Source organism: Phaseolus vulgaris, chromosome 6, assembly GCF_000499845.2.
Source record: "Phaseolus vulgaris cultivar G19833 chromosome 6, P. vulgaris v2.0, whole genome shotgun sequence".
Classification (NCBI taxonomy): Eukaryota; Viridiplantae; Streptophyta; class Magnoliopsida; order Fabales; family Fabaceae; genus Phaseolus; species Phaseolus vulgaris.
The window spans coordinates 12,133,428-12,188,645 of record NC_023754.2 but is presented as its reverse complement, the minus strand read 5'-3'; the positions used below and the strand labels follow the sequence as shown (position 1 = coordinate 12,188,645).

General features: G+C 33.3%; 5 protein-coding genes and 1 long non-coding RNA gene across 6 annotated transcripts; 2 read left to right on the top strand and 4 right to left on the bottom strand.

The window, feature by feature from the left end:
* Positions 1-21,164: 21,164 nt before the first annotated feature.
* On the bottom strand, positions 21,165-22,071 carry LOC137833040 (uncharacterized). The gene is made up of 4 exons (XR_011084655.1): positions 21,910-22,071; positions 21,729-21,833; positions 21,570-21,645; positions 21,165-21,494 (listed from the first exon to the last, which is right to left on the bottom strand). It is a non-coding gene; the product is annotated as an uncharacterized lncRNA (long non-coding RNA).
* Positions 22,072-22,388: 317 nt separating this feature from the next.
* On the bottom strand, positions 22,389-27,452 carry LOC137833397 (uncharacterized). Its single transcript, XM_068641748.1, has 6 exons — positions 27,000-27,452; positions 24,221-26,672; positions 23,876-24,053; positions 23,584-23,790; positions 23,254-23,514; positions 22,389-23,153 (listed from the first exon to the last, which is right to left on the bottom strand). Exons 1-6 carry the CDS (start codon positions 27,400-27,402, stop codon positions 22,389-22,391), a joined length of 4,266 nt encoding a protein of 1,421 aa, XP_068497849.1. The 5' UTR covers positions 27,403-27,452.
* A 3,975-nt stretch (positions 27,453-31,427) lies between these two features.
* LOC137831120 (uncharacterized) lies at positions 31,428-34,903 on the top strand. The gene is made up of 8 exons (XM_068638659.1): positions 31,428-32,255; positions 32,339-32,545; positions 32,628-32,885; positions 32,970-33,623; positions 33,708-33,943; positions 34,020-34,187; positions 34,266-34,688; positions 34,764-34,903. Exons 1-7 carry the CDS (start codon positions 31,989-31,991, stop codon positions 34,372-34,374), a joined length of 1,899 nt encoding a protein of 632 aa, XP_068494760.1. The 5' UTR covers positions 31,428-31,988; the 3' UTR covers positions 34,375-34,688; positions 34,764-34,903.
* A 2,678-nt stretch (positions 34,904-37,581) lies between these two features.
* LOC137833396 (uncharacterized) lies at positions 37,582-41,453 on the top strand. The gene is made up of 6 exons (XM_068641747.1): positions 37,582-37,681; positions 38,110-38,193; positions 40,314-40,486; positions 40,561-40,578; positions 40,664-40,843; positions 41,250-41,453. Exons 1-6 carry the CDS (start codon positions 37,582-37,584, stop codon positions 41,451-41,453), a joined length of 759 nt encoding a protein of 252 aa, XP_068497848.1.
* An 872-nt stretch (positions 41,454-42,325) lies between these two features.
* On the bottom strand, positions 42,326-43,932 carry LOC137833395 (uncharacterized). The gene is made up of 5 exons (XM_068641746.1): positions 43,562-43,932; positions 43,125-43,314; positions 42,735-42,926; positions 42,599-42,656; positions 42,326-42,384 (listed from the first exon to the last, which is right to left on the bottom strand). Exons 1-5 carry the CDS (start codon positions 43,930-43,932, stop codon positions 42,326-42,328), a joined length of 870 nt encoding a protein of 289 aa, XP_068497847.1.
* A 2,712-nt stretch (positions 43,933-46,644) lies between these two features.
* On the bottom strand, positions 46,645-49,320 carry LOC137831118 (GDSL esterase/lipase At4g10955-like). Its single transcript, XM_068638658.1, has 2 exons — positions 48,964-49,320; positions 46,645-47,815 (listed from the first exon to the last, which is right to left on the bottom strand). The coding sequence occupies exons 1-2, from the start codon at positions 49,164-49,166 to the stop codon at positions 46,804-46,806; spliced, it is 1,215 nt and encodes a 404-aa protein (XP_068494759.1). The 5' UTR covers positions 49,167-49,320; the 3' UTR covers positions 46,645-46,803.
* Positions 49,321-55,218: the final 5,898 nt, after the last annotated feature.

Below are 55,218 nucleotides of genomic sequence, written 5' to 3'. Positions count from 1 at the left end.
ATATGCTATGCAATACTGCTGTTTTTTTCTGGTTTAAAATCTGGTGCAGTGCAGGTGCAATTTTGGTTTAAAATCTGGTGCAGTACAAGTACTTAAAGCAACAATGCTATGAGGTTAGCTATGGGGATTTGTCTCCATCAAACAGGGGGAGATTGTTGAAGATGGTTGCTGCCCCTTCAAGATTGTGTTTGATGAAGACTTGTATGCTGTGTTTGATGAAGACATTTATGTACTTTCCATGTATTTTGTGCTTTGCTTTAAGTGTGTCTTAGTTAGTGCTTAGGGGTTGGCTAAGAGTAGCTTTTTGCTGAGTATCTCACCTCATAACCACTGGCCATGTGTTAAGAACAAGCATAAGTTTTCTAAAACTGTTTTGCACATGTTTTACACAAAAACACGTTTTACTGCATAAAAATAAATCTGTTCTTTTCTAAATAAACAGATTCATTTTCTTCACTGATGCCTTGGCTAAAGTCTTGTAAAAATTGGATTTTGTGCATCAGGTATTTTGACTAAGTTTTCTTCTTTTCAAAACGACTGAGTTTCAAATAGTTAAACTTTCTCTGTTTTCGTTTTGAAAAATAAATCTGTTCATCTGTAAATGAATAGATTCTTTTTTGCCTCTGGTGCCATATCACACTTAAACGTTTTTCAGTTTTATCTCAGCACCAGAATGGTTGACTAAGTCTCCTCACTTAACAGAATCTCTAACTGCTTTTGAAAATAAATCAGTTTATTTTATTTTCAATCTGTTCATTTTATAACAGCTTTAACTGTTTTTCAAAATTCTGTTATAAGCTGGCTTTCTATAAAATGCAAACTTGTTTCTGAGCTTAATAACGATTCAAACAGTATATACATTTGCAAAAAACAAGTTTTAACAGCAGAGAGTTAAGTGTTTTCAAGGATTAGCATTTGTTCTTCAAAGATTTCAAAAATCAAAAAGTGCTTGTTCTTGGTTTGGTTCCAAAAGCTTGGTGTGAGGTGCAGCTACTGTTCTAGCAATCTTGCCTACTGGTTTAAGGCTGATCTTTGTTACCTCAATCAGGTGTAGTCGTTTCATTTCTTATTACTTGTAAAAGTTTGGTTGAATCCTCTTCTTGATAGGTGTTCTTGGAGAGTGGATGTGTGTGTATGAGTGCTGAAATAGGTTTTTTCAGCAAGAGTACCTAAGTTCTTGTAGGTTTCAAGAACAGTGGGAAGTGTACTTGATTGTACTGTGTGTTAGTGAATTCCACCTGTTGTTGGTGAAGACTGGATGTAGCTCAGGTTGAGTGAACCAGTATAATTGTTTGTGTTCATTCTCTCCCTCACTCTGCAATTTCGTTTCTGCATAATTGATAAAACTGCAAAGAAATAAATCTGTTCAATTGTAAATAAATCTGTTCTTTCTGGGCACTGTGCATACTGTTCTTGATTTCTGAAAAAGCTGTTGTAATCTGATAAGAACATACATAATCTGCTAAAACCATTGGAACAGATTGATTGTGATAAGCTGATCAAGAAACTGTCAATATCATTAATTGAACCTTAAACAAATTGCTACAAGTTGAAGCTTGCTGTTCTGTGATTAAGTGTTCTTAATTTCTGGAAAATTGCTTAACATCAAGAAGAACATTCATAGTCTGTTAAAGGCCACTGGAACAGCTTGTGTGCAAAGATCACTCAATTAATCAGCATGCTATCAATTGAACCTTAATCACTTGCTTGAAATTGAAGCTTGCAGTTTTGTGTTTCACTGTTTTTCAAAACAGATATCTGTGTGTGTGGTGCTGAAAATTTTCACTGCATGATCTTGTGATTAATCTTGCTGAATTAAAAGCTTGTCAAACAAAAACAGTGCTGAAATAAATCTGTTCATTTTTACATAAATCGATTTACTTTCTGCAAAACTGGGTTAAACACTGTTTTTGCGAAGAAGTTTTAAAAGGTCAATTCACCCCCCCTCTTGAACTTTGGCACTATTAAACCCAACAATTTCCTACATTCTTGATTCATATCTATTGTTATGATTTGTGTTACTAAACTACGATTATAAATTTTGCATCATAATGTTTTTCTTTTTCAATTTCTGCTATCATTACACAAGTTGTTGTCCTTTAACAAGTAACGTGCATAATAAATTAAGGACAACGTTAACTATGGTGGTTGATTGATTTGTTTTTCGTTGTGCAGAGTGTAGGGTGTATGGTATCATGTCCATGATGCAATTTTATTTTGGTGTTTTTTATACTTGTATAACAAATTTGATATAGATGTAGTTATTTTTCGACTAAGAGGAAAGGAATAGAAAATTGTCATCATATTGTAATTACAAGATTTAGGGAACGTTTTATTCATACTTCTTAAGCACTTGTTTATGTTTGTTTTTGGAGTGTGTTTGCTTTGGTGTTGTAAATTGATAACAATATATGTTCATTTCGCCACTTCGCCAGTGACCAAATTTTATTTGTCTAATAATGTTTAAGCAACAATTCATCATTTTCCATAATTATTTTTATTTATGGCATGTTTTCAATTATATTGTACACAATCCAGCACCAATGGGATGAAAATTGTAAAAAAAGACCACTCGAAGGCATGTTATGTCTTCCGTCGTCATGCTTGATCTTGAGAGTCACTGCTTCAAAACAATATAATTGTCCAAAAATACACACCCAAGTCACCACATACACAAATCAGGGTAATCACTTATAATCAAACAAACTAGCATAATACCTACACATTTCTTGATATTTGGAGTACATTCGTCAAAATCGAGAAACACTTGTTTCACGTAAAACACAAAATTACTTAATGAAATATCACACCAAAACAAACCATTATGTGCAAACACGAAATGAACTTAAGTCACATCACTCATCATCATCCTTGATATTGTGGGCAAGACTTTAAAAAAACTACAATTGTGCAAACACTTATGCTTAAGTCACCGCATACACAAACCAAGCTCACCAATTATAATTAGACACTTATCTTATCTCAGTGTCATTGTAGTTAGTCAGAGTTAGTGGTGATATGTGTAAGAATAATTGGTGACCTGCTACTAACTTTTTGCATAATTAAATAACTTTAGAAATTTTGAGCTTTGTGTTGTTCTTGTGTGAATTGGTCCAGTGCATGAAATATGTGTAAATTCACCTCAGTGAAGGACATGAAGGTCAAGTTCTTTAATTTGATTGTTAATGTAGTTAGTGACAGTCACATTAAATGGTTACCTGTGTAGGAATAAGTGTGATCTGCTACCAATTTTCTATGTCGTTAAGTAATTTTAGAAATTGAGTTGTGTTGCTCTTGTGTGTGGGACACCAAGGTACAATTATCATATTTCAATTTTAATACAATTAGTCAAAATAAGTGCTACCAACTTTCTGCATAATGAAGTAATTTTAGAAATTTTGGGCTTTGTTGTATTCTTGAGTGTGGTGGTGTAGTGGTGTGTGTAAAGTCATCCTAGTAGAGGACATTATGGTCAAGTTCTCTAATGTCACTTTTAATGTAGTTAGCGATAGTCACATTAAGTGGTGACCTATGCCAAGTTTCTGCACCGTGAAGTAATTTTAGAAATTGAGCTTTGTTTTATTCTTTGGTGGTGCATAACATGTTTGTAAAATGACCTCAGTGGAGGAAACCAATGTCAAGTTTTCTAATCTCAGCGTCAATGTAGTTAGTCACAGTAAGTGGTGATCTGCTACCAACTTTCTGCATAGTGATGTAATTTTAGAATTTTTGAGTTGTGTTGTTCTTGTGTAGTGTGGTGCAGTGCATGCAGTGTGTGTAAAGTCACCCCAGTGAAGAATATGAAGGTCAAGTTCTATAATATCACTGTTAATGTAGTTAGTTAGTAACAATCACATTAAGTGGATCCTGTGTAGGAATAAGTGGTGACCTGCTACCAACTTTATGCGCAGAGAAGTAATTTTTGAAATTTTCAGTTGTCTTTTTCTTGGATGGGGTGGTGCAGTGCATGAGGTGTGTGTAAAGTCACCCCAGTGCAGGACATGATAGTCAAGTTCTCTAATGTCATTTCTAATGTAGTTAGTCATAGTCATATTAAGTGGTGACCTTTGTAGGAATAAGTGGTGATCTGCTACCAAGTTTCGACATCGTAAAGTAATTTTAGGAATTGAGCTTTGTTTTGTTCTTGGGTGGTTCATGATTGATAAGTCTTAGATTTCAGTAATATTTCATATTAAAATACAGACACTTATGGATATTAATTGATAAAATAACTATAATATAACCCTTAATTTATGAATTTAAATCTTTTTATATGTCTTGTGATTATAATTTGAATAAGAATGATTTATTCCCAAATTTGTGTTAATTTCAAGATTCTATGAAAAAATGTTGATGAAAGGGCAAAAGGAGAATATACAAACCTAAAAAGAAAAAGTTTGAATGCACCAGCACTCACCCAAGCTCGCCTAAACTCGCCCAAGCCAGGAGCTCCCAGAGGATCTCACCCAAGCGAGTTCAATCTCGCCCAGGCGAGATCACTCCATTGACATTGGGCCTTTTTTCGTGCAACTCGCTCAGGCGAGCCTAATAACGCCTAGGCGAGTAGTCACTTAGGCCCATCACAACTAGGTTAAATATGAGGCTTGAGGCACAACCCTATACATCATTGAGTGGATTGGAAATCATTTGGGAGAATAGAAGGTGTTAGAAACCTTAGAGGAGGCATCCGTCAAGGAGAAACATCCTGGAACTTCTTTTCTTGCTCTACGGGCTTGTAATAGCCAACATGAGTGGCTAATTCTACCATGTAATGGGACCAAATTTTGGTGCTTGATTTTTGTCTTATGGAGGTTCCTTTGGTGGAAAAACAGCACATGTGATTTCATGACTGTGGTTGCTACAAGCATATGACAAGGGAGAAATTCTAGAAGCTTCAAGTGCATGCAACCTATGGAGTTAACAACAAGGGCATTCTTAAGAATCAAGAAAAAGCTTGGTCAAAAGAGACGTGTTGTAGTGAAGATCAATCAAATACGGCGGCTTGAAAGTAAAACGGGTTTTCTTAATCTTAAGCATTGCATAAATTAAAAGATCTTATGTTCTCTTAAACTCTGGAATAATATTCTCTTTTATTTTTTTTAATAATTTCATTTGTTTTTCTTTTGTGCCATTTATTATGAAATTTCATATTTGCTGTTACAAAAAAACAACCGATTGTTTTCACGAAACAACCGATTGTTTCCCTATAACAACATTGCATTAAATGGGTCTCTTTTCTCTATGCATTGTTTCTATTGCAGATTCCTTCTCCAAATTGTTACAAGTCAAATTGCATTCATCATGGATTTTTTGTTCTCTCTGAAAGGAAGTTACATTGGTCATAAATTGAATATATTCCATATTTTCTTTGAAAATAAAGTGTTTTTATGACTAGTCAAAGTTTACATGTGCTCTCCATGTGATTTATGTGCCTTGACTGTCATAAAGCTGTCATCTTCTGCCATATTCTCTATGTAAAACAAAACAACCCATTGAATGAAAATTTTTGTACTATTTTTATCTCTATATAAATAACTTATTTTGTTGTTCTTTCTCACAAGAACAACCCATTATTTTTGCTCTAAACTTTTGTGAACTATCTCTGTGTGTGTGTTGTTCCTTAAATATTTTCCATGGAATCTACACCTCTTTCTTCCAAGAGGATGAACTCTAGGGGTATAGAGAGAGAAGAACGTTTGGAGAATTTGTTTTCAGGTGAAAGTGAGAAGATAGACAAATATCTTCATGAAACTAGTAGAAAATTGATCAACACTCCAAAGATCATATCCTTCAACTGGCTTAAATATCAAAAGCTTCTGGAAGTGAGGAGTCTTCTTAAAGACCAAGTGCTGAAGAGGTTTATTGGGATGACTGGGAACATATACCCAGGTTTGGTAAGAGTTTTCTATACCAATCTTCAAGTTGTTGGTAACAATATTTGCTCTCATGTGAAGGGAGTAGATATGGAGATTACCCAAGAGGTATGGACTGCAATAACTGGTTTGAAGGATGCTGGACTGAGGATCAACAAGGGAAACATTGGAGTTGTTGATGAGTTTAACAAAATGCAATTCTACAAGAGCTGCTTGAAGGATCCTCATTCTTCAGTGAGAAATTTTTCTATTGGGAGACAAAAGTTGAATGAAAGGCTTATTGGATTCATTGTCACATGGATGCTAACTCCAAGAGGAAGAACCATTCTACATTGACTGAAGAATATCTTGTCTTCATATATTGCATCATGAGCAAGACCAAAATCAACTAGATTCATGTCTTTAAGGAGCACAAGCTGAAATCTATGAGGTTATGTGATTATCACTATCCTTATGCTATTTTGATTACTAAATTTCTACATTATTTTGAAGTTCATTTGGAGGATAAACAATATGAACTTGTGAAGACTATAAGTGAATTCAATAATGGACCCCTAAGTAGGATGGGATTCACAAAGGTTAATGGAAGATGGATAAGCAAAGGTGGTGATCTTGTTGGTTCATCAAGTGGTGCACATGCTGAAGGTGAAGATGAAGATCAAACAGTTGTTGCTACTACTGATATGGAAGCTGGAGGAGATGGTGCCGGTGGTTATGAAGTTGGACAAAGTGCTAGAAACATGGGTGAACGCATCACATCCATGTCACCTTTTGAGAGGTTGATGTTGAGCAGAATGGACAGATTTGCAGATGAACAAAAGAGCCATCATGAATTATGTGTGTCTCGTTTTTAGAATCTTGATGAGCATATTGAAGCAGTTTAGAATCATCTATTTGAACTCCAATATGGGAAAGATGATTGAAGATTTGTTCTTGTCTTAAGTCTTTTAATTTTGTTGGGTTTCTGATGAACAATCTTATATTTGCTGGGTTTATTTTGCTTGAACATTTGATATTGTGAAAATTGTTCTTATACTCTTTTACTCTATTTGTGAGGACAAATAGGGGGAGAATTTGTTTGTTTGGTTGTTGGTTTATTGTTGCTTATAACTGTTTGATTGCTAATATGTAGTTGTGCAGGAAACTCTGATTTTCTCTCCTACTTACACTAGTTTTTCAAATTGATTTTGTGGTTTTTCTTTGTGGAAATCACATAGTGGAAGTTGGTTCAGCAGTGCAAGAGATTTTGGATGGAATTACCTTCTGGTACTGCTGTTTTGATTGTTTTGCAGGTACCTTCAAATTCAAACAGAACTCAACAAAGCAAACCAGGGATTTGTCTTCATCAAATAGGGGGAGATTGTTGAAGAAGTGCTTTGATGACTCCAAATCTCCATGGATTGTTTGAAGGCTGATGTTAGCTTAGTTGGGTGTGTTCGGGGGTAGTTTGAATTTGTTAATTCACTCTTAGTTTGAATCCAAAAGCTGGTTTAATTGAAATCTTTTTGAAAAGAGTGTTTTATGAAGAAGCAGAAAAACAACCAGTTGTTTTATCATTTCAATTAATTGTTTCATACTTAAGATTTTTGAAACTGGTTTTGGTAGGTTTGAACTTAGTTGACTTTGTTGTCAAACCAATTCAATCGGTTGTTTCGACAAAACAACCAACTGTTTTTTTAAGTGCCTTAACAGAATTTTGTTAAGTTTGTTAAATCTGCTTTAAATGATTTGAAAGTGATTTGGCTTTTATATAAATGTTTTCAACTACTATTTCGAGTATAAATGTTCTGTTATATGCTCCTAGCAAACTTACAAGATCAGTTTTTGAAATCAAGTTTTCTGTAATATTGCTTAAGGCTTTGGATATTTCTCTAAGGGTGTGTTTGCTTCCAAGTGGGAGGAGGAGGGAGGGGGTGTTTTTTTGTGTTTGTTTCCATGGTTTTGAGAGTGGGGGAGAGGATGAGGGAGAGGGTGGAGGGTTTTTTTCTTTCTTCACAAAATGAAGATATTTGTGGGGATTTAGTAAGATTATTGCATTTTACCAAAATACCCTTGTGCATGCATTTTATTTTAATATACAAAATTAAATATTACATAAATTTATTTATTATTTATAATTTCAAAAATATTTAATTATACTATTAATAACAACATATAATTATAAATAATAAAATAATAAAATAAAGTTATAATATCAACAATATATAGTTATATAAATTAACAAATGAATATTATTTTCATAAATTTTAATGTATTTAATAAATTTATTTCAATTTAACACCAAAATATTTTATATTATATTTTTTAATTTTTTATTAAAAATATAAATAATTATGAATATTATATGTTAAAAATATTTAATTAATTCAAACCTACACAAAAAAAAATCATAATTTATTATTTAAATATTTTTTAATAAGGATAATTTTGTAAACTTACAATAAACCATCCTCACAAATCCTCTCTATCATCCCTCAATCCAAACAACCTCACATATCCTCACACATCCTCTTCAATCCTCACAAATCCACTCTCTCCCCTCTTCACAAATCCCCTCCTCAATCCAAACAAAGCCTAAGAGTGAAGTAGGACTTGCTATGTACTTTGATTTGATTTGTACCAGGTGTGATCAATCCTATTTCTTCTTGATTTGTAATTCTGTAAGTACTGGTGTTCACAGAGTCAGAGGGTGTTCTGATTTGTGGTTTGTTTGTGGTGTGCCAGAAGAAGTGTGTGTTCTTGAGGGGATCAAGATCACTTCTTTGGTGGTTTTGTGTTTGTAATCTGGTTTTTGATTACTTAGTGGATACCCAGAGGTTTATGGGAAATGGATGTAGCTCTTGGTATAAGAGTGAACCAGTATAAAGTTGCTTGTGTGATTCTTTCTCTCCCTTAACTCTTGCATATATGTTTTTAGTTGTTTTTTACACTCTGCTGATAAAAGCAACTGGTTGAATCGCAGAAACAACCGGTTGAATTTCTGGAATTCAACTAAAATTGATTTTTATCTTGTGTTCTTCGATTCCTTTGGCTGTGATTCTTCTTTGACTTTCTTCATACCTTCAAAACTTTTGAAAAAACGTTTGAAAACAATTCACCCCCCTCTTGTTTAATGTCTACAATTCTAATAATTAAGACAAGTATTTCATCGATTACGAAACATCCAGGAAACATTAGTCCTAGCAGTAAACACAACACAAACCAAGGCAAAATCACATCCAAGTCATACATTAATAAGCCCCATCATTTGAAGCCCCATCATTTGAAGGTTCTTTAATCTTACTATCAATGTAGTTATTTATAATCACATTAAGTGGTCATTAATTATTATTTTTTTCAATTTTAAATTTCCTTTTCAAAAAATTATAAATTTGATAGGTGATATGTATATATATAACTAATTTTAAATCAATATAAATATATATATATATATATATAATCTTATACAAAAAAAAAATTGAAGTAATAGAAGTATAAAAAAAAAGTTGATATTGTTGTTATATAAGTTATTCAATAGAGTCCACTCACAACCATAATTTATCCAAAAACAAACTCCGAGTTAGTGGCCAAAATGAATCTCTTAACATCCCCGATTACAAGCTGTTGAATTAATGGCTTAAACAATAGGGGGAGGGTGAATTGTTTATCAAAATATTTTCATAAAGATTGAATAAGAATGAAGCTTTATCACAAATCACAGATTAAGCAATCAAGGAAGACAATCAAACAATGTAAAATACTATTTGCAGAATTTCAATCGATTGAATCTTCGTTTTAACCGGTTGTTTATGGCAGCAGCAAAAGCAAAATTAAAACTCAAGCTCGAGCCTATGTCGAGTCGAGTCAGCCCAGGTTGACTCGACTCCACTTTGGCCTAGGTCGACTCGACTCGACTGTGACCTGAGCCGACTAAGACTCGTGTAGACAAATATTTTATTATTTAATTTGATATTATTAAATTAGTATCACCTACTAATTGATTAAAATTTACAATTAAATTTATAAAACCACCAGGTAAGAATCATACTACTTATAAATTGTTTTAAACTACAATCCACTTTTTAATTTAAAATATGTGATTTCAATTACAAGACTTGCAATATTTTTCAATCGTCAATCAAAATTTCAATTACTACACATGTAATTTTTTCCAACCTCCAATCCAAATTTCAATTATAACACCTCAATTTATTTTGAACAGTCAATCCAAATATCAATTTATAATTGAACTAGAATTTTAAGTATAACACCTGCAATGCTTTTTAATAGGCAATCCAAATTTAAATTTGCAATCAATATGGAAGTTCAATTGTAACACCTACAATTGGGTTCAAGTTCCAAATCAAAGTGAATAACAATTGAACTTCAATGTACTTGAACAATTGATTTCCTAACACTTGCAATACTCTAAATGAGAAATAAAAATTATGCACACAAAATTATAGCAATAACTTACATAAGTCTATCAGGCACAACTATCTACCCAAAGCCCATCTTCTTATTGTGTGTGACCATGAATAACTTATCGGGTTCAACCGGTCGACCAAATTTACGTTCTTGAAATAAATGAAAAAATTATCAACATTAGATATTATCTACTGAATTCAGACTTATGTAACAAAATATAGATACTTACTAGGCCCAATGCAATGTCAATGTGTGATTTATGGCCATAGAGTGCAATGTCCCACCTCGAGTCGATGATCTATTCAATTTATTTTCGACTGATTTCTCTTTGAACTTTTTAAAATCCCAATAGTTTAAGAGACCAATCCATGCTTTTTAACCGATCCAGCTAGGTTTAGTCACTTTCACCCTAGCTTTACCAAACATATCACAAAGACATTTTCTTATCTTTGACTCATACACTTTTCTAATTTGACAGTCATCATGAGGAGTCCAAATCACTTGAATCGATAAAAAGAACATATTTAAAAAACATATCTAATATTTAAAGAACATGTCTAATACCTTAAGTAAATAATATAGTGTTACACAATTACTATATAACTTAGTTATTCTTTAGATAATTAGATTAATATATAAAAATATATGAAGTTGTGCCAGTAAAATGAGCCCAGACTTATTTAGTAAAGATAGTGTGGTATTAAAAGTGTGAAAAAGTGAAATTGCTGGGAGTGAAAATTGGCCCCGCGTGAGTGTAGTGCAATGAATGGTTCCTCGTGCAATAGAACTTTGTCCTTTAGAAAGAAAAAAAAAAACGTAAAAAAGTCATAGCCATTATATCCCTGCAGGTCCTGAACGAAAAATGCTAGTTACAAGTATACAACAGAAATGAAAGAAAATAATGGAAACTAAGATTCAATTAAAGTTCATAGTGATTTATACCATGAAAGTAATGCATAGATACACATATTAATATGAAAGTGCAACAAATTTAAACTCTACTGTAACAGTTGAATCCTCTGTGTCAATTGCTTCTTGACCATGTCACTGATTTTGCCAACTACAGGACCATTAAAAGAAATTTTAGATCCAAATGCCACTTGCTTGAATGATTCAAAAGTATTGTTGAATTTCATAAAATTAATTAAATCAATATTATTTTTACTTTTAATTAATTTTTTCATCAAAAGAGAACTTTACTTTTTCATGACTTTCTTTATTTGGTATAAAAAAATCAATAAAAATAACTCACTTAATTATTTATAAAATATATACCATTAAAACATTAATATTTTAAGCAATTATTTAAAAACCTACCGATTCAAATATTTAAATAAAAATTTTAAGTCTGAATATTTTAAGATAATTTAAAACGCGTAGGAATCAATTTTTTTCCCTTCTTTATTTAATTACAAAATGATCTCTTATTAACTCAGAGAAAATATTTCATTAAAAAAGGAGATAGATAAACTTTTGAAGTGATAAATCATTTTATAATTTAGAAAATAAATGTTTGGAACCAAGTGCTTGATTTTACGGAAGTTTTTGGAAGTTGATGAAGATGTACCTCTCAGTTGCACCATCGACAGCCAATGCCAAAATCATTGATTTTAATATGAGCTTGACAATGATATTGCGTGCACAACCATTCACACACAGCAAACAATGTTTTCATTTTCAATATACATACATACATATATATATATATATATATATATATATATATATATATTTAACCTTGATTATAAATGTAAAATTTTATAAAATTTAATAACAATAAAATAATAACTAAATAATCCATTACAAAAATCATTAAATAGAAATCATTTAAAAATAATAATTATAATATTAATTAAATTAAATACTATTTTATAAATTAAAAAAATTATTATTATCTAAATTGATTTCTATTGTTACTAAATAGTCTATGTTAATATTTAATTAGTTATTAAGATAATCATAACGTACCTCTTTAGATTTCAAATATAGATGCCATCATCCAAATATATATACTGGTAGAAACAATATTTTGGATAATGCGTTGAGTCTATTTATGTTTAGGCAAAAAGCAATAGGGAAATTGAGTAGAGATTGGGAATAATATAAATTATTTATCTCTTTAACCTTATTCTATATCAAATTATTTAGTTTCAATTTGTTTGATTATGTCACTGCACAGATGCTATCAGGGGAAGAAGATTAAATTAATAAATGTTGCATCTTACTGCTTGAATATTAAGCTGCGTGCCTTCGATGCCCTTCTGTGTGGCATCTATATCTCCTGTTACAACAAGTTCTTTTCATTCCATGAAGAAATTCTTATTAAATTTACCAACATCCACACATGTTCATGTAAAAACAAAATTCAGCATATCTTCCTTTCATAGGCTATTCTTCAAAATGGACATGAGGAGAAAGAGTTAAACTGTTAGCAACTAATCAAGGGTTATAATAATTAAAACTAAAATGCTTTCTAACACACTCTATTAGTAATTGAAATTTATTCCAACTAACACTAGATAACAAATAAAACTAAGACGGGTGTACTTTTATAAAAAATCTTTCATGTTATGCGATAAAATCTTTCATGTTATACATTATTATAATGTAACTTGATTTCTCAACTATGTTGACATCTCAAGTAAAAACAATCATCTGTCATCACATGAGAAAAGTATTATTAAAAAAAATAAAAATATGGGGACCTAAGTCAAAACTCATATTTTACAAAAAACGATACATAGGTAGACTATACTTATTCATAAAGAATTCTAATAACAGATTAGATGAAAACCTCTTATATCAATGAAATGATTTTCTATGAATAAAATATCAAATCAACCAACTTATCAGCACACGTATTTCCTTCACGAAAAATATAAGTAACCCTAAACCTGATTTTCTTATAGTAATTAACACAAATATTTCATCGATTCCGAAATATCAAAGGAACATTTGTCCTATCAATAAACGCAACACAAATCAAAGCATAATCACATTCCAGCCAGACAGACATTAGTAAGTTCTATTTTTTAAGTGTATTTTAATCAAATTATTAATTAAAAAACCAAATTCTGATAATCTTTTAAAGTCTTAGATCGAGTAGATACTATAATATTTCATAATAATAAATCTTATTTTACAATTTTTTTTTTTATAAAATTTAACAAACTTAAAGTTTGCTTCCTAATCTAAAAACATGGAACAACTCATAGCAAAGTATATTTTTAATGTTAGACTGGATCACTAGTCATTATTGTTTAAAATTATTAGAGATTGTCTTGTGGGTATGGATTTATAATAAAACAAGGTTTTAAAAAAATAATAGTAAATATCAGTTTCAGCATCTTGTGTTTCATACCTTGCTGTTTGTTAGTATCCATTCCTCATGCACATTTTCTACTACAAGAATCTATATTTATACCTAAGTTCCTTGTATCCTCCGAGAGGTGGTAGAAGATTACAAAGTTCCAGTTGCACAGACATAGAAATCATCACCATGGGAAGGAAAATAAGCCAAGCATCACCGAAAATATCGAAGGATGAACCTCAGAAACATCAATTCAAGAGTTTGATTAAGGTTTTGCGACCTAAGGTCTACATCACTGACAGCTCAAGCTTCAAGAAGTTAGTTCAAGAGCTAACTGGCAATGGAAGCCCCACCACTTTGTCTCCCCCTCCTTTGGAACCAAACATGGTTCAGAGTTGCCCCTTTATTGGAACTGAATCTCATGGGGACCCTGAAACTAGTTGTGATGATGTATCAGTTTCTCCTGATGCAAACTCACCAGAGTTGTATGATGCATTGATGAATGAAGAGTTTAACCAAGTTTGCAATCAGCTAAGCTTAGATGGCCTAGCCTTCCAGGAATCAGTGGCCAACATAGACCATTTGTTGGCATATCAGAATTTCGAGTCACTACTGTTTGATGTTGAGCAAAATCCCATGTACAGCTGTTATGAACAAATGGTGCAACCAGATGTCAGCATATATGATTATGAGTTGTCAGGACTACTATAGAAACATGTTTATCTTTCATGGAAGATCATGCACTATGTTGTTTCTTGAGTTACTTTTGTAAATCTTGTCTTGTATTATATGAATGCTTAAGTATATTCTTTTTGTACACACATATATATATATATATATAGCCAGTGCTTGAGTGCTTTTTGATGCATAATGATTTTACTTTGAGTTTGTTAATGTTTCCATGGATTAATCTTCAATGAGGGTAAATATTTATGTTTTGTGTTTGGTTAGTTATATTTTCTTCAGCATGCATGAAGCATGGAACCATGTTTGGGGTTAACCTAATAAAGTACTACTACAGTTTTCATCAAACAACAAGGCCATTATTACCAGTGATGTTGATGATTCTCACAATCGATTTCTAATGATGTTCAGGAGATGAAATCTCAACATATTGAAAAAATTCTCAAAATTCAGTTGCTTTCATAATCTATTGCAGCTCTGAAGAGATTAAACACAACTCAAATGAGTAATATTTTATGATGTTGAATACCATAGCCCTTTCACATTTTACTAGTAGGTTCTAACCATTTCCACCCTTTTTAAACCATTCCTTACTTAATATTGTGTTCATTTTTTTAATTATATTGAATAACAGTACATTCATTAACATATATACAAAACACGAGAGTATTACTTTTTATGATTAGACAAGTTTTTTCCAGAATCTTCAAGAGAAAAATAAAAATAAAATAAAAAACTTTCTAAAGTTAAAATCAATTTTTTTTTATATAAAAGTTAAAACTAAGAATTCAGAGAAATTTTATAAGAGTATTTCTGGAAACTCATTTAGGTGTAAAGTAATTTTAGTGTTTATAAAGAAATTGATTTTTTTTCTTATACATTTTTTTTTCTCTTTTACAAGTGTTTTAAGTTTCCAACTACTCTAATATATAATAATAATTTATATGTTAAATATCTATTGGAGTGATGAGGAAAGGACAAAGGATCTTTTATTATGATGTCACATTTTCAATTTGTTTGGAACTTGTATTGAGAAATGTTGATTTAGACTGAATAGGAGACAAATTAGTGAATCATTGATGGCGTGCCTACAAAGTCCTTCTATCTCATGAACATTTTTGTTCCTTATCACCTGCTTCTTGGAGGCCAGCAAACGTATAAAGCTATTATGCTATAATATTTTATACAGTTTTCTAGCTAAAAAAGTAGCTTCATTCATAAATTAACTTCAATAAATATTTTTATGTCAATATAATTCTTAGGATTTGTGTTTCCTTCGAATGTGAGCAATGAAGAGAGGATATCACTACAAGAAAAAAAGGTTTTAATAGAGGTTATTTAGTGGAGGTTAATATAATCTTAGGAATTGATTTAATTAATGAAGGTTTTTTCTAAAACCTCAACAAAATAACGAAGATTTTTTAACCTTAGCTAAATTCCAAAGGTTTATTCCAAAACCTCAGTAAAATAACAGAGGTTTTTTTAACCTTTATTAATTTCCAAAGGTTTATTTTAAAACCTCCGCAAAATAACGGAGGTTTTTTTAACCTTCGTTAATTTTCAAAGGTTTATTTTAAAACCTCCACAAAATAACGAAGGTTTTTTTAACCTTTGTTAATTTACAAAGGTTTATTTTAAAACCTCCATAAAATAACGAAGATTCTTTTAACCTTCGTTAATTTCCAAAGGTTTATTTTAAAACCTTCGTTAAATTCTAAATATTTATTCTAAAATCTCATCAAAATAATAGAGTTTTTTAATTTTTTTTCAGTGTCAAAAGTTTATTGTAAAACATCAATAAAATATTTTATATTTTCTCAATTCTTAATAAATAGATATAATTAAATTTTTTAGTGAGTTTAGCCTAAACTGGTATACATATTTAAATATGCTTTGAACTTAGGTCTTAGAAGTTGATTCATTAATTGAAGTTAGAAGGCACTTCATTAATTGAAATTATTATTCAATTCTTACATGTTTTGTGTCCATTATTATTGTTAATATTAGACTATATTCAACATTGATTATCTTACATGTAACATATGTAACATTGATTATGTGGTTTTATTTTGTTTCTATAAGATATACAAACGATTTAAAAAAAAAAAAACACATGATTGAACAAAACACACTACAATGGAATTTGAAACCAAGTTCCTTTAAATAACCCAAAGAAAATTTAACCACTATACCAAGCAAATTCTTTAATATTAATATGATTTTTATTATACTTATTATTATTAACAATAGTAACAACATTAATATTAACAATATTAATATTGACAATATGAATATAATATTAATATTGACAATATGAATATAATATTTATAATAATATTAATAACATTTATAATAATATTAATAACATTTATAATAATATTAATAACATTTATAATAATATTAATAACATTTATAATATTTATAATAATATTTATAATAATATTTATAATAATATTAATAATATTAATAATAATAATATTAATAATATTAATAATATTAATAATATTAATAATATTAATAATATTAATAATATTAATAATATTAATAATATTAATATTAATAATATTAATAATACTAATAATAATAATATTAATAATAATAATAATAGTAATAATATTAATAATATGAATATTATTAATAATATGAATAATATTAATAATATGAATAATATGAATATAATATTAATTATAATAATAATATTAATAATAATGTTAATAATAATGTTAATATAATATTAATATGTATAAATTATGTTAATAATAATAAGTATAATTAAAATGATAATATGACCAAAGAACTTCTTTAGTCTAGTGGTTAGCCCTTCCCTGGTTATCGGAAGAACTTGGGTTTGAATCCTGGCTTTTGCGTGCTTTCCTTGCAATATTAATTGGGTGCTTGGGTTCGTTAAAACCATTTTTCCCTACAAATGAAAGAAAAATCTATCAATACATACTGACCCCTCTATCCCCACAAAATCTAACGTTTTGTTATCATATTAATACAAGTATTTGGACATTGGACCCAGTTGGAGAAAGAAAACAACGTCATTGGGACCTTGTTTTTTGACAAAGCCCACGACTACATTTGGATCAGGGCGAAGATTTCACTTGCATCCATTTTTGCTTGGTTAAACACAATCTCATTCCTATGTTTCCAAATGTATCGGATGATGGATACCCACACTCCTTTCCACAACTTATTGCATTATTCTTTGCTAAATCAAGAACAATGAAATTGTTCTAAGTGTTTCTTCAAAGCAAAATGATTTACAAATCTAACCCCAATCCATTTACTACAACAATTCCAAAAAACGCTTGCAATATGACAACTTAAGAAAAGGTCTGAAGACATTTTCTCCTCTGTCCCACATAAAACACACAATGAATCCGCAAGGTGGACCAAAGTTCTAATTAGATTTTGTTTTGTGACAATCCTATTTTGCAATGCCCTCCAAACAAAGCATTGTGCCGATAGTGGGACTAACAAACCCAGAACCCTATACATAACCTTAATTGCATTTGGGATATAATTAGAAACGATTGCATATGCATATTTGACAGAGTACTTACAGGTTGTGGGTCTCTCCATAATCATTTATCCTCCCTACTTGATTTCAAGGTTTAACTTTCCGGCACAAACATAAATTCATCTACTTGGGCCTTCTCCCATTTAAACCACTCTCTTCTCTACTTGAATTCCCAAACCCAACTGTCTCTATTCCATTTACCAAAGAAACACAGGGAATTATCTACGATGAGAGAGTTATCAAACAACCTTGAGAATATGACTTTCAATTAACAATTATCAACCCAAACGTCTTCCCACAACTTGACTTTTTTACCAGACCCAACTGCCCATTCCATATTAGAATCAAACCAATTGGTGCCTTGCCCATCCTCACACACTTTGTTTAAATCGCACTAGCATCTAGAAGCATGCTTTGAATTTCTAGATTCAGATAGATTCCTCTAAGAACCATATTTAGAAGCAATAATATCTTTCCATAAACCATTCTCAAGATATACAAGTCTCCATTTCCATTTGCCAAGTAAAGTTTTGTTGAAAGTATCTATCAACTACAGTATCGAAACAAAAAAATTGCAGAATAATTAAAATTTTATTCTTAATTAAATGAAGTAAATAAAGATTCTTATATGTCGATCATTTTTATTGACTAAAAAAATTGTATGATTAAGTTTATTTTCTTATAATTTTTTTTATAGGAACTTACAAAAACTTAAAAGTAAAATGCAAATTATTTTAGATAATATAGTTATGGTTAATGAATGAAAGGAAAAGGTAACTAGTGCCTTCAAGAAAATTTTAAATGAAAATACACTACAAGAAATTTACTTTTTACATACCGATTATTACATACGGATTCAAATCCGTATGTAAATTGAACATTACATATGAATTTTATATACGAATTTGAATTCGTATGTAAAGTGACGTTACATACAGATTTTTACATACGGATCTTGATCTGTATGTAAAGTAAGCATTACATACGGTTTTTTCATACGAATTTGGATTCGTATGTAAAGTCAGCATTACATACAGATTTTTATATACGAATTTTGATCCGTATGTAAAGTCAGCATTACATACAAATTTTTACATACAGATTTAGATCTGTATGTAAAGTCAGCGTTAGATACGGATTTTGATTAAATATTTTTAATAATTGCAATAATAATAATATTGATATTAGTGATAATATTAATATTAATATTAATATTTTTATTAATATTAATATTAATAATTTAATAATATTATTAGTAATAATAATATTAATATTAATATTAATAATATTTAAAATATTAATAATATTTAATATTATTAACAGTAGTTAATAATATTTTTAATAGTAATAAATTTATAATGTTTATAATATTAATAATATTTAATAATATTAATAATGTTAATAATATTTAATAATGTTAATAATTTTTATAATGTTAATAATATTTAATAGTATTAATAATTTTAATAATATTAATAATTTTTATATTATTTATAATATTAATAATATTAACAATAGTTAATAATATTATTAATGTTAATAATAATAATAATTTTAATAATATAAATGATATTAATAATAATAAGTATAATAAAAATCATAATATGACAAAAGAATTTGTGTGGTGTAGTGATTAAAGCTCATTGGATTCGAGTTCTCCCCTCTACAGTTTGTGTCTAAATATGGGAAAATGTATCATATCACAACTTGTCTAAGCATAACAAATTTTTTTTTAAAAATGCAATTATATGATGTACACTAGTACAAAATTTGAAAACAACGACTATTTATTTAGTGCGGCTTTGCGTTTAAACGCATTTGTAAAAAACGCGGTGGCATTTTTGTAATTAAATTGATTTACAAATGCGGTTCTAGGGTAAGACCGCATTTGTAAATCAATTAAAATGAATTACAAATGCGGTCTTTACTATGACCGCAGTTGTAATTCATTTTAATTGATTTACAAATGCGGTCTTACCCTAGAACCGCATTTGTAAATCAATTTTACCCTAAAAATAGAAGCGCGCCACTGGTTTTCACTTTCCCTTTCGTCTTCTCCGCTCTTCGTTTCAACGTTCTCAGCTGTCTCCGCTTTGCATTGTAAGTTTCAGCTCTCTCTGCTTCAACGTTTGTTTTCGTTTTCGTTTTTGTCATTGTCATTATTCACTTCCTTGGCATTGTCATTTCGTTTCCTTACTCGTTTTCTGCATATAGGTGGTTACTGTTCTATTGGTTCTCTGGTTTTTTCTGCTCCGCCACCGCCACTGCTTCCGTCACCGCCACTGCTTCCGCCACCGCCTTCGCCTACGTCTCCGATCACCATCAACCTAAAGGTTGGTGTTGTATTTATTTAATATTTTGAATTTATATTTAAAATTTTGAATTCATATTTAATATTTTGAATTTTTATTTTTCTGTATTATAATATATATTTAATTAATAACTAATATAACTTGGAATGTATATAACTAATAACTAATAATTTATATATTTGTGTGTATTTTGAATTTTTGTATTATATAATTTCTATTTTCTTAAATTTATATTATATATAAATTCTATTTTTGTAATTATTTATATTTTTTGCACTTTCTCTTTGCATATCTTTCTTTTTTTCCCTGGCATCATTTATTTTTTATAATTGTCACTTTAAACTACTTTTACTTAAATAAAAATGAATATGATATTAATCTTTATGGAATTATAATTCTATAGTGTATTAAACTTTGTTCTAGAATTTTAATTTTAAAAGTGAAATATTTAGTTACACTAGTACAAAAAGGTAAATTAACGACGGTTAAAATCGACATTTAAAGACGGTTCCAGAACCGTCGTTATTACAGGCGTCGTTAAAAGATATGATTTTTAACGACGGTTCTGGGAACCGTCGTTAAAAGGTATGGACTTATAACGACGGTTGTGAAAACCGTAGTTAAAAGTGGTTTCTATTTTTTCAAAAAAAAAATTACGTGACTTTCAAAGACGGTAGGAACCGTCGTTATAAGTGTCCCTTTTAAAGACGGTTCCAAGTGGAACCATATTCTATGGTTACGATTCTACCATATATGTTTTTTTCATTCCGTCGAAAATCAATTTGACGGTATAGACGCTTATGACCTCCCCCTCTATGCCCTGCGGTAATTATCTAACCAAACCATTTATACTTAGTTCAACAAAAGAAGCATGTCCTTTTTCGATAGAAGAAACTTTTTTGTCTTGTCGTTATATGTACTGTTTAAAAAAAATAAAAAATTTTATTTTTTAAAAAATCTCAAATAACCTGCATAAAGTTTTCAATTCCAGAAAATAAAAACATTTCAAATCATAATTTAAATATAAAAATTACATACAACAAATTATAACATAATACAAAAAAGTTTGGTAATATATGAAAAAATTTGTCATTGTAATGATTTATCTATACTAGAGTGTTATACATGGTTACAAAATACTTTGACCATGTTGTTCTCACATACTCCAATGCTTCTAAATTTAGCGGGTGTTGGTCGTTGAACAACTGTGACATTTGAAATATTTTGAATTAGTGCATGATTAATAAATCTCAAATTTTAAAGTGTTTATTGTATTGAGGTATTACCTTATCCCAACCTTTCATAATTTCAGCTTGCAAAATAGTCAACATCCACTGCATAACATAATAACCGCACTCATAATTTTGAGGTTGCCTGTTGGACTGCATGTGAAAATAAATGTATTAAATGAATGAGTGAAACACATTAAATTAAGTGAACAAATATACTTTAAATACCTTAAGGTACATCCAAGTGAGTTTTTGTGCGTTTGAAGTTCTCCTCCCACACAACATATTATATCCAGAGTAAGCACTAAAATAATAAGATTTCATGTTAGAATACATAACATTATATAATATATAAGTAATAATAAATGTTAAATGAAACTGTCGTACCTATCTATAATGTTTTTAAAATAGGCAGGAGGTTTTTTATGCAAGGAGCAAAACCATGCAGCGGTATGATCTTGAACAGATATGATCAATAGTTGCCAATGACGCCTGTATAACAAATCAGTTAATTAGTTTCTCTTATTTCAATAATTTATTAAAACTTATTTAATAAATAAGAACTTACTCATGGATGTACGGAGCAAAATAAATGTGTTTTCCACCATTCTTTAAGGCAGTGGTGATGTATGTTTGTGTTTCCGACTTCTTGTTTCCAATTGATTGAGTGATTTGAGGGTCTAAAAACCCATATATATTATGTTTCCCCTCATCAAAGCATAATCCAGAAAGATACCTAAATTTCAATAAGTTAGTACTAGTATATTTAATAAATCAAAAGTATAAAGAATTTAAAATTTGAACTTACATCATCCATAATTGCAGAACTGTTATGTTAATCTCTTGATCTCCGGATGCAAGGTCCAACAAATCAGACATGTGAACGTACAACGGTAGATTACTATGCCTTCCAAAAACATTGGCATCCCATGGAACTTCTAAGACGGTTGTATCTAAAGCTGTAGCAACTTCCACCAATGCCGCCAGAGGATCATCAATGGAGACTATTTTCTTCTTTCCCAGAGGCAAATTTGTCTTAGGTTCCTGCTACTCATCAAAACAAAAAATACTTAAATTAGTTAGAATGTAATATATCATAATTGTATTAGTATTAGTGCAAATATATACCATAGAGTCTATAGGTCTGACGAGATGTCTAGGCCAGGCAACGAAAGTATGTAATGCCTCTGCCACAATTGTCACCTCTGATGTCGGCACAGGAACTGCAAGATCACCATAAAGGACCTTCTCCACCGTGACCTTCATCAAATTAGAAGAAAGAGGCACATTGTGTAACATTGTGACCCCTTCATAACACTTACCCAAGGCAACGAATCGGGTTGAGGAATTACACTCAACATATAATTCGCATTGGCTAGTTGAGCCAAAGTCATCCCCTGATAGATCAACTGCCGAACAACTCCCTTTAGTGCTGACTTTCTTAATAGGAGGCGGAGGTGGTTCATCTTCTACCATAGTAGGTGGTTGCTGTGAGTGTCCTAAACCCTCCAACCGCTTTTTGAACTCCATTTCCATTCGCGCACTAAACTCCTCCATGAAGCTTTCTTTAAGCTCTTGAGTTACCTCAGCCTTTAACTGCTCACGTAGTTGTAGTAAATACTCTTGGCTAGGTTCATTGGACAATTGTTCCTTGCTGTGTGATGGAGGTCCAAAGTATGACCGAATCCCAACCCCATATCCAGCTACACGAACACGTCCAGGGTGTTCAGGTCGTCCGAGAGCAACATTAAGAATATCATTGCGACCACATGGTTTAAAAGTCCCCTGTGTTGATTGCTCATTAAGAGAATCCTAAAACAAATGAAAAGAAATTGACAAACTTCAACACATTGAATTTAAAATAACACATAGAATTTAAAATAACACATTGAAAAGAAATTGTCAAACTTACAATGCGTTCAACTGTTTCTTCTGTAGACTTAGAACTCCATGTCCCTAATGTGTTTATACGGGCACCCTTCCACATCTCATGTCGGAGTGGTGGGGATGGAGGTCTTAAAGAATCTACACTATTCATTTCCTCAATGGAAGTAGAACGTGCTTTAATCTTTTCTTCAAGCATCCTCTGCTCTAGCAACTTATAACCACCACGAGACAATAGGTGTGGGGTATCATTATGTGCCTGATTGGCTTTTGCTTTGTTTCGAACCTCCTATCATAACACTCAAAATTTAGTAATACGTTAATATAAACTATATTCAAATATAAAAGTGATACTAACCTGCCATTTTTCAGTTTGTCGAATATTGACAAACTGCTGCCAAGTTTCTTCATCAATGGATGCATATTTTGCACAAGGATTTTCTTCTTTCCTTTTCCCATATATATAATTTGTTGTCAATTTTGATTTAAACTGACGAAACTTGACACCCACATCTGAAAGAACCTTCGCTTTCAAGGTTTCCACATTCGGGATGTTGTAATGTGTCTACATTGTTTGAAAGAATTAGTTCATAAACAAAAACAAAGTATAAAAGAACTTTAGATTTAGCAAAGTAAAAACAGTTACATACCAGAATATCTTGCCAAATCATGTTTTTCTCGTGGTCAGTCACGTGATCCCAAGACTGAGTTAAGATAGAGATCCTTTCACGAGAAAGTACTCCGAGATAACTCCTATATTTCTTTGCATGTTGCCCAGTGGGCACACCAGTGTGGATATCAATAGACAAAGGTATTTTGTCATCTTTACTAATCTTCTTAAACATATTCTTCAATCTTGTAGGTCCTCTACCAGTTTTTGAATGGGAAACTTTATCATCTGCCATGTTCCTGTTATCAAAAAAATATAATAAGCATCAAGAATATGAAATATAATAAAAATGAAATATATTGTAAAACTAAACATGAATCACATGTACATACAAATATATATTCCTTCATCATGATCATTTCGAGTTGCATGTACAACATCAGCAACATCCTCGTACTCTTTATTGATGGTCGTTCTTGTAAGTGATTCAATCTCACAAATGTCATTGTTTGTATCTTCTGGGTCATTATGTTGTTTTTTTCCATGTAGCACAACAGACCAGTGGTCAGACGTAGGATCTTGGATATAGAAAACTTGGGAAGCTTGATGTGCCATTATAAATGGTTCGTCATGATAACCTATCTTTCGAAAGTCAACCAAAGTCATTCCTGATTCATCAACTTTGACACCAGTCTTATTGTCAACCCACTTGCATTTGAAAACAGGTACAGTAAACTTGGTATAATTAACTTCCCAAATCTCTACTATGACACCATAATAAGGCATTGATCCCACAACAGGATTTTGATCCTTTGCAGTTGAAAACTGCATAGACTCTGCCTCCAAGGTGACTCCGCTATTTTGCACTGTACTCCTATCATCTCGAGACTTTGTGTAAAACAAACAACCATTTACTTCATAGCCAGAACAACATAAAACATCAAATTTGAGACCGTTTGCAAGCCATGTTAATGTTTCAGATGCTGATGGATCATTCATTATTTGTTGCTTAAACCATGACATGAAAGTTTTGTTATGCTCAATTAACACCCATTTTTCTGATTGTCTTGGATTTTTATATTTGACAATGTCTTTGTGTGTATCTAAGTATGGTAACACCTCATCAGTGTTATTCAAGATATACAAGTGTGCTTGCAGAACCTCTTCTCTAGATTTGCTTATGACATGTACACCTCTTGAAGATTTACTTATGAATCTACGAGAGTGCCAAGCTTTTTCAGGAACTCCTATACATTTGGCTTTTGACATGTACTCGGAACAAAACTCAATAGATTCTTCTGAAATGTATCTTTCAATAATGGAAGCTTCTGGACGACATTGATTCTTCACATATCCCTTCAAAATCTTCATGTATCGTTCAACTGGATACATCCATCGCATATAAACTGGCCCACACAATCTGATTTCTCTTACAAGATGAACAACCAAGTGTACCATAATATCAAAAAAAGATGGAGGAAAAAACATCTCGAGTTGACACAAGATAACAATTATTTCTTCTTCAAGTTCATCCAACTTCTGAGAGTCAATCTCTTTACTACATATGGAATTGAAAAATGAACATAGTCGAGTGATTGTATGCCTAACATTTTTGGGCAAGATTCCACGAATAGCCACTGGTAATAATTGTTGCATCAGAACGTGACAATCATGTGACTTTAAGCCAATTAGTTTCAAATCATTCATAGATACAAGACTCTTCACATTTGAAGAGTAGCCTTGTGGTACCTTAACACCTTTAAGACATTCACAAAAACTTGTTTTCTCTTTCTTTGACAAAGTGTAACACGCTGCAGGCAAGTATGTACGTTTACCAACTTCTCTCGGTGCCAATTCCTCTCGTATATTCATTTCAATCAAATCCAGACGTGCATTCACACCATCCTTTGTTTTGCCTTTAATGTTCAGAAGTGTTCCTATTAGACTGTCACACACATTCTTCTCTACGTGCATTACATCTAGACAGTGTCTAACATCCAACTTACACCAATACGGAAGATCAAAAAAGATTGATCTCTTCTTCCATATTTCACTCACCGTTTGCTTCTTCTTCATTTTTCCAAAAGTCACATTAACATTTTTGATTTTTTCATAAATTTCAACACCACTTAAGGGAGTGGGAAAAATGTCATGTTCTTGGTATCCGTTAAAAGCTTTTTTCAATCGACGATACGGATGATATTTCTTTAGAAATCTACGATGCCCAAGATACACGGTTTTTCTTCCATGTTTCAACTGCTCATAAGATGTCTTGTCTTGACATATTGGACATGCTCTATGGCCTTTCACACTATAACCTGACAAGTTCCCATATGCAGGGAAGTCATTGATAGTACAAAACAACATCGCATGCAATCGGAAAGATTCATTTTTAAACGCGTCAAACACATCAACCCCTTCATTCCACAATAATTTCAAATCTTCAATCAATGGATTAAGATAAACATCTATGTCATTTCCAGGTTGTTTTGGACCAGAGATCATCATAGATAACATCATGTATTTGCGCTTCATACACAACGCAGGAGGTAAGTTGTAAATCACTAACAAAACGGGCCATGAACTATGATTACTACTTAAATTTCCAAAGAGATTCATTCCATCAGTTGCCAATCCAAGTCTTAAGTTTCTTGATTCTTTTCCAAATTCAGGAAATTCTTTATCAATATTCTTCCACTGCAAAGAATCAGCAGGATGACGAAGTAATCCATCACATTTTCTATTATCTGCATGCCACCTAAGGTTTTTAGCGTCATCTGCATTTGCAAACAAACGCTTAAGCCTTGGAATTATTGGAAGATACCAAACAACCTTAGCAGGAGGACCTTCCTTTGTCAATTCATCAATTTCATCATTCTGACCAACCTTAACCTTATAGCGTGACAAACCACACCTGGGACATCTTCTTAAATCTTCATACTCATTTCTGTATAAAATACAATCGTTAGGACATGAATGTATTTTTCTATACTCCATACCCATTGGACAAAGTATTTTTTTCGCCTCATAATTTCGATTGGGCAAGGTATTTCCTTCTGGAAGCATGTCCTTAAGCAATTGAAGCAATTCTGTAAAACTTTTGTCGGTCCATCCATTCATTGCCTTCAAATTCATCAACCTTAACACTGCTGATAATCGTGTGAAGTTAGTTGAACCAGGATACAAAGGAGTCTCTGCATCATTAGACATATTTTCAAAAACTACATTAGCAAATGATTCTGCTCCCACGTCACGAATCATGTCTTCTAATCTATCATCCATTGAGAAATGAACTTCCTCCGAACCTCCGTGCACAATTGGCAAGTCTAACAATTCACCATGCCACGTCCATGTCGTATAACTTTTCAAAAATCCATCACACAAAAGATGTTCTCTAATTTCAGAAACAGTCAATATCCTTCCATTTAAACAATTGATACAAGGGCACCTTATCCTTACTCCATTATTATAACTAACGGCATTATGTTCTGCGAATTGTATGAACTCTTCCACCCCTTTTTCGTAAGTATCACTTATTCGTGATGTATTAATCCAACTCCGATCCATAGAACTGTTAAACTAAGAACCAATACTTTCAATATGTAATCATGAAAAAATAAAACAAAAATGCCGAAGGTCGGACACCTCCGGACTCAGAACCAATGCGTTCAATATGTCAAAACAATATATAATCATTGAAAATTAAATCAAAACTGCCGAAGGTCGGACACCTCTGGACTCAGAATAAATTCGTTCAATATATGCAATCAATATCTAATCATGAAAAACTAAATTCAGATTGCCGAAGGTCGGACACCCTCGGACTCAGACTTAGTACATTCAATATATAAAATCAATATCTAAATCAGAACAAACACTCTCAAAATATAATAAATCAAAATTTAATACATAATTAAATAATAAATAAACATATACTAACCTCAAAATATAAACACTGGTCGCAGGGGTAGAGCAAGATGGCGCTGGTGTGGAGCGGGGCGGCGCTGGTTGCAGGGTTGTGGCAGCGTGAGGCCACGCTGGTCACAGGGGGCCGCGGGTGAGCTCTAGTCGCGGCAAAGCAAGGCGCGTGCGAGGCTAGGCGGCGCGGGTGAGTGCTAATCGCGGCAGGGCACGCGCGAGGCTAGGGCGCACGCGAGTCTAGGGCGCACGCGAGTCTAGGGCGGCGCGGGGAGCTGGGGCGGCGCGGGGAGCTGGGCCGGCACCGAGCGCACAGGGGCGCGCGAGTAGTAGGGGCGCGCGAGTAGCAGGGGCGGCGCGGTGGTTGTTGGTGTGAGCGCGAGGTCTAGGGTGGAGAGCTAGGTCGCGCGGGCGGTGGAGCGGCGACACTGGCGGTGGCGTGAAGGTACTGGGTGCGGGTGAGAATGAGAGAAAGAGGGAAACTGGAATGTGAAAATGAAGAGAGGGAAGGCGCGCTGGTAAGGGAAAAATTAAAAAAACAACTCACTTTTAACGACGGTTCAGTAGGGAACCGTCGTTAAAACCTCCTCATCCACATTTAACGACGGTTCAAGCTATAACCGTCGTTAAAAAGCCAAACAAAATTCAATATATTTACGAAACTGCCACCGCCTCGCTTATTACGATGGTTCTTTTCTAACAGTCTTTAAAGGGAGTCGTTAATGAAGTTTTTTGTACTAGTGTTAGTTGTTAATTACATTTTAATAAAAGTTTTATGTTATGTTAGTTATTGTTACTTTTAGAATAGAAATATCGTGTTTGGATTGAGTCCGGGGGTGTTCGACCCTCGGCAAATGTGTGAGATTGAAGAGAATACTAATTATTAGAAAATCCTAACTATATTCCAGAGTATATAATGGATCGAAGTTGGATTAATGTTGTTCGTATAAGTGATGAGTACGAAAGGGGAGTAGAGGAATTTATACAATTTGCACAGCGTAACGCGATTATTAGTGGTCATGATGGAGCAAAGATCAGGTGTCCGTGCGTTAACTGTTTGAATGGAAGGATACTGGATGTGAATATCATGAGGGAACACCTGCTATGTGATGGGTTTCTTCGATCTTATACAACTTGGACATGGCATGGTGAATTATTAAATTTACCACGTGTTTCTGTAACTGAAGAATATGTGGGTTCTACCATGGATGAAGCAGTACACGATGATGGAGATGATGATCGATTGGAGGACATGATTCGTGATGTGGGAGCTGAGTGTTTTGCAAAAGCGCATGGATATGAAAGTATGTCAAAAGATGCAGAGACTCCTTTGTATCTTGGATCAACTAACTTCACACGGTTGTCGGCGGTGTTAAGATTGATGAATTTGAAGGCAATAAACGGATGGACTGATAAAAGCTTCACGGAATTGCTCCAGCTGTTGAAGGATATTCTTCCAGAGGGAAATAGTCTACCTAATCGTAATTACGAGGCCAAAAAGATTCTTTGTCCAATGGGTATGGAGTACAAAAAGATACATGCATGTCCTAATGATTGTATATTATACCGGAAAGATTTTGAATTGTTGAAAAGTTGTCCGAGGTGTGGGTTATCACGTTATAAGTTGAAACAAAAAGATGATGATTCTATTGATGACATGGAAAAGCATGGACCCCCAATGAAGGTTATGTGGTATCTTCCCATCATTCCAAGGATGAAGCGTTTGTTTGCAAACCCAGACGATGCTAAGAATCTTAGATGGCATGCAGATGAGAGGGAATGCGATGGCATGTACCGACATCCAGCTGATTCTATTCAATGGAAGAAATTTGATGATGACTTTCCAGAATTTGGTAAAGAATCAAGAAATATCCGACTTGGTTTAGCTACAGACGGAATGAATCTGTTTGGTAATATGAGTACAAGTCACAGTTCATGGCCTGTATTACTAGTTATTTACAACTTACCTCCTGGATTGTGCATGAAGCGAAAATACATGATGTTGTCTATGATGATATCCGGTCCGAAACAACCAGGGAATGATATTGATGTTTATCTAAGTCCCCTAATTGAAGATTTGAAGTTAATGTGGGACCAGGGTGTCGAAGTATTTGACGGATTTGCTAATGAAACTTTCAAGCTTCATGCCATGTTATTTTGCACCATCAATGACTTTCCGGCATATGGTAACTTATCAGGTTATAGTGTTAAGGGTCACAAAGCGTGTCCAATATGCGAAGAAGACACTGCTTCTCAACAATTGAAACATGGAAGGAAAACAGTATATCTTCGGCATCGGAGGTTTCTTAGAAGTCATCATCCTTACCGGAGGTTGAAAAAAGCCTTTAATGGACACCAAGAGGGTAGTGGTCCACCAACTCCATTAACCGGTGTTGAGGTTTACGAAAAGGTAAATAACATAGACCACACCTTCGGCAAGTCCAAAAAAAAGTCATCTGTGACAAATATTTGGAAGAAGAAATCAATCTTCTTTGATCTTCTGTACTGGTCGAGGTTAGAAGTCAGACATTGTATAGATGTAATGCATGTTGAGAAGAATGTGTGTGATAGCTTAATTGGTACACTTCTTAACATTAACGGGAAGACGAAGGATGGTCTAAATGCTCGTTTAGATTTGATTGAGATGAACATACGCGGCGAGTTGGCACCCATACAAATGGGTAAGCGTACATATTTGCCCCCAGCCTGTTACACAATGTCAAAAGATGAAAAAATTAGTTTTTGTCAATGTCTAAAGGGTGTGAAAGTGCCACAAGGACATTCCTCAAATGTGAAGAGTCTAGTGTCAATGCAAGATTTGAAGTTAATTGGGTTGAAGTCTCATGATTGTCACATCTTGATACAACAATTGTTGCCGGTAGCTATCCGTGGGATCTTACCAAAAAATGTTAGACACACCATAACCCGTTTGTGCTCATTCTTCTCTTCCATCTGTTGTAAAGTCATTGATCCCTCAAAACTAGATGAACTTCAAAATGAAATTGTTGTTATCTTGTGTGAATTGGAAATGTTTTTTCCTCCGTCTTTTTTTGACATCATGGTTCATCTAGTGGTGCATCTGGTAAGAGAGGTTAGATTGTGTGGACTAGTGTACTTAAGATGGATGTATCCTGTTGAGCGGTATATGAAAATTTTGAAAGGTTATGTGAAAAATCATTATCGTCCAGAGGCTTCAATGATTGAAAGGTACATAGCTGAAGAAAGTATTGAATTTTGTTCAGAGTACATGACAAAAGCAAATCCAATAGGTGTTCCAGCTAATTCATGGCACCACAGGCGTTCTACAAGTAAATGTTTACGTGGTGTGAATATTGTAAGCAAATCTCGATCAGAAGTCTTGCAAGCACATTTGTACATATTGAATAACACAGATGAAGTTGTACCTTACATAGAAGCTCATAAAGCCATTGTGAAGGCAAATAACCCAAGACAAGCAGAGAAATGGGTCTTGATGGAACATAATAGAACTTTCATGCCTTGGTTTAAAGATGAGGTGTTCAAGGATTCAACGGCATCAGAGACCTTGACTTGGTTGGCTGCTGGATTGAAGTTTGATGTCATTTCATGTACAGCGTACGAAGTGAATAATTGTATATTTTACACGAAGTCCCTGGATGAAAAGAGTACAGTTCAAAATTCTGGTGTTACTCTTGAAGCCGAGTCAATGCAGTTTTCGACTTCGAAAGATACAAATCCAGTACTTGGATCAATGGCATACTATGGGTTTATAGAAGAGATATGGGAGATTGACTACACTAAGTTTTCCGTTCCAGTTTTCAAGTGTAAATGGGTTGATAATAAAAGTGGGGTTAAAATTGATGAATCAGGATTCACACTAGTGGACTTTCGAAAGATAGGGTATCGAGATGAGCCATTTATAATGGTTCAACAAGCATCTCAGGTTTTCTATGTGAAAGATCCTACGTCAGAACATTGGTATGTCGTTTTACACGGGAAAAAACAAGGGGAAGCCATAGATGATATTGAATATGGCGAAACTCGTTCATTCACACCAATGATAACTAATAAAGATGACGATGTACTTGATGATGTACATGCAACCCGTAAAGACCACAGTGAAGGAATTTACATATAAACATTCAACCCACATGCAACATGTAAATAAACATTTATAATTTTATGTATTATTTTTATATGATTTTAATTCGATGCACATTAACTAATGTTTGTTACCTAATTTTTTTAACAGAGACATGGATGACGACCAGACTCCAGTCAGACCTCGATCTGGGCGAGGTAGTAGAGGACCTACTAGATTGAAGCGTCTTGCATTGAGACGTGCTGCTGGTGAGAAGACACATGTTGACATTGACGTCAACACTGGAGTGGCTTTTGGTCCTAAGGCAGATGAGTTTATGAGCTATCTTGGAGTTGTTTCTCGTGAGAGGCTCTCCATTTTGATTAATTCATGGGATGAGGTTTCAGAGGTTGATCGGAACATGCTATGGGAGGATGTTCTGGTAAGCTTTACATTATTATTGTTATCATATAATGCTTTTTAATATTGATTAATTAATTTTAATTTCATGATGTTATTTTGCAGGCAAACTTTGACATTCCTGATGTGGAACCGCTTCGATCAAAGATATTATCCAATATCGCACTTAAATTTCGTACCTTTAAGTCAAGACTGACATCGAGATACATTTTTGGCGACCTTAAAGACGAAAATCCATGTTTAAAGTACCAACATATTGATGAAGAGACATGGCGTCTTTTTAGAGAAAGCCGTGAAAATGAGGCTTGGATGGTAAGTGAAGTAACTTTTTTGTTTATATAACATTAATAAGTTTATCTTATTTACTTCAGTTTGTTTATTTCAATTATGACAGGATCGTCGGAAGAAAGCTCAAGAGATAGCTTTGAAGAATCTTACCCCGCACGTTATGTCTCGTTCGGGGTATAGAAAACTTGAGCAAACACTGATGGTGGAAAAGGAGAAATCTCAACAGGGGACGTATTCTGAGAATGTGGAAACAGGGGTCACTTCTCCTCCACCACCTTTTCGCCATGAAAAATGGAAGAGGGCCCGAATTAAAAAGTCCGGTGCACCAAGTTCCGAGCAATCCGGGGTTATAATCGAAAAAATTGTAAGTTATTTTTGTTATTTTCAATTTTTTTAAAGCATTAATTATATTAATGATTGAAAATATGATTTTTGTGTACTCTTGCAGGATTCCTTGGAATCCGACGGTACATTTGTTGCTGAAGGTCGTCACGATATCCTGGTTGAAGCAATTGGACGACCTGAACACTCTGGTCGTGTTCGTGCCGCTGGACAAGGGGTCGGAATTAAACTTTTTTTTGGAGTTTCAGAACGACAGCCATCCTCCTCCTCCAAGAAGGAAACTCAAATGAAGACTAAGTTACGTGAAGAAATAATGGAGGAGATGAGAAAGGAGACTGATTTGATGTGGCTGGAGATGAAAAAGGAGAATGATCGAATGCGACAAGAGTTTCTATCGCAACAAGTTTGTGCTGAGCCGATTGAACCCCTTGTTAGTCCCACTCCCAAGAGCACAAAGGGGAGTTGTGCGGCTCCTCCAACATCAGGGGATGATATCAATGGGCAGACAGAGGATTGTGAGCTACTGGTAGTGGGCGGCAAACTTCCTCGGGTGGTGGCACTTGGAAAAGTCTATAAAAACGCCACCACCTTACATAGCGTTCCTCTCTCCCCTGATGTGGCGAAGGTAACTGTTGAAAAAGTACGATTTCCTGATGCTCGTGTTCCACTACCTTCAGATGAGGTAACCACTGTGGCCGATGCATTTCAGACATTCGTTGCCTGGCCCAGAGAGCTCATTCGATCTATGCCCGAACCTCATGTAATAATTTCGTTTCATTATATTATTTTTTATTTATATTTATATATTACATATAATTTAATACAAATGTTGTTTATCTTGTAGGAACCTTTTCAGCCACCAACTCCGAAAAAGAAGCGTGAGGTTCCAGTTGACGATCCTATGGCTTCCCTACGTCTCATTGCTAGTCAGATTGGCAATGATCCTTTTCCAGTTCCGTGGGATAATACATTTTTTCAAATCAACACTGAACTGCCACTGATGATTTACAACACAGATTTATCAGAATTTATATCTGGGAACCAGGAGCTCAATATAAGTATAATTCAATTTTTTATGATGTAAGTATCTTTACCTATTATTCAATTTACTTTATGTTAAATTATTATTGATTATGCTTTAACTAAAAACTTGTAGGTTTTTGCATAGAGTCTGTATCACTGAGGGGAAGGAAAATATGTATGGATTCGTAGATCCTGCATATACTAATCCCGTTGGACCAAACTCAACTGAGACTCAAGCATACATCACTAACATCCTGGAAAAAGAGGGAAAACAAATTTATTTATGCCCTTACATTAATGAGTAAGTTTAATTATATGTCATCAATTATTATTATTTCATGTTTTAAATATTTACTAACTCTTTTCAATGATCATATAGGCATCATTGGCAGTTACTTGTCTTATCAATGGTTGATAAGACTGCTGTGTGGTTCTGTTCCCTACACAAGAAGATGCCCACAAAATTTAAGGATATCATTGATACGTAAGTATAGTATAAACTTAACTTTGTATATGTTACTAATTAACCATCTACTAACGAGGTTTTTTGTATTAACCAGTTCATGGCGTGGATATAACATCCTAAAAGGTCGATCCAGTTCAAATAATTTGAACTACATAAGAGTAAAGGTTTGTAATTTTTTTCTTTCTCTATTATCATTGTTTATCAATATACTAACATATTACTTTTTATTGAATTATATAGTGTAATAAACAACCAGGAAGCTATGAGTGTGGCTATTACATTATGCAATGGATGATTACCATTATAAGACTAGGTGTTAAAACTGGTTGGAAGGAGGTATATGTTAAATCATTTTTATAATTCTTGAACATATATATCTAGAAACTAATTTATGTCAACTTTGCAATGCAGTTATTCACAGAAGAAACACCAATGAGTGAGGAAGGCATTTCATATGTTAGAGATTCTTGGTCCACATACTTCATTAATTTTTATAACTCTAGCATAAGTAAACAACATTAGTGGTTTTATTATATGTAATTTGATCACTTGTAAATGTACATTTTGATGATTTCAATTAGTTACTACATTTTGTATTTGTCTGGCTGGGTTTAATCATTATGCAGGTTATTTAAATATATGGTTTCTGCACAAAACAGGATGTACCAAAAAAAAAAAACACTATTTACAAATGCGGTCATTTACCAAGACCGCATTTGTAAATAGTGAATTCGCATTTACAAATGCGGTCTTAGTAAATGACCGCATTTGTAAATAGTGATTTATGAATGCGGTTTTTACCAAGACCGCATTCATAAATCCTAAACCCCAAACCCACTCCCTAATTCAGAATAATATACAAATGCGGTTATCTAAAATGACCGCATTTGTAAATGTGATTTATGAATGCGGTCATAGGACCGCATTTGTAAATTCCAGATTTACAAATGCGTGTTGATCAAATGCGGTTCTATGACCGCATTTGTAAATTTAAAATAGCCGCATTTGTTTAACTTATCTGCACTAGTGGTAATAGCATAACGAATTTAATATCACTAAAAATATTTACCATGCTCAATTGTTTGAAGATGATATGTTGCTTATTTATGCCTTTAAAAATGACATTCAACTCAACTGACCTATACTTTTTGCTAAATGAAGCAAAAAGTTGTCAAGTGTATCATCTTCCCTTATGTATCTTTCTCTCCAAAGTTTTTGAGCATTATGGAGTAGATGTTGAAGGAGAGTCTTTAATAGTTATGCAACCCTTAAATAAGATTGGAGAGAGATAAGTGGATTTACATGCATGTAGAAAGTGCTTTAGCATTTGAAGATAAGCTTGGTCCCATGCAGACTAAGGATAATCCTGCACTAGAAAATAAGGAGAAACAACTAACTCTATTTGAACTAGCCCTTCTCACAAAATTGGATTAAGTTTACAACTATCAAGTGAGAAAGAATGAAGAATATATTGAAACTATTGAGAATGTCCATTTAGTACTTGAGAGTATCAAGAGAAAGCTTAAAAGATTAAATTTGGAGAGTAGTGGAGAATCTAGTGATGATTAGTAACTCCTTGTTTGTGTTGTTTTTTTGTTTTCCAATGATTGAATATTCTTCTTTCAGTTATAATTGTTTTGATGAAATGAATAAATTGAAAATTAGTTTGTTTCAATCTTAGTATGAAATTCATAAGTTTTGTTTCTAATTTAATATGTTAAATCCAACAATAATTTATTAGCATATCAATTTAATGGATTACAATTTGAATAACAAATTAAATACATTTTGTTGGAACTATTTTTTTATATGAATAATTGATTATCAGAGGTTATAATTGATTATTCCACAAAGCATTAATCTTGATAAAGAGTTTTAGCTTTAGAATAATCGATTACATAGGAGCTTAATAAATTATTACAAGAATGAGATGTTTTAAAAGAATCAAGTTTGTTATAAGATAATCAGTTAACTCGTTACTTAATCAATTAATAATACTTTAGTGTGATATTTTCTTATCTTCTTTTATAGCATATGATATATAACATGTTTTTATTGATTTATCTTTTTTATAATTTCGCAAAGGGGAGTATGTACTTAATTGTGTTAGAATTAAAGAGGTTGAACTTAAGAGGTGAGATGAATTTAACTATAAAAAGTTTTCAAAAACATTTAGAATGTATCTTTGATCAGTTGATAAATCTCAGAATTTGGTTGTATTTCTTTTAATATGTTAAAACTACGAGACAAATATCAAAGATACAATGGTTTATTCTAATTCACTTTTTTTTCAAGAGTTACATCCAGTTGCATAGCTACACCGACCAAGCTCACACTATAATAATTTTTTTTACAACAATACGTTAATATAAAAATACACCAACACTACCATTATTGAACCCTACAAGAGCAAAAACGAAACCAACACTACTGCAAAAAAGCACATTTACGACACCAAATACACATTGCTTTTACTGTCAAATATTGTCCATCAAAACGCAGTGATATTTTTTTAAATTAAAACGTGTGTAAAACAACGATTGTGGGTGAAACCACTATTTTAGATCAAAACGCCTTAGTTTAAAACGACGATTTTGACCATAACTTCCATTTATATCCGCGGGGAAGGGTCTAAAACCGCAGTTATGGTCAAAATCGTGGTTTATACCACCATCTTTGTTGAGTCAGGGGAAAGGTCTAAAACGGAGGTTTTGACCATAATCGTCATTTTAGACCTCTTGCGTGTATAATGTTTGGCAGTGCATGGAAGGGTCTAAAGTGACTGCTATGGTAGAAACTGTCGTTTATGTATGAGATAAACACAATAGTCAAATAGCCGCCATCTATGTCTCAAGAGAATAGACTACGTATTTAAACACAACGATCCAAGAGTCATTGTGTTAATGCTAAAATAACCGTTGTTTTTTACTTTTTCTGCACCAATGCAATTACATCTTGTTGCTTATCCATGACTGGAATGTCTATATACAAATAACAACTCTACACAAGAAATAAAAAGTGCAATGAAATAAGGTCACTTGCATCATAGCTAAGTACAATAGAAAGTAAATATCAAGTGAATACCATGATATCTCCTTCACTCAAATGAATGATCTTTTAATCAATAAAAGATCCAGAAGAAAACATTTTTGGCTCAGTGCAAATTGTCTCTTAATATTGAAAATTATTTCAAAATAAAAATTTAAAAATGTCTTGTCAAAAAGAAGTCATGAATGAGAGTTATTCATCATCTACTGACACAATAACAACCTCAAGGGTGAAGAACACAGCGGTGAAGTACACACAAACAATATATGATGTATTCAACGGTACAAAAAATATTTTTAGCTGTGTCTAGAATTGTGCTTATACACTTTCATATATACTAGTAAAGAGCAACTTGTGAGAATTGGGTTGAGTTAAACTATTGTAAATCCTTCACAATGTGAAGTATATCCTTAGAGCTTTCATTGTTCTCCCGATAGATAGGTTTTCGTATTATAAAGAGATTTTCATCTCATGGGAGATTAGAATTAGTTTCGCAAAGAGGTAGAGAATATTTGGTAAACCTATAGAGGTTTAGAATACTAGGTGGACCTGTAGAGGTGTAGAATACCGATGTACCTAAAGAGGTGGAGAATACTAAAGATAGTGAAAGGCTATTGAGTGGGTTGCTCAAGGGGAACCAATATAAATTTTGTGTGCATTTCTCTCTTCCTATTATTTGTTAAACGTTGTATTTGCTTTGTTTTTTCAGATTTGGGAATTGAGTTCAAACTCTATTCAAGCCCCAATCTAGAGCCAATTGTACCTTCAATTGGTATTAGAGCTAACCTCAGGAGTTAGTTATTTACAGGAAACAATCCTAGGTGAATTCATGGAATTTGAAGGATAAGCCATCAACAAGTCATGGAAGAGAAATGTGATTAATTGAAACTGATAACAACATTTTTAGAATACAAAAATGTTGAACTCCTGAACGTCATCAAGAAAGGTATTCCTTTATTAATTGATTCTTCTAGAAATCCCACTGATTAGCATTCTTGGAACGAAAAGTAGATGGCATTGTCTCAATTAAATGATAAAGCTAGACATCTCCTTCTATGTGCTCTATCTGAAGATGAAGTGTCTAAAATTCACGCCATGGTAAGCGTAAATCATATGTAGGAGACTTTCGCCTTATATCATGAAGGATCCAAGGAAGTGAGACAAAACAAACTAAATCTTCTAAGAACTTAATATGAAATGTTCAAAATGGAAGAAAGTGAGTCCAATTTAATCCATAATAGCAAGGCTACAAATTATATAGGTTATGTTTAAAAGAAGTTCCAACGCATGCATATACCTTTATCATCTTACATCTCATCATTTGCATCGTCTAATGATTCATCTAAGAGTGAACCCAAGAAAACTAACAAGAAAGGATCCAAAACTTAATGGGTACCTAAAGAGAAAATAATACCTCTTGTAGATGTCCTCAATTCCAACAAGGAAACCCCTTTCATGATACCTAGATAGTGGTTGCTTATGTCACATGAAAGGAGAAAGGTCCATATTCCAAGACTTCAAACAGAAGAAAGAAGGAAAGGCCATCTTTGAAGAAAAGCAATACAACCAGGTGATTGGTGGTGGCCAGGTAAGTTTGAAACCTTCCATGTATATTAACAATGTTTTACTAGCAGATGGTCTTAAACCCAACCTACTAAGCATAAGCCAATTGTGTGACAAGTCTCGCACTTGGCTCCATTGGACAGATTCATAGAATAGAAAATGAGATATTAGACCAAATTGATTTAATAAGTTGAAAATGTTCAAGAGTAAGTTATCTTAATAGAGCGAGGTTGACATGCATTTGCTTAAACTAGCAAAAAGCCACACTTATATAAATTTTCCTTTTTCACATGTTCTCTTTAGGTTGTGTTAGATTAAATGATAAAAAGTTAATGTTGAAAACTATCTTAATCAATTATTATTTCTTTGCTTAGTTTTTAGTGTTTTATATTACATTTTCAATAAATTATCAAAATTACTTTATTTATTATCCAAGATAAATAAAAATAATATTTTTATAATATTTTTTCAAAAACCATAAAAGCCTAAATGTTTTGAATGTATGTTTAACAATTATTGTTAAAATACAATTATTAGGTCCGAAGAGAAATTTTGGGAGCACAGATAACATTTTCCTCGTAGGTAGATTCTCCCTGCACCCGATGATTTTTAACTGGCACCCAATCACATGTACGAAAAGACCAAATTACCCTTAATGAATTTAAAAATACATAAAATGTGATATGCACCCAATGTCATGCACGCAACCCTATTCTTCTTCTTCTTCCTTTGTGCGTGAAGCAGTAGCCGCAGGAACTGTGAGGCACCGTGAGACACCGTCAGCCACCTTCGCTCCATTTGTTTGCTTCGCCATGAGTGACCTTCATCATCGCAGGCAGAGGGAACCATTGTCGAAGAAGTCAAGGTATCCTTCGTCATCGTAGTTTTTTATCCACTGTAGAATAGTGGCTTCCGGATAATTTTATCCGCAAATCATTATTGGCTTCCGAATATTTATATCTGTACTTCATTAATGGCTTCCAGATATTTTTATCCGCACTTCAATAATAGCTTTCGGATATTTTTATTCGCACTTCAATAATGGCTTCCAGATATTTTTATCCGCACTTCAATAATGCCTTCCGGATATTTTTGTCTGTAAGATACATTTGACTTGCGGATATTTTTATCCAAAATGTTGTTGTTGTTCTGCATATATTAATATCCGTATGAGTGTTAGGTACTTAGGGCACTTGACTTCTATGGAATTTTTCATTTGTTGTTTTATACTATATGTGTTATAATTTTTTATATATGTTAAATTGAATGTTATTTTTATGAAATGTAAGATGGTGCGGACTAGAGGTGGAAGAAGTTCTAATTTGGATTGTGTGTGACCAACTGCATCAGTTAGAAGAAAACGGGGTGGCCCTAGTACTTCAATTTCAAATGAACAATTTGAAGATTATATTGAACAAGAAGAAGTTGAAGTTGATGATGAAGGTTATCCAAGAGGGCCATTGGATAAGTCCTTACTCGTTAATTATGAACATCATGTTGCCAAACAATTGTGGGATGGTGTGGTAAGTAATGAAAAATATTTTGTTGTATTTGGTATGTATTCTGAATTATTGATGATATATGTTGATTATTGTAGGATCGTGGTGAGCTGAAGGTCGTTTCACATGGGAGGAAGATAAAAGGTCGTTTCACATGGGAGGAAGATAAATAAGTTAGGAGCACCTCATGAGCACATACAGGCTGTTGTAGAATTGTCTGGCTTAGGTGGTTTGCTTCATGCTAGTTATGAGAGTTTAGACCGAGGACTGTTGTGTGCTTTTGTAGAGAGGTGGCATGCAGAGATAAACTATTTTCATTTACCGGTTGGGGAGATGACTATCACTCTTGATGATGTGTCAAATTTGTTGCATTTACCCATTGTTGGTTATTTTTACACGCAGGAAACCTAAGATTCAGATTCGGTGAATGATTTATTGGTAGAATCCCTCCGTGTTGACCATGGACTTGCATCTGAAGAAACAAGACACTGTCGGGGAGCTCATGTGTGCCTGAGTTGGTTAAGAGATGTGTATGAAGACGCATGCTCAAGGAGGCAGTGGATTGTGGCTGCCAGAGCTTACTTACTTCACCTTGTCGGATGCACTATTTTTGCGAACAAGAGTGCTACATCAGTCAGTGTGTTTTATCTTGAGTTTTTTTGTTGATTTGAGGCTTACTGGTGGATATTCTTGGGCATTAGCTGCCCTAACTCACATGTATGAGCAGCTAGGAGATTGAAGTTATGCAAACACTAAGCAATTAGCTGGTTATGCGACATTGTTGCAGGGGTGGATTTATGAGCACTTCCCGTCTATAGGGATGAGACGTATGCAAGCACTGTATTCTGAAGACCAACCTCGGTGTAGGTTGTATGATGCTGGAAAAGGTACTTCAATTGTTGTTGTTCGATCACAGTTGGATACATTGACATCAGCTTTCATTCGGTTTTGTCCATACAACGAGCACAAGAAAGAGCGTCCATTCGAGTGAATTTCCTTATTCTGTGGTTATTTGAGGCTTAGAAATTGGACACAATTGCACATGCCAAAATGTGTTCTGCGTCAGTATGGATATACACAGATCATCCCTTACAACCCATTTGTACTTGGACATGGTCATCCGGATACAGATGAAATGGACCGTCGATGGTTACATTTCAATGATTATGTCATACATGATTATGCCATAGCACCTTATCCTGATGCTTGTGTTGAAGAGTACATATCTTGGTTTAGATCTGTATCACATCCATATGTGATTAATACAAATGAGCGTTTTGTACCCGTACCTTCAGATGCACGTGATCACGAAGCAGTGCCAAGTCATCCTGAGGAGTCACATCTTGAACATCCTGCTCTGGTATGCTTCTAACAATGTGTACGTATTAATTTGTAATATCTTTTTCTAATAATATGTCATTCATGCTTGTAGGGTATTTGTCGTAGAATTATACAAACATTGCAACCATTACTTAATCATGGCGATGTCGTGGAGGGCACCCCTGTTTGGGAAGGCATACAAGCAACCATTATGTTAGCACGAGGAGCGACTAATGATAGAGTTGTATATGTCAGGAGATATGCACGTAGGAGTGATTGACAATGTATTATGATAATGTATCAGGATAATGTATTTGAACCTTATTTATATGTTTCAATGTATTTGAACCTTATTACAATGTTTTAGTATTTCAATGGACATCCGCAGGCACTTCACTCACTTCCAGATATGGACATCCGCAGGAACATTTGTGACTTCTGGATATTTTTATCCGCAGGCAAAATTTTGACTTCGGGATATTTTTATCCACAGGCAACATTTTGACATCTGGATATTTTTATCCGCAGACAACATTTTGACTTCTAGATATTTTTATCCGCAGGCACTTCACTAACTTCTGGATATGCCCATCCGTAGGCACCTGATAATTATGTAGGACAGTTCCAAAAGCTATTAAACATTGCAAATTTATTGAATACATAACCATTGCAAATGTACTAAACATCCATAAACCTAAACATTAAGTATCTATTACAAATGTTATGATTACAAATATCGTCTAATTGACATTAGTTGTGTATAAACTTGTATCCGGTTAGCGTAGTATGTTGACCAAGTTTGGGTCGTAGGATAACAATGTGATCCCAACAATATATCTATAGGTGGAATTGGACAACCATCTTTGAGCTTGACCTACAAAGGTAATAAATATAAGGTACATAAATCCTAATTTAGCAGTATGAGAAAGTTTTTGATTGGTTTAGTTTATACCTGCACAAAATGATTTCCGTGGACATGCCCAATTGCAATGATTCGGTGATGACGGAAGTTACTTGATGCTTGGGTTCTTAGAGGAAAAGTACTCAATGATTGTAACATGGACAAAGAAACAAGAATGACATTATACTGATTTGCAATAACATATCCCATGTCTGGAATTGTCATCCACTTATATGTTCCTGCCTGCAAGTACAATTGAGAAACAAAGTTAAATGAAGAAATGCAATGTAAAAATGAAAGGGTGTTAGTGGTTGGTACCATAGACATGTGCTCCACTAGAAGTGACTTCTTCAAGTATTCATATCTATCATCACCACCAAAGAGTTAAACATATTCTTGTCTCTATTCACTTAGTTCTTTTAACAAATTCATTTGAACAACAGCCCATGACTCCTCTCCCATTCCCAATTGGGCAGCAACAACACGGTAGCCACAATGGCCATCAGCCTTAACGTCGACAACATCAACAATGTTTGGATGATACCCTACAGGGAACTGATCAAGGAAAGGAATACATTTTGCTGGTACAATTTCTGGTAAGCTTCCTTCATTAGATTTTTTGCTTGCACAACTATCATGTTATGAGTGTAAGAAATCCACATGTTCAAAATAAGAAGGGAATCGCTTAGTTGATCTCATGAATTTGGTAGGACGAGACATCTTTACAGCACCTTTTGTTTTCACCTTATGATCTGGTGCGTAAATAGATGTCTTCTCTGGAAAGGCAATCTCCTACGATTTACTTTTGATGTTAACCTTACCTGCAACATCCAACTCTTTGAACCGCTTCGCGATGACCTCAAACTCTATCAACTGACAACTCAGATGAAGATTGTTCAGTTGGAATGTCTTCAAAGCTTAAACGAGTCCACATTACATGTACTGATTTAAGTGGTATGCCACCAACACCAAACGAAGCCAATTGACACGCACAAGGAAGACCATGAGTACATGTAAGAGTACATCCACACCTACTTTTATCAAACCCCACTGATTTAACCCTATCAACCTCTTCTGAAATAAGGTTCAAAGCATATTTAGACACAAAACTTATCAATTTTTTGTAAGCTGTAACCTTAAACCGATGTCCAGCCACATGCAGACTCTTTTGGAATGAAGCTTTGATTGCATTATGTTGTAAAATAATCATCCTATTAATGGAATCCCAGTAGAAACATAAATCCCCCATCGAAGAATTTTGAAGAACTCTTTTTAGGTTCTAGTGTGCCGCCTCAACTTTGTTACTTGTTGTGTTTCTTAAGTGCATCACCTTATCTATCCATGCCTTCACAAATTTTTCTTTATGTGGATGTAACCATGTATCCATCACATAATCAACAAATATAGGCCATGGAGAACAGACAACTCGAAGAGCATTGACACGATCTTCAAAGGCCTCAACAATATCACAATCCACAACAGATCCGCACACTTCCATTACTTGATCCCATGCCTCTCTTGGATGCACCAACATTTTACATTTTGCTTTCACATTTTTATCAATGTGAAATCGATAGAGCAAATTATAAGCTTCAGGAAACACCATTCTAATTACATTCATTAAGGCAACATCTCTATCACATACCACCACCCTAGGGCATGAATCAACTCTTAGAAACAACCCTTTAAGTCTGTCAAGGGCCCACAAAAAAATATTTTCCTTTTCTGTTGCTAGTAAACAAAATGCAACGAAGAAAGTCAAACATGTTGACGTAATCCCAACAACCTCAAGTAACGGCATCCTATACTTGTACGTACTGTCCATTAATATGACAATATTAAATGAGTTGACCAGTTTAACTGAATTTGGGCGTGTCCAAAATATATCTTGCACAATATTCGAGACCTCATCACACCTACACCAATGCACGTACCTGTCTCGCTCCAGTAACAACATAAGTTGTTGCATTTATGTTCTGTGACCTCGTTACGATCTTCAGTGAACAGTGATTGCATTATAAACCTACTTAATCGTCGTCACATTCTTCTCATTTCTCTCTTTCATGGTTAGTAAAATATTTCTTGCCTTGACCGAAGTTTTAGTCATATCCTCAACCATAACCTTTTCCTCTATACTTAACCTTCCGCATACGGATGACCCACCATTGTCTCTGCCAAGTCATGATTGTGAGAACCACAAATTAATTCAACCATCCACCCTTGACCACCTTTGACTAGTTTGCCTCGCAATCTGAAATGACACTCACACTTCCTACTTCCCGTTCGACTGACATCTACTTCTTTTTTATACCATTTGTATTTACCTCCTCTCTCACAACCTAACAATACGTAGGTCATCCTTCCTCGTTGGCCCGTCCATGTATCCGACCTTAATGTAACAATAACAAACCTATAACTATAGCCAACACTTCTCGCCCACTCTAGCATCTCATCTCGATCACAGAATACCTACAATAACATATGCCAAATTTTAAAACAATTCATAAAAAAAGCATTCACAACCCAACATTGACCATACCTCATCTGTAGAAAATGCCTCACTACACTCATGTGCCCTGTGTTCATTATCTAATGCGTTATAACTTATTGATTGCTCCATATCAACAACATCTAATCCATTCCACACATCAATCTCCCCTAAAACTCCTATGTATGACTCTGTTGTATCCATTGGGCTACTGAAAAAAAAATGAACACTTAGCTTTCGGATAAATAAATCCATAACAAAAAAAAAAAAACAGTTAGCTTCCGAATATATACATCCGGATTGCATAAAACAATTCTGGATATGTACATCCGTAAGCCAATTATGACCTACGAACATGGGCGTTCGGAAGCAAAGAACCACACTTCCGGATGTTGACATCCGTAATTGAAAAATTTGACTTCCGGATTTTAATATCCATAGTGAAAAAAACATACTTCCGGATGCCGATATCCAGGACCAGCTGAGCTCGAACGATAAATCAGAAATGACTGAAAATTGATTACTTACCTCATTAACTTGGCAAACGAAGCTTACACTGAATGTCCGTGCACAACAATGAATGTAACCTCCTCTTTTGCAGATCAAAGCAAAGCTTCACACAACAATGAACTTCCTCTACCTTACCATACAATATTTTTCAAAGTAAAGAAGAGAAGGGCACAATGGAAATTTTAGAAATTCGTCGGGTACCAGTCATAATTGATCGGGTGCAGGAAGCAATTGCCTTCCTCGTATTATGTGATAAGGTGAACTCCACATTATGGAGTGGGCTTGTGTTATCCAATACAGACCCAAGACTTGTTTCTTTTCAAGTTCTTTTTAGGGTTAAAAATAAAATAAAATAAAATATTAGGAAGGACAATGTTCAAATAAAATTATTAGGGACCGAGGACTAAATATCATAATTTATCAGAGAAAAAAAAATATTTAATGGATATTTTGTAGAAGTAAAACTTTTATTTTATCCAAAATAAAAAAATTGGGAATTGTTTACATTTCCATTGAAAATGTTTTTTTTTTCAAACTTTCCACAATAACATTCTCATGAACGGCGAGACTCTCCAACTTCTCAGAGCTAAAATAAAAAGAAATTAATGGAAAAAATATAATGTTACTACTCTTATTAATAAATTAATATAACAATAAATTAAAAATATTAATAAAAATAATATATTACTCTTTTATTTTAAAAAAATGTAAATATTTCCAGCAATATTTCATCAACCAGATAAACATAAGATTTATAATTTTCAATATGAAAAACTTTCTCTTGAAATCGGTTAATGGTTCTACAACCAATAAATTTACTCTTTTATAATAATATATTTGGTGATTAAATTGGACCAAATAATTTTGAATCATGAAATTGCTCTTCCATCACTATCTCTAATACTTCAGCATCTTCGATTATAAAGAAAATTGGTGATGCATATAAACTTGAGAATGAAACAATTAAATCATCAAAGAATGGCTTCATTATAAGCAAAACAATGATACAATTTGTTTGCAGGAAAAATATAAGAAAGCAAAAAGTATAATTAAGACTTAGAACTTTATTTCACAAGCCATTGTTACCTAGGTACTTTTTTCAACTTATTTCACAAACCATTGTTACCTAGGTAGTTTTCCCTGCATTACAGGCGAAGAAACAGCACTTGTATACAAAGATTTAAGCTGTCTGCTTATGAGTTTGCTATTAGCCTGTTGAAGTTGTGCATCACTAGACCACCATTGTTCCAAGGCATGAGCTTCATGAAATTTCTGCTTTTCCTTGGTGACCACAAACAACTTTGCTGCAACTTGTCCATTTGTTGGACCAACATTCTCCTTCTCAGCATCATTCTTCTCCTCTGAGCATTCAGGGTCTGTATAAGAGCAACATATATAGTCACTGTTGTTTACATACAAATGAGGAACCCATTTTCCCACCCCAAAACCAGCATTCTTGAAGCTAGATAACCGTGGTATCCAACTCTTCAGTCCACTGCTAACAGCTTCAGTTTCTTCACTACTTGAAGAAGGAAGCATGGACTTAAGTCTCTTCCAAACCAACTCAGCCTTTTCTCCAATGTTTCTCAGACTCATGGCTAGTGAAACAGAAGGTGGATTGAACAAATGTGTCTCCACATAGATGCCTTCCTTTGCCAATGCTTTTCCCACTTGAAGAGCAAAACCAGCTCCCAATGAATGCCCTGCAATGCAAACATTGCTGCTTCCATATGTGTCCGAGACTGATTTTAGTACCTCCAAAGCTACCTTAAACCTGACAGAGCCCTTCAGGCTTTCCCAGGCAAGAAATCTAAGGTCATCTTCGATGTCTCTTCGCATTGTAGGGCTTTTGAGCAATGTTCCTCTCAGAGCTAAAACAGCTTTGGGGGCACCACTTGGTCTAATTAGTACTAAGTCAGCCATTGCTGCAGATCTGTCCCATTCAAGTATTGCACCAAAAATGGATCCATCTCTTTCATCAATCAACGTTTGTGTGAGCTTGTACTTGAAGGGAATCCACCAATTTGGAGCTAGAGCATTTTCTTGTGTTCGGTTCTCCTGTCTGTCAAGTTCAAGCAGGTAAACTGCCTGTATAAAACAAGCAATGACAGTTCTTTTGTAATTTGCATCCTTCCTGCATACAAACAAAATACTCATCAGTATACACATACATTGCAAGAATGTGCTCTGAGCCAGTATAGCTTGGATGCTTTTCCATCAGGATCAAAATCGCATCTGTGAAGAATAAGGGACTTTTGCTAGAGTTCATAGAGACCATGTAGTGAAGAGTTTTAATACTCATCAGTATACACATACATTGCAAGAATGTGCTCTGAGCCAGTATAACTTGGATGCTTTTCCATCAGGATCAAAATGGCATCTGTGAAGAATAAGACACTTTTGCTAGAGTTCAAAGAGACCATGTAGTGAAGAGTTTTATGAACAAGAATGAATGAGAAAAAGATTATGATTTTCAAATTTTTTATGTTAAAATAAACGATCTAATCTGATGGGTCCAATCCAACGAACCAAGTAATAACAATACCACAGTCTGATCTCATCCATATTCAAAATATTCTGAAGGGGTTATGAATTTTTGGTTCAATTTGGCTATGTTAGATTTGTGGGTCAATGGGTCGTTTGACCTACTTTAAAGGAATAATAAATTTAAAAATTCAAGAAAAAATATGTAGTTTTAAAATATAAGTTATACACAGCATGAATGATCAGACCAAAAATTCTATTCTAAATACTTAATTAAAGAAAACTAAGAATGAATGCTATAATTAAACCAGTTCAACTTCAAAACAAATTAAATCTCGCAAAGTAAAAAAGTTAGGCCCAGATTAATACACAAGTCAAAGACCCATAAGGCAAATGAACGATCAACATATAAGGAAACTAAAAGAAGATACACATCAAACAATCAGTTAGATCATATCCAAGAAACATCTTGCTACGCTTAACATTTGATGAAAATTCTCAGTCCAAAAGACTGAAATTCAAACCCTTCGGATAAAATTTCTACATTTTCAATCGAACCCCAAAATTCAAACTCCCTACAAACCCATTTTCAAACTTTGCAGCCTCATGCTAAAATCTAAAATCCCATCACACTAACAACTTCAAGGCAACCATACCCAGAAGCCAAATTACACTTTCCACACTAAGGTTCAACCATTGGCCAAATGGGTCCAAAAGGCAACAACCCCACATGCCAAAAACCTAAATTTATCTCAGATTCAGAAGAATTAAAGGAAAACATGAAAAGGGCATACCCACCAGCTAGAACTGATAAGGTCTCTCCAGTTAAGGTTGGTCAAATTGCGAGGACCAGAGACATGAAAGGCGTAAGGGTGAGACGCTTCTTCCTCTTTTTCTTGAACCACCACTTCCTTTGTTCCTTCCTCTTTTTCTTGAACCACTTCCTTTGTTCCTTCGTCTTCTTCTTCTTTGATCACTGGGCTTGTGATTTGTCTGTTCATGGTGATGCTGCAGAGAGAAAGAGGGAAAGTGTGAAAAAGAGTGTCTTTCCTTTGTGGGAACTAGTTGCTTAAGGATTCTATTGTTGTGCTTACAACAATAAAATAACAACGAAATTCAAAACATTCACAATTCGGATCCCACTATGTAACGGTCATATTACGACCATATCCCACATCGTCCGTTTTTGTTCAACGGAATAATGAATGAAAAATAAAATAAAATTTTGTCTACTATTTTTATATATCTTATAAAAAAATATTTTTTATATAATTAAAATTTGTAATAACTATTTTTAATGTATAAATTGTAGACTTATAAAAAAATAGTTTTATATTTTAAATTAATAACAGAAACTTTAAATTGTTAAATAAGATTATTTTAAGTATTGATAATTTTGTTAATGATTAAATTTTAATTTAGGGATAAAATATAAAACATAAACTAAAAGAGATAAATAATTAAATAGTTCAATAAGAAATAGTACAAATGGAAAATTAAAGCATGTTAGATTAAAATTATTCCACGAAAATATAAAAGAATAAATTATATATATATTATAGTGGGACAAAGAGTTACAAGATGGTATAAAGTTAATAAATGAAAATTAATAGGATATATTCATTTAAACTAAAAACAAAACAATAATTTTAAAAAATAGATTAAGATATTCATTATTAAAATAATTCTTTTAATTCTTTGTTAAAAAAATTATTAAATAAAAATTAATTTTAATATATAAGAAAATTAGTTATTATATTAATTAAATTAAATATTAATTTAAAACTAAAAATAATTATTGATATATAAAATAGTTTCTAAATTTATAAATTAGTTTCTAAAATTAGTATTTAATTACTTAAAAAAGTTGTAACTATCAATTTTAGAATCTAAATTAATTGATAGCTAATTAGATACCAATTTTTTATAGTTACAACCTTTTTAACTAATTAAATATTAATATTAAAAATTAATTTAAAATTTTAGAAATTAGTTTAGATATTAATATATTTTGTTTAATTTCTAAAATAATATATATAATTTAATCAATATAATAATTAATTATTTTTTATTTATAAAATTAGTTTTTATTTAATGATTGTATATAATGAGTTATTCTCAAAAACATATAAATAGTAAGAAAATAATTTATATGGAAGAGAAAGAGAATAATTTATATGGAAGTGAACTCATGCAAAGAAAAAATAAACTTAACTGAATAGAATTCAAATTCAGATTGACTAAACTACAGATATTAGGACTCACAAAAGTTGATTTAAATTAAATATCAATCTCAACAAAGTTCAAGCTTATACTAAAATTTAATTCCAACTTGTAAAACCAAAGGACCACATAACCTATCAAAGATATAATTGTGTAGTAAATTACATAGTCTGCTTTGGTAATGTGTGATGTGTAATATCTTCTTAAACCACGTAATCATATTTCTACTACATGTTTATGTAAAATGAGAACACTTAGGTTGGAGGGCTTATGATTTTATTGTGAGGGTCGGACGACTGATTACTTATCTCAGTCCTATTATGGATCGATCGATATCATGATCCGCTTCAATTGGCCAACTGACATCTAAAATTCAAGTACACTCGGTTCGGTCTGGATGAAGCCTTAATTGACATACCCTGCTGACACCGCCTAACTTGGTTTGGTCTAGATGAAGCTCTAACAGGCATACCCTGCCAATACCTCACACTCGGTTCGGTATGGATGAAGCCTTAATTGACATACCCTGTCGACACTACACAACTTGGTTCGGTCTGAACGAAGCATTAACAGGCATACCCTGCCGATACCACCAAGACTTGGTTCAGTCTGGATGAAGCCTTAACAGGCATACCCTGCCGATACCACCAAGACTTGGTTTGGTCTGGATGAAGCCTTAACAAGCATACCCTGTCGATACCACCAAGACTTGGTTTGGTCTGGACGAAGCCTTAACAGGCACACCCTGTCGATACCACCAAGACTTGGTTTGGTCTGGACGAAGCCTTAACAGGCACACCCTGCCGATACCACGAAGACTTGGTTCGGTCTAGATGAAGCCTTAACAAGCATACTCTGCCGATACCACAACAACTTGGTTCAGTCTGGATGAACCCTCAACAAGCATACCGTGCCGATATCACAAAGACTTGGTTCGGTAAAGGAAGTAGCTTTAACCGGTATACCCAACTGACACCTTAAAGACTTGGTCCATGTAAACGCATCAAAACTTGTCAATTACCCCGACCGGTAGAGGCCACACCCCGCGTCAAATCTCGGGAGCCTGACCGTCACATTACTCTCAAAGACTCTTCGGATTAATCATACTCGAGCTTGGGGGGCAAGTGTACCAGTGAGGCCCGGAAGACTGATTACTTGTCTTGGTCCCCATCACTGGGTCGACCAATATCATGGTCCACTTCAATGGACCGACCGACATCTCAAATCCAGGTACGCTCAAGCAGAGTCAGTGAAGCTAATCCACGATTAAGGACTAGATAATGTAGCCCTAAACACAGTCCAACTCCCTAATCTGACCCAATAAGGAAAACCCACTAAGGTAATATAAATAGCACACATTCTTATAACCATAGGGATCATCTGGTATAATGCTCTAACAACCGAGTGTCGAATACCTTTACCAACTTGAGCGTTGAAGTGCCTTCTGCAAGAGGAAGACGAAGCTTCTCAATAGTTTTTTAGGTCTCATCTTCCTAAAATGAACAATGACAAATCAAGCACATCTAAAGTAAACAATAGTCGACTAAACCACTTATTTTTATTTTCTTTGAACGAGAATATTTAGTCTTAACGCAATTAAGAAACTAAGATCATCACTATATTTCATAACCAGAGACAATATATGTTAGCTAATATCTGAGATTAGTTCAATAATATTATCTAATTAATGATTAAACACCTTGCTTAAGGCGTGATCAAGTTAAATAAACATGAATCATTCTCATGACCAAAAACATAAAAGTACATATGAGACAACCTGCTCTTTTTTTTATATGCATGATATAAAAAAAAAAGCAATTAATTATTATTTAGGTTTTACTTTTGCTTGACTTAAAAATTTAGTTTACATTTTTGGTGAGCAAAATTGTGTTTTTTTTGTAACTCTAATTTTTTTTTCATAATTTTCTATAAACCTCTAAAATTTCTTAACATTACAAATTAACCCCTCTATTTTTAAATAATTACAAATTGACCCCTAAATATTTATTCATAACTATAAATTGGTCTTTAATTATTTTTTTACTATTTGTAACTTAGTTCTTGACTATTTTTAATAATTGTATTTTAGTCCCTAGCAAATTTTTAATAATTGCAATTAGATTCTTAGTCACCTAATTAAGTTTAGTTCTATAAACACTTTAAAACTTCAATGAAAATTATTCATCCGAGTTTAGAACTATTAAAATTACAATGAACTTATTTCATAATTGATTTTCAATATGAATTTAATGAATAGAAATATCTCAACTAAAGTTATTACTAATCAAAGTAAAATATTTGCTAAATATAAAACAAAATAATAAAATTGTGCTGAAAGTTATTGTGATGACAATGATTAGTTAGAAAACAAGTCAAAGAATTTGTTGCTTTAATTGGAAAAATAGGGATTGAGTTTCATCTTTCTCACTCTTTTGTATTTTGATTAGCAAAGTAATATTGTGCCTTTTGATTGATATTAATGACCGTATAAAAATTATTTATATCGATTCCTCACATAAAATTATTAAGATGCTTCCTAAATATAGATTTCTCGCATATTTATAAAAATAACTTAGAATTAAGATTAGACGTTAATAACAATAAACATTTCAAGTCTATTCATAACCTTCAAATATGTTAAGCATTATTGCTTAGTTCAGAACCATAAAAATACTTTCCAGTCAAATTTAAGATTCTAGATCAAGAATTAGAAGCAAAACAATAATACCAATAATCAATCAAGAACAGAATATTATATTCAGATATCACCTCAATAGATCAGAGTTTGAACAAATTACTCTCAATTCCAAAGGGTAGAATTAACCACTCATGATGACTACTACACTCAAGGATAACATAAAAAGAAGATCCAAGATGTTTCTCCTTGACAACTGTCTCCTCTAATATTTCTCACACCTCCTATTCGCCCAATTGGGTTACAAGTCACTCAATGGTGCTTTCCTCTTAAATCTTGCACACTAGGGTTATGCCTCAAGCCCCCTATTTAACCTAATTTGTCTGGGCTTAAGTGGATTCATGCTCAAGCGAGAATGAGCTCGCTTGAGAAAGCAAAACGTCGTCCATCCCAACTTCCCTGGTGGTGAGATTGTTCTTTGACGGGTTTTGGCAGCTTGTTGAGTGTTGATGCATTCCAACTTTCCCTTTTTAACTTTGTATATTCTTCTTTTGTCGAATCATCTTCATTCTCCCCTAGAATACTGAAATTAACACCAAATTTGGGAAAAAATCGTTCCTATTAAAATTAAAATCATAAAATATGTAGAAAGGTATAAATTCATAAATTTTGGGTTGTGTTATACTTATTTTAGCTATTAATACTCATAAGTGCCTATATTTTAATATGAAATATTAATGAAATTTGACACTTATTGGGCGTCCATGCCATGACAGCAAAATAGCAAAACAATAAAACAGGGAAAAAGAAAAACATCGAAATAGAAAAATAACAAAACAATGAAACAATAAAATAACAAAATACAAAAACAACAAAATAGTGAAACAACAAAATCAAAATAGTGAAACAACTAAACAAAGAAACAACAAAATAGAAAATCAACAAAGTTAAACAACAAAATATCAAAACCCCAAAGCAGAAAAACCTTAAAGTAAAAACTCCAAAACAAAAAAACCCTGAACTCCAAAATAGTGAACCCTAAAATAGTATAACAGAACAAGTACTTAGGAATTACGAAAAAATAACGAATCGTGGAGTGTTGTGAAAATCACACTAGTTGACATCGAGAAGGACAACAAGATCTTTAGACAATAGAGAAGAAGATGGTATTGCAGTAGATAGAGAAAATGATGATGCAGAGAAGACAAAGAAGACGGTGCCACCGCGAAGAAGATGACACGAGAACTGATAAGTTTTTTTAGGAAATTAAATTTTCATTCACAAAAAAGATAATTGATATGGAGAGAATGAAAACGTAAGGGAGGGAGAATATAGTCTATTTATAAAATGAAAAATGTAAATGCCACTTTTTGAATAAAAATTGTAGCAGTTATAAAGATGTAATATTATAAAGATAATTATGACAAAATTTAATAATCGTCACTGCTTACATAATTTTTTTTAGTGTTAAAATAACAAAATAGTGTATTACAAACTCATGAGCTCAGGCTCATTGTTTGGTCCTAATTGGAAACAATAAAAATAAGTGGACGAATCCCAAGAAGATTTTTCCTTTTCTCTTTCAAATTCAACCTACCTATTGTAATTGCAATGATTAAAGGCATATTTTTTTTACAAATTATCTTTGTCCTTTTGTGCAATGTTTTTCCTATAAATACAACCATATCTCTCATATCTTCCTCACAATTCCTACACTAAGAGAAAGAAATACCTAAGCGAAGCTTTCTAACCAAATGTAACATCCCTAAATTTTTACCCATATATAATAAAATAAAAGTAAAAGAAACATTATCTACTTAACATATGAATATATATGTTCCGTCCGGTTGACCGGGACGTCTTCGTGCGCGACCTCAACCGTCAGCTAGGGACTCCTTCCCACTGGTTGCCTGTGGATTCCTGCAAAAAAGAGGACAAAAAGGCGCCCTAGCGGCCGTGTGCACTCCGACGCTCAAGTCAGCCAGCAAGAAACACCAAAAACTGTCCACCTACGTGTCTGAGCACCGCGTATGGCACTCTGAAGGTGGTAAAAGAACTGTGTATATGTGTGTGTTGTCTCCTTCAGGCAAAAATATTCCCCAGTCACTTGTACGTAACCTTGAAGCACGAGCAAGCAACTAGAGAGTTCTCTGGTAAATTTGCCGAAAGTTCCAACCCTTTTCCCAACATTCTCC

Coding starts and splice junctions, on each gene's coding strand:
- LOC137833397 (XM_068641748.1), bottom strand. CDS start 27,402: ATGGATCGGAGTTGGATTAATACATCACGAATAAGTGATACTTACGAA. Junction 24,054..24,220: donor GGAATATATATTTGTATGTA/CATGTGATTCAT, acceptor TAAGAAGATTAG/TAAAGATGACAAAATACCTT. Junction 23,515..23,583: donor GACAAACTGAAAAATGGCAG/GTTAGTATCACT, acceptor GTGTTATGATAG/GAGGTTCGAAACAAAGCAAA.
- LOC137831120 (XM_068638659.1), top strand. CDS start 31,989: ATGGATGACGACCAGACTCCAGTCAGACCTCGATCTGGGCGAGGTAGT. Junction 32,886..32,969: donor GGGTTATAATCGAAAAAATT/GTAAGTTATTTT, acceptor GTACTCTTGCAG/GATTCCTTGGAATCCGACGG. Junction 33,944..34,019: donor ATAATTCAATTTTTTATGAT/GTAAGTATCTTT, acceptor AAAAACTTGTAG/GTTTTTGCATAGAGTCTGTA.
- LOC137833396 (XM_068641747.1), top strand. CDS start 37,582: ATGAATGAGAGTTATTCATCATCTACTGACACAATAACAACCTCAAGG. Junction 37,682..38,109: donor AATATATGATGTATTCAACG/GTACAAAAAATA, acceptor TTGTTTTTTCAG/ATTTGGGAATTGAGTTCAAA. Junction 40,844..41,249: donor ATTTGTTGCATTTACCCATT/GTTGGTTATTTT, acceptor ACATTGTTGCAG/GGGTGGATTTATGAGCACTT.
- LOC137833395 (XM_068641746.1), bottom strand. CDS start 43,932: ATGGGGGATTTATGTTTCTACTGGGATTCCATTAATAGGATGATTATT. Junction 42,927..43,124: donor TGGGAGAGGAGTCATGGGCT/GTTGTTCAAATG, acceptor TTGTACTTGCAG/GCAGGAACATATAAGTGGAT. Junction 42,657..42,734: donor ACGGAAATCATTTTGTGCAG/GTATAAACTAAA, acceptor TTACCTTTGTAG/GTCAAGCTCAAAGATGGTTG.
- LOC137831118 (XM_068638658.1), bottom strand. CDS start 49,166: ATGAACAGACAAATCACAAGCCCAGTGATCAAAGAAGAAGAAGACGAA. Junction 47,816..48,963: donor GACCTTATCAGTTCTAGCTG/GTGGGTATGCCC, acceptor GTTTGTATGCAG/GAAGGATGCAAATTACAAAA.